General features: G+C 34.6%; 8 protein-coding genes and 1 long non-coding RNA gene across 12 annotated transcripts; 3 read left to right on the top strand and 6 right to left on the bottom strand.

Moving 5' to 3' along the window:
• Positions 1 to 1,529: 1,529 nt before the first annotated feature.
• LOC125224351 (syndetin-like) lies at positions 1,530 to 9,185 on the top strand. Its single transcript, XM_048127736.1, has 18 exons — positions 1,530 to 1,694; positions 1,949 to 2,032; positions 2,629 to 2,748; positions 3,562 to 3,593; positions 3,717 to 3,849; positions 3,961 to 4,509; positions 4,866 to 5,395; positions 5,476 to 5,539; positions 5,684 to 5,786; positions 5,918 to 6,075; positions 6,498 to 6,623; positions 6,871 to 6,941; positions 7,447 to 7,509; positions 8,185 to 8,257; positions 8,370 to 8,489; positions 8,568 to 8,645; positions 8,741 to 8,791; positions 8,866 to 9,185. Exons 1-18 carry the CDS (start codon positions 1,551 to 1,553, stop codon positions 8,965 to 8,967), a joined length of 2,601 nt encoding a protein of 866 aa, XP_047983693.1. The 5' UTR covers positions 1,530 to 1,550; the 3' UTR covers positions 8,968 to 9,185.
• A 263-nt stretch (positions 9,186 to 9,448) lies between these two features.
• On the bottom strand, positions 9,449 to 12,643 carry LOC125219343 (serine carboxypeptidase-like 51). Its single transcript, XM_048121293.1, has 13 exons — positions 12,373 to 12,643; positions 12,195 to 12,289; positions 12,022 to 12,129; positions 11,705 to 11,945; positions 11,584 to 11,627; positions 11,447 to 11,514; positions 11,264 to 11,369; positions 10,983 to 11,182; positions 10,825 to 10,894; positions 10,682 to 10,732; positions 10,530 to 10,582; positions 10,317 to 10,449; positions 9,449 to 9,657 (listed from the first exon to the last, which is right to left on the bottom strand). Exons 1-13 carry the CDS (start codon positions 12,488 to 12,490, stop codon positions 9,592 to 9,594), a joined length of 1,353 nt encoding a protein of 450 aa, XP_047977250.1. The 5' UTR covers positions 12,491 to 12,643; the 3' UTR covers positions 9,449 to 9,591.
• Positions 12,644 to 13,520: 877 nt separating this feature from the next.
• On the bottom strand, positions 13,521 to 17,960 carry LOC125223457. Of its 2 annotated transcripts, none has more exons than XM_048126618.1 (8): positions 17,812 to 17,960; positions 16,506 to 17,390; positions 16,145 to 16,263; positions 14,948 to 15,829; positions 14,567 to 14,870; positions 14,312 to 14,477; positions 14,112 to 14,217; positions 13,521 to 13,992 (listed from the first exon to the last, which is right to left on the bottom strand). In XM_048126618.1, exons 2-8 carry the CDS (start codon positions 17,256 to 17,258, stop codon positions 13,875 to 13,877), a joined length of 2,448 nt encoding a protein of 815 aa, XP_047982575.1. In that variant the 5' UTR covers positions 17,259 to 17,390; positions 17,812 to 17,960; the 3' UTR covers positions 13,521 to 13,874. The 2 variants fall into 2 exon arrangements, with proteins under 2 accessions (XP_047982575.1, XP_047982576.1); XM_048126619.1 differs by lacking the exon at positions 17,812 to 17,960 and having other exon boundaries at positions 16,506 to 16,688; positions 16,811 to 16,916.
• A 10,452-nt stretch (positions 17,961 to 28,412) lies between these two features.
• LOC125223706 (zinc finger protein ZAT5-like) lies at positions 28,413 to 29,284 on the bottom strand. Its single transcript, XM_048126968.1, has one exon. The coding sequence runs from the start codon at positions 29,165 to 29,167 to the stop codon at positions 28,565 to 28,567; it is 603 nt and encodes a 200-aa protein (XP_047982925.1). The 5' UTR covers positions 29,168 to 29,284; the 3' UTR covers positions 28,413 to 28,564.
• A 14,084-nt stretch (positions 29,285 to 43,368) lies between these two features.
• On the top strand, positions 43,369 to 44,414 carry LOC125223485 (probable aquaporin TIP1-1). The gene is made up of 2 exons (XM_048126659.1): positions 43,369 to 43,794; positions 43,867 to 44,414. The coding sequence occupies exons 1-2, from the start codon at positions 43,393 to 43,395 to the stop codon at positions 44,227 to 44,229; spliced, it is 765 nt and encodes a 254-aa protein (XP_047982616.1). The 5' UTR covers positions 43,369 to 43,392; the 3' UTR covers positions 44,230 to 44,414.
• A 1,668-nt stretch (positions 44,415 to 46,082) lies between these two features.
• Positions 46,083 to 51,024, bottom strand: LOC125185571. Its single transcript, XR_007170187.1, has 6 exons — positions 50,705 to 51,024; positions 50,137 to 50,619; positions 48,212 to 48,283; positions 48,030 to 48,117; positions 47,091 to 47,229; positions 46,083 to 46,306 (listed from the first exon to the last, which is right to left on the bottom strand). It is a non-coding gene; the product is annotated as an uncharacterized LOC125185571 (long non-coding RNA).
• A 3,796-nt stretch (positions 51,025 to 54,820) lies between these two features.
• On the bottom strand, positions 54,821 to 57,700 carry LOC125218398 (protein SOSEKI 3-like). 3 transcript variants are annotated; one of them, XM_048120057.1, is made up of 6 exons: positions 57,078 to 57,700; positions 56,929 to 56,998; positions 56,735 to 56,850; positions 55,539 to 56,355; positions 55,215 to 55,460; positions 54,821 to 55,113 (listed from the first exon to the last, which is right to left on the bottom strand). In XM_048120057.1, exons 1-6 carry the CDS (start codon positions 57,295 to 57,297, stop codon positions 55,062 to 55,064), a joined length of 1,521 nt encoding a protein of 506 aa, XP_047976014.1. In that variant the 5' UTR covers positions 57,298 to 57,700; the 3' UTR covers positions 54,821 to 55,061. The 3 variants fall into 3 exon arrangements, with proteins under 3 accessions (XP_047976014.1, XP_047976013.1, XP_047976015.1); XM_048120056.1 differs by having other exon boundaries at positions 55,216 to 55,457; XM_048120058.1 differs by having other exon boundaries at positions 55,216 to 55,460; positions 55,539 to 56,320; positions 57,078 to 57,149.
• A 3,805-nt stretch (positions 57,701 to 61,505) lies between these two features.
• LOC125219806 lies at positions 61,506 to 62,496 on the bottom strand. The gene is made up of 2 exons (XM_048121885.1): positions 62,346 to 62,496; positions 61,506 to 62,277 (listed from the first exon to the last, which is right to left on the bottom strand). The coding sequence occupies exons 1-2, from the start codon at positions 62,403 to 62,405 to the stop codon at positions 61,756 to 61,758; spliced, it is 582 nt and encodes a 193-aa protein (XP_047977842.1). The 5' UTR covers positions 62,406 to 62,496; the 3' UTR covers positions 61,506 to 61,755.
• Positions 62,497 to 65,828: 3,332 nt separating this feature from the next.
• On the top strand, positions 65,829 to 67,097 carry LOC125218387 (protein TRANSPARENT TESTA GLABRA 1-like). Its single transcript, XM_048120042.1, is given in 2 exon segments — positions 65,829 to 66,126; positions 66,129 to 67,097. Coding segments are annotated over 2 exon segments (999 nt in total). The 5' UTR covers positions 65,829 to 65,909; the 3' UTR covers positions 66,911 to 67,097.
• Positions 67,098 to 69,168: the final 2,071 nt, after the last annotated feature.

The raw sequence follows: 69,168 nt of genomic DNA, 5'->3' as shown, positions 1-69,168 counted from the left end.
AGTTCGCTCCGCGCGCTCAATTGGCCTCCTACCTTCCCCATCCGATCGTCCCGAGGTAGTGACATTTCAATAACTATATCCTTTTGTTTTTTTACTAGTATCTATTAAATTGTTGAAATTCTCCGAGTTGTTGCTGACTTTAAAATGAAAATTTTTTTTTGCAAAAAGGTTTCCCAGACGAGCAGCAGCAGCTGCACCCTTGGCCCGGGTTCTTGCTGGACTACCTCCCATCAAAGCAAAATTTTTTTCAAGCTCTGATGGACTGAGTTTCATAGATGGGGGAAATTTCAAGGTCAAGCTCTAGATGAGCTTGAAAAGGGAAATTTTATGAGGAGGTTGTTTGCTCTTTCTTTAGTGGCATCAAAATTTTTTGTGTCTCAATATATAAAGTAAATAAGATTAAAAAAACAACGGGGTTAAAAAATTACTCCTTAAGCAGATTAGTTTTTTCTTATTGTGAATAAAACAACATCAATGAGTATTTAACTATTTACATGAAATAAGGTTTTAGAACTACAGTCTATGGTAAATAATCTTTGGTTTTCAAATGGAGGGGGGACTAAATTTAAATTCATAGAGGAAAGCTATTCAAGATGATTGTGGCGTTTTTCCAAATTGTTTTTAACTTTGGGAAATGGAAGTGCATCTTTTTGTTTTTCTTACTAATATGTTCCTTTTTCTACTCAACCGTGATAACATTTATATTTTTTAAAGTTACTATTACGGTAGATGCTATTTGCTGTATCTATTTATATTTTATCTACAAACCCGAAAATTTGAAACCTAAGGGTATATATTGTTTTTCAGGAGTTTGATCCTGTTAGACACATTTTAGAGCAAATCCCCTCTGAAGAAAATGAACCAGCATATTTTGAGGAACAGGTCTCATTCTTCATCTGACCTATTTTTTTTTAAATTTATGCATGCTATGTTTTTACCCTTTTATTTGTTTAACATAACATCAACACCCGTTGTGGTCCTGTTTATTTTTTTTGCTGATATTAATTTTTTTTCTGTAAATTTCCCTTTTTTCTTTGTTTTCGTTTTTTTATCCCCGGGTCTGAATTCCTACATTATGGTAATATACTTGTTTCAGTAAATGGGATGAATCTGGTCCGAGAGTTGGAGAAGGACTTGAAGATTGCAAATGTTATCTGCATGGTAAGCAGGTGAATTTTTGCCATTTAACTGCAAGTGATTACAGAGTAGTGTAACTTTTTGAACTTGCTGATAGATCTGATTAGCATTGCTGAACTCATACTTTAATGGTTGTCTGTGCTAAACTGCTCAAGTCTGTAAGATGTGGAAAACAAGTGGATGCCTTCTTTTTTTTTTTTTCCCATTTCCCCGAAGTTCCATATTTGAAATTAGGATTATTGAACATCTTCAGATGATAGTTTCCCTGGAAAGCCAAGGTTGTCACCTTGTGTCCTCTTTCATTATTGCAGAATGGGCGAAGAGGTGCTAATAACTTTGCATTATGATTATAGAGGAGTTTTCAGTTCTTTATTTGTTTTTTTCATCATCTTCTGCTGTTAATTTTGCTTCGTATGCATATTTTGGTATTCATGAATATTCTTTCTAAATGCTTACCTTCACATTCTCAGGCTTTCCAAGTACTGCCAGAGTATTTACAACTTTTAGATAGTTTATCAGACCTTTGGGCTGTGCAAGAGATGAGCCTTTATGTTGAGGTGAACTGAACATGCAAATACATAAAAGAAACATGCTTTTTATTTATTCATCGTTGGTGTTTGTGCTTCTTCTTTATGTGTATATTTATGTATATCTTTGGTTAACTTCTATAGTTTCTTACAGTGTGATAATGTTCTGCTTTTATTTTAATAATATAGTAGTATTATTATTATTGTTATTATTATTATTATTATTGTTTTATGTCTCGGGTTTCATTTAATTGGACAATGATTAAGTAACTAATATGGTGCAGGTTTGGTTGGGGAAGACTCTTCAGAAGTTGGATTCACTTCTATTAGAAGTGTGCCAGGACTTCAAAGAGGATGGCTATCTCACTGTTAGTTCCAGATCAGCTTTACATAATATGAAGAGCTAGTCATAAAGTCCTAATTGCTTCCTCATGTTTGTAGATTACTATTGTTATATATGAATACATATTATTCATAATTCCTGATTTTATGTTGAAATATATATCCGTTGGTCATCTTTATCTGTTATGATGCACATTCTTTTCTTTTCTTTTCATTATTGGTTGATGATGACAAAGCATCCCTAAGTCATATTCACGATAAAAAAGACAAAATTAAGATCATAAGTTTTACAGAAGAGCATACTCCATGCTCACTTTCGATAGAAATGCGAAATTTGTTTTAATATGTCAAGTGGTAGTAGCTATTACCATTTAAGTAATTCATCCCATGACCCATAGCATTCAGTGAAATCATGTTATGAATTATTGTCCATCTAAATGAATAGGGTCTGAAATTAATAATTGTTTTAATCTTTACATATTTCCTGACATAGCTGACAAATAAATCTGGTATCCTGATCATCATATGTACTGTTGTTCTCAAGTTCATGGCATGAACAAACACTCATTTACCATATGCTTGAGTGTAAAATAAAGTTTGATTTGTTTTCTGAATTCGGCAGGTGATTGATGCATATGCTTTAATTGGTGATGTTCCTGGTCTAGCTGAAAAAATACAGAGCTTCTTCATGCAGGAGGTTCTCTCTGAAAGTCACTCAGCCTTGAAGACCATTCTGCAAGAGGCAAGAAAATTATTTTCATGAGAATCTAATTGCTTGTTGTTCAAGTAAGGAGGTGATTGATATGATCGAATGGGATAGGAACAAATGATCATTGGTATATGCATTTTCATTCCTATGAAATGTCTTGATATCAAGATCACGGTCCCCAACGGAATCACCCTTCGTAAAGTTGAGAGAACTGTCAGTACGTCCAAACCCAATGGGTTTGTTATGCCCTTTGAGCTAAAACAATTAATATATTAAAATTAGTTTCAATTTTTTTTATTATTGGCAATAATTTCAGATTACTAATTTCTTTTATGACATAAGTAATCAATTAAAATTGTAAAGTACGGAGTACTATTATTGATTTTATTTAAATTTTTTTTGGAACATAATGAATTATATATATGCCTAACAAAATTGAAATGATTCGGAAGATAATTGTTTAGTATACTGGTAACTATTTTTGAGAAAAATTCATCCTTTGTTGTTAACTATTTAGAGGAACTGATTCCATCAAATGTATAATTCTGAAGAAAAAGATAGATAGGCTGCACCCGTATTATTCATAATAAACTGTATTGGGTGTGCTTGAAGCATGGGTAACATCAAGGCATCTTAGCTGCATTACCAGACTGCTAATCTGATCAAGTGTACTTTTATGTAACTTTCCAAAAACACCATGGTATATGCCAAAAGAAGCATGCATCTGAATCACTGTTGTTTATAGGAGCCTTATTTTAAACACCCTCAAATACAATGATTGAGTTGCATACTTTCATAAAACATTAAAAGTTCTTATATGGCTGACACAAATTGCTTGAATTGCAGGACGTTGAAAATCCCAATCCCCAAATTACCAGGTGAGTCAATCTCATCATGTGATTTGGAGTTGGATATATTTTGCCTAGGGGTTTATTTTACTCAGTTTTATGCTTAAATGATGTAATATAATGCTTTTCTTGGCTGTATTTTAATTTTTCCAGGTTGACATACAGTGATTTGTGCACCCAAATACCAGAGTCAAAGTTTAGGCAGTGTTTACAAGCAACACTAGCTGTTCTCTTTAAGCTGATGTGCTCTTACTACATAATTATCAACTTCAAACTTGAAGACAAAGTAAATAGCCACTCTCCACTATATTCTTTTATATTATTTGATATTTTTTTCAATAGAATTGAAAGTGTTAGTGAAACATTGACATTTTAGATGCCCTATTCTTTGTGACAGGTGTCATCATGCCATAACCCAAGTGGTGATGAACATGGTATGCTATCTGGGGTCTCTGAGAGTACTGCCCAAAAAGTTTCTTCTACTTTTCTGGCAGAAGAAGGCTCAGTTACTGCATCAACTGAGAGAGGATCTCGTTTGTCATCAGTGGAAGTAAGTTCGGCATCTGTAACAGATACTGAAGGAACCCATGGCCCTATACTCAACGATCATCCAACTGACGGGGGAAGAGATGATGGAAGTGAAGCATCAAGTAGCGGGTCCCCATGGTTCTTTCTGCGAAAAGATGCTGTGACGTGTGTTTCACTTGCCTTACAAAGAGGATGTAGGAACCTCTGGCAGCTTATCACAAGCCGTATATCAGTTTTGCTTTCATCTTCAGCAGCTTCTTCTACTAGCATTCATCAATTCTTAAGAAACTATGAAGATCTAAGTATATTCATTTTGGCTGGGGAAGCTTTTTGTGGGACTGAGGCTATTGAGTTTCGCCAGAAGGTTAAATCCATTTGCGAAGGCTATTTTGTTGCATTCCATCGTCAGAGTATTTACGTAAGTCCAACTCTACGAGTGAGAGCATATCCGCAGGAATACCGTACTGTTTGTCATGCTTCAATGATTTTTTGAATCTTTCATCTTGTCACAATTATGACTAAAACGTGTTTGGTTAGAAGCATTCATGCAAAATCTATATTCACCATCAGCGCAAACATGTGATAGTTGCAAACATACAGGATTGCCTTTTCGAATAGAAATAGAAAGGTCAAAACTGAATTCATGCTAATTTGATATGAATGTGAAAAATATAGCGTTGAAGTAAGCTGATAAACTTTTACCATGTGTATTTTGAAATAGAAAGGAAATGTAGGATGGAAACTTGAGACTTAGGATCATTATTTGCTTTCCAGGCCTTAAAGATGGTCCTGGAGAGGGAAACTTGGCAGATTTTGCCACCAGACACAGTCCAAGTAGTTAGTTTTCCAGGATTAGTTGGTGATGGAGCAGCTCTCCTTGTTTCATCTGTCTGTTCTCCCCGTGCAAAATTGCTACATGACAGTAAAACAGTTGGAGTAGCTAGTGGGTCAAAGAAGGGTGGATTTTCATATTGGCTTGAAAATGGCAAGCTGTTTTTGCCAAAAGTGAGTGGCAGTTCTGAGGAGCATTCCAACTCCTTCCAGTCCAACGATTTGGCCACACAAGGATCAGAAAATACTAATATGATACCCAGGCAAACTAAATCTTCCTTTGACTTTGACGCAAACCATGTTAATGGGACTATCCCTGAAGAAGAAAATGAGGATCTCCATGCAGATTTTATTGATGAAGATAGTCAGCTTCCGAGTCGTATTACCAAACCCGGTCATTCAAGGCATAGCTCGTTACGTGGGAACAAGGATGATTCGATGGCACAAACAGGATCCTCCCTTAGCGTCCTGAGGTAAAGATCTAAGTTCTTCAATTATGTGTATAAAATGCTGTGGTTCCCATATAAACATTAAGCTCTATTTGCTGAATCAGATCGATGGACAAATACGCACGGTTGATGCAGAAATTAGAGATTGTCAATGTTGAGTTGTATAAGGTAGGCTCCTCTGCTGATAGTTACTTATATCAGCAAAATGCTCCTTTTACTTACATATTTATAGTGATGTCTATGCCTCAATGTTTTTTGCCCTGGTTCTTATCTTAGGCTTTTCTAGTAATTGTATTTTATTATGTTTCACAGGGAATTTGCCAATTGTTTGAGATCTTTTTCTACTTTGTGTTTGAGACATTCTGTGAGCATAATACTCCAACTATTGCTAAACGCACCAATGGTTCTATTCCTCGTAAGTTTTTTATTTCTTCTTTTGCATTTGATAGAAAATTATATTACAATTATCTTCCAAACAGGACAGGTTTTTCGGCATGTTTGCAATAGGTGGCTTCTCCTGAACAAATTTGCTGTTATTTTCCTCAGACAAGGTAAAGACTGCAATAGCAAGAATTTCACAAGAGTGTGACCAGTGGATAAAACATCAACCAGTATCAACATCTTCAAATCCATCATTAACACATGTGGATGTTACCCCTACCAGTCCTCCCAGTCACGTGAATCATTCGTCTTTCGGACTGAAGGTATAATGCCAATGGAGTGCTGTCATGTTTCCATTGATTATTTTACTACTTTAGGAGGGCAACAAGTCTCTTAGATTAAATTGTAGTGAAATAAAGCATGTTCTTATGCGTCACCTATTCTCCTTTCCGCACTAAATCTCGAAGCTTAATCATATGTTGCCCAACTAAAGGTCTAGGCTCAAAGGAGATGTTAAACCAATATGTTGATTTGCAAGGTTCCTGGCCTGTTTGTCTGCTCAACAGTAATCTTGTACAAACATTCCTCCACATGCATGACTTGGTTATGACCACATTACTATTTTTGTGATCTGTAAACTACTATGCTAAAAGATCCCTTTGACACATGATTTTACTGTAAAAGTACTTTTTGGAGTTGTATTTTTGACTAATATGTGAGTAATTGCATTGACATAATGCTGCAGGAAAGATGTGCTGGGGCTGACACTATATCTCTTGTTGCTCAATTATTGCATAGATCCAAAACGCATCTGCCGTCGATGCTTCCACGCAAATATGGAGCACTAGTGGAGGACTTCTATTTTCACATGGTATGTTTTGCAAAATTATTTGGGGTAGTATTCGACTCCATTAGGTACCCACTGATATGTGTATTTATTTCAGAATGCAATAGTTTGGTTTCTCCATTCTTGCTTACTCGTATCTTTCACTAGTTGTTTCTATCATCATTATGAAACTATACCATTCAGAACACGATAATACATAGCCTCTGTAGTTTTTAGTTTCGTGCCCAGAACAGTGTTGTTTGATGTGGGCTGACTGCCCCATCTTTTCCAGGTTGATGCTGTGCCTGATCTTACTCAGCTCATTCATAGAACAACGGCAAAATCGCTACTGCATATCAATGGGTGAGACAAAGAAAAGACAGATCTTATACTTTAAAGTGGTCATCTAATTTATTTTAATTGTTTGTTAGATATCCCTAAGCTGGTCAATGAAATTTCTAATACATCTTATAAAACATCAAATATCTCTGATCTCACATTCCTCATCTCAAGATAGTGTATCTTTTTGTCTTATGTTTCTTATTCTGGTTTTAGTTCAAAAAAAGTCTTAGAAGATCTATTTATTTTTTTAAATCCTATAACTACAGCATTGTTTGCACTGGAAGAGTGATTATTGCTGTTATGAAGGGAAAAAAAGTAATGGCTTGCTTTGGTTGTGCTGCAACATTCTTCTGTCCTGCATATTTTGCTCTTAACTCTTAAACCTATCTCATCTTTGGCAGTGCTGTTATATGTTAAAAACATCGATTGTCTATCTCATGTAGGATATGTTTCCTCTGTTATGGCAGCAGCTTTAGTGTTGCATAGCAATATAATAGTGGTATTTATTGGATGATGGTTTGAGCAGGTATGCTGATCGTATTGCCAGTTCTAAATGGGAGGTGAAAGAGCTTGGAATGGAGCATAATGGGTAAGTTTTCTCAACGCAAGCAATATCTTTAACGTTCTACGTTGTGGATCCATGAACATCAGTTACTTTGTTAGAATAAGAGATTATGATTTTTACAGTATATATTACTATCTACTGATATAATAGTCATATGAAAGGAATGATAAATGTGTTAATCCTATATTATATGTCAAAGTGAATACCTCCACAGAGCAAATGCCAAACCTGAAGAGTGCACCTGTAAATATTCAAGAAAAAGAAACAGTACAATTATTTATTGGGTTGCATATTATAAATATTAACAGTATCTGAAGATCACTAGCTGGTCATTATATATATGGAGATAACACGATGAACCATTCTGAATGAAGAAGTGAGACAGGATTAAGAATGAATATGAATGACCACAGCATAACGCAGTTGGTTACTTTTTCAAGGAACAATCAAACTAATTACTGAAGCATTAGAAGGAATTGGATGACAGATTTAATTCGTTAATCATTATAGCTATCTCCTAATGCAGTGCTATAATACATTGTAAAGATTTTGCAAATTCAGTTAAATTTTCGATAGATATGTCTTTCCACATTGAACTTGAACTTATTGATTTTCTGTATTTCTGAGCATGATCAGCTATGTGCATTCATGTGCTTTCACTGTGGTTGAAAAATTAATTGGTATACCTCATGTTATTAGGTATGTTGATTTATTATTGGGTGAATTTAAGCACTACAAAACAAGGATTGCTCACGGGGGTATTCGGCAAGAGGTAATGAATTTCAAATCATTCACTACTGCTGCCTAAAATCAAAATGGAAACTCTAGTATATTTCTCGTATCCATGTGGATATGCAAAGTCACTGATGTCGGTTCTATACCAGGTTCAAGATCTCCTCCTAGAATATGGAGTTGAAAATGTTGCTGAAACTCTGATCGAGGGCCTATCTAGGGTGAAGAGGTGTACTGATGAAGGACGGGCACTCATGTCACTGGATCTTCAGGTACCATTTTACTTCCCACTTCCATGATACGATTTATGGTTTGTTTTCCTTATTTGATTTGGACTACTCCTCTTCCAGGTTCTAATAAATGGCCTAAAGCATTTTGTCTCAATTGATGTACAGCCAAAATTGCAGATAGTAGAAACTTTCATCAAGGTTGACAGATATATTTATCCTTTAAATATAGATACAAATATAGATATATCTGTGTTGAGTTTCCAACCACTTAGCCGTTGTCACTTTATACGCAGGCATACTACCTTCCAGAAACCGAGTATGTCCACTGGTCGCGTGCTCATCCGGTATAATATCTTAGCTTATTATGAGTCTAACTAAATGGGTCTGATGAATCTTATATATGCTTTTGATTGTGCAGGAATATAGTAAGAGTCAAATAGTGGGGCTTATCAACCTGGTGGCAACCATGAAAGGCTGGAAAAGAAAAACCAGGTTGGAGATCATAGAGAAGATAGAATGATGTTACGTTTTCGGTGTTGTATTCCTTGAAAAGTTTTGCAGTCTTTTTCACGAATTTTTGTATTTATATATATGATCAATCCAGTTACTCGGATTGAACACTGCACAATTTTTATAGGATCCAATTGAGGTTGTATGTGTGTAATATGTAATATATTTTCTGCCTGATCAATGGTAAGGATTTGTATATTTGAATCAAAGACTAGGCCCAGTTGATAAGAGGCTTGAGTTCATATCCTTTCAAAAGTAGGCCCATTTACAACTTTCTTTATTATTGAAGAAAATGCATATCGATTATAACCTGTTTAAAAATAATTCGTCACCTTATGTTATTCAACATTTCAACTGCTTTCAGTATCTATTCAAGGCGGATATATTCTCTCTTTTATAATAGTGTTCGGTTTTGTAGATAAAATAGTACCAAGATATAATCTCTATGAGTACGTTAAACAAAGCAGAGATTAAGATATTGCACATAAACAAGACGTCTAATAAATATACATCATTGCTAAACAAATAATCATAGAGTACAAATAATATATTTGCAATTACAAGAGGGATATTATTATGATAATTTATTTAATTCCTATGTCAACACATTCTACCAGTTCTTGAAGGAGGCCATCTATTTAGAATTGGTTATCACGCTGTTTATCATGCTTAATGCCACACACGGTTGATCAACGGGTACCTGAAATCAAATCTAAATTAGTTAAATTATGTCACATATCTCTGTGTATATTAATAATCAAAGTCCAAAAATAGAATTATATGTACATCATATAATATTATTGAAAATACACAGCTTCCTATTAATTTATGCTTATTTTCCCTTTTCGATTGACAGTTTCACTTGAGTGTGGAATTTGAAATTGAAGATGTCACGCTACGCAAAACGCAAAACACAAAACTGCAGAAAAAGGCTGACCAAGTATTGACTTTCAAGCAATAATGCATACTATTATTTACTTGTACCATTAAAAGAATGTCACCTTAGTACATGTACTATCGATAAATTATTAAAGTACTCCTACTTGATTACAATATTTCAAAATGTTTCATGAATATTTAGACTAGGAAAGGACCAAACATGCGTGTAGTCTTGGGATTCTGTGGAATTCATTAGGCCAGACATGTGCACTGGTATTTTTACCATCATCTATTTCGTTATGTATTTATTTATATACAACGTGTTTGGTAGGGGTGATAATTCATCTAGGGATGAAAATTTATGAAAAAAAATGTTATTTTTGTTCATAGATTTCCATCCCTAGACGAGTTATCACCCCTACCAAATATGGCCAAACATGGCCTAAGGATTCGTAGCAATAATAGAGTAAAATATCTTACAAAATGACCAGCTCCAAGAATCCAATAGAAATGCAAATTTTTGTAGGATTTGGTGAAGCCCTTTGTTATTCTCTCTTTCTCACAATACATTGGTGTTCTCTCCATGCTTAAGAAAGTTTTAAGCCCACCCCACCTGAAAATTAATAAATAATGTGATATCAATTACTACTGAAAAAATAAACATAATCAATTGATTTGAAAATAATTTATTACTTGAGCTTTTCAACCCATGCTTCAGTTCCCTTTGTGGAGCAAATGACATCAAGCTACAATAAAAACACAACAAATAAGTCATACTAGTTTACAACATACCAAAATCTATAAAATGCTCACACAAAAAATAAATCAAGATTCAAAAAAATTACTTGACCACTATATATAGTGAGATTGACTCCTTTAGCTAGAAGCTGATCCACCTACAAAACATCCAAAACTGAATTAATGAAAAAAAAATTACAATGGCAACATATGTATAATGTTCTATTCTCATATCATCAACAGGCTGTACCTCATCAATCCTAGGTTTCATGAAATCTCCTTCCAATGCTGAAAAAACAGAACCTGATTGGCCTCCCCATCTACCACAAAGCATCATTGATACTAATCAATGTTTATGTTAACATCATCAACAACACCAACACTCATGTTAAGAAACAATCAACTCACTCAACATTTTGAGGTATGTTGAGTTTCTTCTTGATCACACCATTCATTAGGGTATTGATATCACCATCACCACCCGGAGTATCCCGCCTCAACGAATTCAGATATCTTGAGTATCGCCTGATGGAGATCTGTTGTGATAGCTCAGAGGCTGACAAGGACACAGGGTCCATCCCTGAATCCAGCAAGAAGTTGTAGAAATCCTGCGAAACAGCACCCACCGAACCTTAGTCGATGTTCTAAAGCCACATTGTCGGTATTTCTAATCAAATGTTTTAGTTTACCACTGAATTACTGCTGGAACTGATCACACCTTCAAGATCACTCCATGATTCTGTTGCCTCAACAAACTTGCCTGCCTCAATTTGTTGCTTAATCTGCTCAGCAATACTGTTTTTCAAATATTTATTGTTAGAAAATACTCCAAGAAATTTCTGACCAAAAAATCAAGATGCAAGTTTTTAGACCTATTTGATTTCTTGAGGCCATTGTTGTCCAGCCTTGAGACATCTTTTAGAAGAGGGCCCCATGAAAACTGCATAATCATGTGACAATCATAAAGGGTTCACTTACATGTTGCAAGAATCAAACAAACAAGACACACCACAAAATCTTCTGGTGAAATCCAGGTATCCCCCAATGCAATTCCTATGAAGTAGCATAAAAAGAATATTTAAATTCAAGATTCCCATCCTTTATTTTTGAAATTTTACACTTGCAATTACCTCCAAGTTTAAGCTTTAACTTGCCAGCTTGAATTGCTTTGAGAGCAGATAATCCAAGAGTGACAGCATATTTTCCTCCATAAGATTCAGCCACAATATAAAGAGGGCTTTTTTGGAGAGTCTCATTTTTATTGAAAATCTCAATCAAAAGTGTAGTTAGATCATCAGCAGCTTCATAATCAGTTTTCACCAGCAATTCCAGATCCTCCACATAACTGTATCCTGTCCCAACTGGATTATCCTACACCAAAAAAAATAATGAAATACATCTTAAAGAATGAAGAATATGCATGATAAGTGGATAATGTCATTCTGACCACAAAGAGGAGATCAGCTTTTGTGAGCCATGTGGAATTTCTTGGCTTCAAATAGGTGTCTAAAGGCCCAATCTCCTCAAAATTACCAATCCCAACCCCAGAAGCACCCTGATGAACCAGCAATCAAAATTAGAGCAATACTGTATAAGAGAATAATTAAAAAAGAAACTCACAGGTCCACCCTGCAGCCAAAGAATGATAGGCCAAGGCTTGTTGGGATCTTCAGTTCTGTGTGGACTTGTGTAATACCACCAAAACATATGGGCTTCTGCTCATTATAGAGTGACACAGAGAATCAGAGCAGAAAATTGATACTCCTACTTAAAAAGAAATTAAAGGAGCAGCACTTACTGGGCCTGACTTGAGCATAGCCCCATGATTCTGATCCATCATCTGTTCTTACTAAAGATCCTTGAAGCAACAACAAAACTGAAACAAGAAGAGAAAAGCCGATATGGGAGTTCCCCATTTGTAATTAAAAATGGTTGCAGAAATGTGGAGGTGAAACTAGCACGGACTCTCAATGGTTGCGTGACCTCCTCCTACTTATCTTTAATACTACTAGCCTACTAGGAGTAGTAAATAATCAGAAAAGATAAAACAATATTTAGTGATGGATTAAAAGTGGGCATCGGCCGAATCATTAGCTCTCTTTCAAGTCTACTTTCTTTGTTTCCCTTTTGTTTTACTCCCAAACCCAAAATTTGCTTTTATTTTGCTTTTAATAAACGAGTTCATTTGTTTGGAAATTTATCTTTGCTTGAATACTACTCTTTGTATTACTAACACGTATTGGTAATTGGTATTACTACTAATAAAATTGAGCTTTAGCGAGCAAAACTTATCCATCAAACATTATGTTGAGTAATTATTGAGTACTCTAATTAGCAAGCATAAAAAAGACACGTAAGTAGGATTTTTATAGCAGTCACCTTGGTGCATGAATTCAGGATAAATCCTTTAAAAGAAGGAACGCCAAAACCGCATGCATGGATCAATTGCCCCAAAATCATGCAACGCTATTCATCGACTGGGATTCGGTCACACAGGACCAACTCACTTGATGGATGGCTCGTAGCATAGCATACCCGGGCCCGTGGGTTCTCCTGATTCTAGATTCTAGTGTTTTTATTCGGCCCTCTTATGTTTTTCTCTCATCAAGTATAACTAGTCTTACACTTTAATTAACAAGAAACTCAGTTTCTCTCTTTTTTAAGGAAGATAAATATTTATAAAATTCCTTTCTCAAGCTTGTATAATCAATTTCTAATTCCTTTTCCATCTCTTTCTTCCATCAATTAGAAAAGCAAATCTTGGATAAACACACTCATGGATCTCCATGTGAAGATTCTCATCAATTAATGCCTATTAATGTTTTTGGCGTACCAAGTCAGCACTCGTGATGATCAACTGTCCTATGAAATTATTAGCATCATAAATATATATTAATTCGTAATTTAGCATAAATTTGTATAATTTGAAAAATAAATACAATGATATGCCAAACATACTGAGGAGAATAATCACTCCAAATAAATATGGAGTATTTCAAAGTCTCCAATAATGCAGCCCATAATTCATTTAGTACTACACCAGTGCAATGCACCAACCAATTAGCAACCTCTCATGCTACTATGTATTCACAGCAGAAGGCATCCAAAATACCAATGACTTTCAGGTCAGATATATCACCTACTTTGGTTAAACCTTAAATCTAGATGCTCATCAATTTATTAATGACGTCAATCACTTGCAAAATGAAGGTTTCTGTAAGGAAAAAGATCTCCATCATCAAGCAATTTCCTCATTCTGAATCAGATATATCTACTATGCTCTAAATTTCTTTAATTCATTCACTGGATAAAGTAAGCTCGGACGGCCTCGACTACTGGGGCGCGGCACATCGGACACTTCCCTGTATCCTGGATCAGTTTCTCAGCACACTTGGAACAGGTACACATGTGACCACATCTGCATGTTCACTTTCATCAGAAATTTCATAATGAAAAATTTGATGGAGAAAGATTATTTCACAGCAATCAAAGAAAAAAAAAGCCTTTTGACATGGTAATAATCAGTGGATTAGTTACCTGTACAGTAAGGTATCGATGTTGCTGTCGTGACACAAGCAGCAGATTCCTTTCCTTACAGAATCCCATTGAGACTCCTCGTGAAGAGGTACCTTATTCGATGTGCCTGGATTTCATATGGTGAAAATGGTCATTGGGGAAAAGATGAAGCTAGATGTTGTTACCAACAAAGATTTATATTCCATCATAGTCAAACTTGCCTTTTGTTAAGAAGGAGCGGTTTAAAGCAGCAGAAACCTCTTGCTGCACTGACCGTTGCAGCTCAATTTGCATGTCCATGCACTGTTCCAGCATGCTTTGCATGTTGTTCAACCTTTGCTGAAGCCTGGCCATGTTGTTTCTCAACTCATTCACCACCTCCCACTCCTATTACACGTTAACCGGAAAGATGCGCGCACAACATTTAGAACAACAGATCAAAGTCTCCCAAAATGGATTAGGAAATGTGAAATTACCATTCCAAAATGCTGACTCAAGCTGAAGTGAGGCAAGCTTGCCCCCTGCATTTCCTCGTCCCATAGTGGCTGGGGAGTGGATACGAAGGAAGAAGCTGGATCAAATGAATTTCTTTCTGTAGCCTCCATAGCTCGATCAACATTTGGTTGCTGTTGCTGGTCTTGATCAACTAGGCTAGGAGAAGAAGATTCATTCTCCAGTTCCCACTCAGGAGAAGTGAGAACTTGCCTTTCCACGTGAGATTGTAGCACCTGGTCAAGGCTCTCACGGAAACCACTTCGAAGAAGACCAGAGACGCGTCTCCTGCATCAAAAAGAAAATTTGAATCAGTTACTTCAATCTGGCGGAGATGACACGAAATAATATTTAATTTTGCGTACCGGCTGAAAAGTTCTCGAAGTTCAGTACTGTGTACATTGTTGTCATCAGAGTAATAGAACGCATTTAGTCTTCCAACGGAATCACCAACCTCTCTAGAAGGTATAGCCAGCCAACTATCGATAGCATCCTGTAAGACGTGGTTTGGCCAGTCATCATGTGATTCTTGCATCTGATCTTGCTCTGCAGCATTGTTATCAGATGTGTCTCGTAACAACTCGTTACCGGGGGTTTCCTGCCAGATTCTAGCCATAGATTCTCCGCTCGTGTCCACCCATTCTTCATTGTTGGTCACAGAATCAACTGGCCTATCAAATTGCTCGTCCATATTTCCTTCCATGTCAACAGTAAGTGCACCAGATTCCTCGTCATAACTCACACCACTTCTCGATTCATAAAGAGAGTGTAGTGTGTCAGTTTCTAGTGAAAATTCGTTGCTAATGGTTACAGTCATCTCTCCTCTGCCTATGACAATACCAGCTCCCTCGGCATTGGACATTTGCTCAGTTGCCTTGCCCTCCAAAAATTTGCCCTCAGTGGTATTAACACTTCCAACATCAGACGGAACATCTCGCTGACTAACATCAATGTACGAAGATACTTCTTGCACATGCCCCTCATTTCCAGAAGAAACATCTTCCTCATTACCAGAATCGTGCACAGCTTTTTTACCTACTGCAGTTACTTCTCTTCCGAATTCCCGCCGATTCCCATGTCTATCCGCATCACTTTCCAAGTCGGGTATTGCAGAATTTGTGGCTATCCCTCTTTCTTGCAATGTAGACTCTAATTTAGAAAATTTTTGATCACTCAACCAAGAATCAGATTCAGCACTGTTCGTTGAAGTGGAAGCAGATTTTTCCAATTTAGAAAGGAATCCTTCCCTATTTTCCCATATTATGATACAGTTAGTTTAACAGGAGAAATAAATATGCACATGCTAAGGCTTAGCATGTTCAACCGTAAGTTTCAGTTAGCTTCTTTAGAGTGAAGGTAAGCAACATCAACAGCAGAAAATAGAGACGAGAATCATCATTCACACCCTAAAATTACAACCCAAAATCAAGCATATCATAATTGAATATCAGGAATATGATAAGATACAACCTAAACCTACAGTGATACACATTCGGATTACAGATCCAAGATGGATAGTCACCAGCTAACGGCTAACAAATTGGTGGAGAAGCAGGGAATACCTGAGGCCAGAGACAGTATGCTGTTGCCTTAGCAAACCCAGTTCTCTTGCAGCTACAGAAGATGGTCTGATGTCTGGTATCATTGTTTCGTTTCTTAAGAATCTACCCCTAAGCAAAGCCTGAAGTTGGCGTGTATTAGTTAGTGAGATCAACAGGATGATCAAAACACTCATTATTGATCTTACCAATCAAATAAAACCTTCATAAAGGTAAACCTTGTATCCATCGTGAACAGACTCCACGACAGTTAAACACAAAATCAGTATCATGTGAAGCAGGTTAGGACAAGACGGTGCAAGGTCAAGATACTTAGCAATCTAACATAGACATAACATAATGCGAGGTGATCATAAAGAATCACCTGTATGCGATTGCGGTGGGTGAAATTCGACACGGGCCTGTGCTCCAACAGACCCTGAAGCTCTGCCTTCCTCTCACACTGAGCCCTCTGGAGAAGATCAAGCAGAGTTTGTCTGCCACATAATCTGCGAATGGGCCGACATGCAGTAGTCTCACAATGGGAGACAGCCATTCCTCCACGCACCTGCCCAATACGAGAAACGGCCTCAGCACCTCCATCTCTGACCAATTCCTGATCGTTTCTCTGCTGGGAATTCGTCTGCCCCCATTCACTGATAATTCTCACTCTTTCACTCTCATTCTTACCAAGCCATTGTGGCCCTGAACAGTTACTTAGATGGAAACCGTTAGACGAATGGCCCATGGCGCCACTGTTCGTCCATTCTTGAAATATCTGTCTCACTCTTTCCCGTTCTAATTCTCCCATGTCACTTGATTGTCCGGATACGATACTATTGCTATCATCACGGTGTATCTCCGAACCTGTAACTGCTCGAGCCTCGGTATCATAAGCATCTTCGGAGATATCACATTCGTGCCCATTATCACTCCTTCGGGCAATTCTCTGCCCCCTTGATCTATAAGAAGGGCTTGCCACGTGGTCACCCTCGAGCTCTCGCCACATCTTCAAAAGAGAAGATGCACGGGTGCGAGGCGTGCCAGGCTCATCACTCCACTGCCCCGACACACTGGATTGGGAGTCCCGAAAGAAAGGACTAAAAGCAGATACATTATGCATACCGGCCACAGCCATTGTTTAACCTCGATCACAATATAGCGGTGCTTAAATGAGTCCTCCTAGGTCAATGAGTCAATCCATCGTAAACAGGAGTCTTCATCACCCCTTCTAATCAGATTAAGAGTCAACACAAACATAAAGCAATGCCTGCAAAAAAGATATTGAAAATTCTACTTGGATAGTTGGCAATCAAGTGCAAAAGCGATCCAATATATGCTAGATTCTTGAAATGCTTATCCAGACTTCAAAGGGGGAAAATAAAGATCTTAAGATGCTAACAAAATTAGGGATTTAATAAATGAAAAGCGAAAAGGTAGTGTCTTGCATATCCATCTTGTCCCTGACCAGTGACAGCTCAACCAAAGGGAAAAGCAACCGCCAACATTCAAAATTTGCTGAAAATTTCATAATTGAATCAAGAAAAGAATCCAATTTGGGATTAGATATACACTAATTACATCAACTCCACCTAGAGTCGCACAGATTGTAATAGCAAACCAAGCGAGACAAATATCACCGTGACCATATATTTTGAATAAGTAAGGGATAATAAAAGAAAATAGTGTACCTTTGCAAATACTATGCGAGCTCACTTCTTCTTCACATTCAGTGCTCCAATTTAGAAGGAGAGGAGGAGAAGTGAATAGAGAAAGAAGCGGTTGAAAAGTAGACAATCTAGATTCTAGAAAGAGAAAGAGAGGGAAAGAGGTGGGATTAGTTTATACGTTTGAACAAGTGACAACAGCCTAAAAATGGAAAATTAATCTCCTAATTTACTAACCTAGGAAATTTTGCCGTGATTCAATCGTCTCTTTTTCCCTATGAACTCGTGTATGGTCGCCACGTGTTGCGTGTTATTAGCTTCCTGTTTTTTTAAATTATTGGCAAAAGCACCCCTTATCTTTTGTGTTGTAATGTATCCAACTAATTACTGAAGTAGTAGTTGTTGGTATTCATTCCATGTGCTTTGCACTTTTAATATTTGGACCCTTTATATATTATTTTATGGCATTAACTTGATTTTTAGATTTCAAGAGACAAATATGATATTTTGCGTACTTGTTTAGGTTGGTTGTCACATTAATGTCATGTTGAAAAATCACATTTTGAACAAAATTTCCATATGACATAATGGTCTTATTTCTACTCTTAACTGGATTTATTTTGGCTAAGTATCTCTAGAAATTGGCATGTATTGGAGCAAGACGCTGATATAAGTGATTGTTCCACACTAAAAAAAATGAAAATAGGTATTGTTATACGAAGTTGGAGAAATTTTTGTGTAGAAGAAAATCTGAAACCACGTGGCCTCTACTGGAATTACAGGAATAATGAGGTCAATTATTATACGAGACCCACATTTTGATCATGCTGCGGATTCTCCATTTTGAGTCATTCAAAAAGATGAGGATTATAACACATCTAAAATCACAAACCAAGTTATACCGCAAACTTTTGGGCATAGTTTAACACCTTCTCAATGAAGCACGATTCAACAGTTAGGCACAAAGCAAATAATAAGCGTTAATTGAATATCGATTATATCTAAGCGACTAATAAAAGTCTCTAGTTAAGAGTTTTTCTTTCTTTTTTTTTTTTTAATATTTTTTTGGACACAATTAGTTTTATTTTACAATTTAATAGAGTTAAGAAAACAATATCTGATGTGCTACACAATTAGTTTTATTTTACAATTTAACTAACGAATGGTATCCACTATCCATTCGATTAAAAATATACAAAAAAATTAAGGCCTCTCTAAAAGAAAAGAAAATAAATTGGTGATCCAAGTATCAAAGTTTAATGAGTGGTTAAAGTAATTGTTTTTTAGTAGGAGTATATTCTTTATAAATTTCGAAAACCGTGCATAATTGTACTGGTCATACTCGCTTCGTCCGTCATTAGGCGTCCTATTTGAATTTAGCACAACTTTTAAAAAATACTTATGAAAGAAAAAATATTGGAATATGAGATCTATTTTTAGATATTAGTTTTACAATAGAAAGTAAGTGAAATGAGTTAGTGGAAGTGATTGTAAAAATAAATAGGGACTTTAAATGGTGAATGAACTAAAATGATAACTCGGGATTGCTAACGGTGAATGGACGGAGAGAGTAGTTAATTAGTGTTTGATTACGTTTTCTCCTTTGCTACATTATTATCGTAGTAGTGTAATTTCCATAATGTAAATTTCAATTTCTAAGCAATAAGGCCTCTAATTAAAATTTAATTAATTTTATATCTCTTTATTGTAAACAGAGGTCGTACTGTTTTAGGTCTCTAAATAAACAATACGCACATTATTGAAATTGTAATTATGTGCAAGTTATACTTAGTACTCCCTCCGTCCCCAAAGAATATACACTTTGGGTTGTATACGAGTTTTAATATAAAATTAGTAAAATAAGAGAGAAGTAAAGAAAAAAAGTATTTAAAGTATTTTTAGTGAAGAATAGGTCTCACCCTACTAGAGAGAAATGACTCCGATAATTAGATAGTGCATATTGTTGTGGGACGGACTAAAAAGGAATGAATGCATATTCTTGCATATATAATGAGACGGAGGGAGTATATAGTATTAAGCGTGAAATCAACCGTATTGATCTACTTAATTAGAATTTATGAATCAGCTTAGTTTCTAGTTAATACATAATGAATGATAATTTATAAGTACTATAAATATTCTTCAAAGTTTTAGAAAAGTAGAGTAATTTTCACTTTTGTTGTTGTTTTTGTTTGATTTATCCAGGATTACTGCAAATGGACTTGTCTTCTACATGGGACCTGGGACCTGGGACCGGTCTAGTTCGGAAATTCAGATTCAACAACTCCACTTTCCAAAAGTTTATAATTTAATGAATTTATTTTATTCATTTGATTTTTGTTCGTGGAAATAAAAGTAAATCACATGACCACTATTTGTTGAAAAATACTCATATCGTTTCGAAATTCCAAACAACCCATGTGTAGTAAAAACATCAAAAGGCAAAACCTCGTTGATTTAATTATTACATATACTATCGTAAGTATATATAAGTGTAATTTATTAGTACTATAATGGATTCTGTAAGTACTTCTTCCACCGCTCTATAGTAGAAGTAGAAGTAGTAGTAGTATTTATTATGGGTATTAATATTGTGTTAAATGAATTGTGAAAATAGAACAAAGTAGGAAAATAATAGAGAGATAATTTAAATTTGTTTTATTTTCAGCTTTCTTTTACAACTTTATATCGATCCACTTGCTTTAACATTTCGTCTATTTTCACTATAGTTGAGTAATATTCATTTTTGAATCGTCCTATTAGAGTTGAGGAGACTAGAGTAAAGGAGATAAATTGTGTTGCTTGATGCAAAAACAAATGACTCAACTATAATATGACGACCTAGAAAAGAATACGACTCAGATATAGTGGGACAAATGAAGTACGGAGTACTAAGAATGTGGATTACAGTAAAGTTGAACAAGAAACAAGTGTAAATTATCTAACTTTAATTAAATAATACTCTCTCCGTTTCATACTACTTTAGACATTTCTTTTTGGCACGAGATTTAAGAAAATTGTGTTGATTGGGCTAAATAAATGTTCCTTTCCTTCCAGGGAAGATAACCCTTTCTTGGTCAGCACAAAATTTTATGCAACTGCTGGAATTTATCTCTATGTTTTCCCATAGACCCGGTCTCGTGCTTCCTCACCTGGATGGACTCTCCTTTCATCAAATTTGATAAAAAAGTTGTGGTGCTCCCTCTTCTATGTGACAGCATGGTCCATTTGGTGGCTGAGGAACAAAATTGCTTTCGAGAAGATTGTCCTAAGCTGGGAAACTGAGAAGAGACTCTTGTTGTGGAGGCTAGGTTCGTGGGCTAAAGGATGGTGTCCAGAGTTTCCTTTTTTTACCGGAACAAATTTATGAGGAGTTGAGCCGGGTTAGAAGATGGACTGACATCAAACATAAGGCTAAGGTTGCAATCAAAGACCACTAATGAGGTTCGTCTTGCCCTCGGTTTGATGTAATGCTTTGTTGGCCTTGCTTGCTTGGTTGCATGGGGGCTTTTGCTTTGGTGTGAGCTGAGGTGGTGTGAGCTTTGGTCGTTTGTTTGTTTTTGCTTTTGGTTTTTGCTGGTGCTTAGTTTTTTTTTCGTTGGTCTTGGTAGGTTTATTTTTTGTTTAGCTGGTGTTGTTGAACTCTTGCTCACCATCTTTTGGTTTGAGCCTATTTTTATCAAAAATAAAAATAAAAATTTATGCACTCTTATTTTAAGGAGTTTAAATGGAGAGAAAAAAAAAATATTATTGGGTGTTTTAAAGTTGAAAAGATTAGTAAAGTAATATAGAGAAAAATATTATTGGAGTTTTTGAATAATTTTTATATTTATTCCAATTAATATCATAAAATTTAATTTAAAGGATGTCATAGCTTTTGTTTTTTTTTTCAATTTTCTTTCTCTGCTTCTCTCTTTACCTTATCGTCCAATATAAACAATCAATTGCCATCTCAATATTCGATTTAAGAATTTTCCAAAATAGGAATTGCAGAGGGGAAAAGCACAAGAAGAAATTAATAAGAGCATCTCATAACCATCATGAAGATTTAAAACTGATGTATTTTTTTTGAACTCAGTTGAACTATAAGTGAAGAACGTGAGTGAAATAATGATCAACTTAGAAGAGTATTTTCATTTTTTTGAACTCACTGAAAATATTTTCTATATATACTACTAGTACTGGTGAAATAATGATGAACTTAGAAGAGTACTGTATTTTCGTTTTCTGAACCTACTGAATATTTTCTATATATACTACTCCCTTCGTCCCAATTTAAGAGTCACATTTAGAATCTACCATATTTGGACATAAAATTTAACCTCATTATTTGTCAAATTTACACTCAAATGTCATTACTTTCATAAAAATAAAACAAAACAAAATTCTAAACATACAAAAAATCAAAAGGGTCTCACTTTCCACTATCTCACTTTAATTATTACACATTCCAACGATCACTACCTCACTTCATTTATTATACACTCCATCAATTTCTTAAAATCTGTGCCAAAACTAAATCATACTCTTAAACTGGGGCGGATTAAACTGGGGCGGAGGAAGTAGTACTATTTAAGTAAAGAATCTCACTCTGAATAAGGAGTAAGGAGTACTACTAATAAGGAGAAATGTTAAATCACTATAACATACTATAAGAGCAGATTTTATTAGTAGTACTTAGATTTTTTCCACCCAATAAACGGTCATATTCTTTGAGATAGAGGAAATGCATAGTAGTACATAGTTTTTATTGTTTTTTTTCTCATTTATTGGCGATTTGGCTGCATGAAATCATGAATCATCAGGATAGTAAAAGTTAGAGATCACGACAATTAATCAACAAATTAATCTTTGAAACCAATAATCATGTTCACATGATGCACTGTCTGTTTAGTAATCATTAATCAACAATTGCAAGCACGCCTAATGTTTCTTGTTTACACGCACTACGGTAATAGGTCAGCCATAGGCTAGCCATTCTCTCTCCCTGCTACGTTAGCAGTACTAAAAATCCACCTGTCACATCACATTTAGGCCAGTCATAGGCCAGCCGCAATAAAAATAATTCAAAAACAACTACATTTACGGAATTAAATTTACGATTAAATTGCGTAATTAAATTTACGAGACATATACGAGAAAATTCATTAATTGCATTAAAAAAATTACATTCATTTAAAAAAATAAATTACATAATGAAGAAAAAAAACTATCGTCGTGCAGTCTTCCGTGCCCACAACTCTTCAATTATATCCTTTTGGAGTTGAATATGAGCATCCACTTGGCGCATGTCGGCATATTCCTGGAGGCGGCCGACTTCATCGAGAGGTACCCCATGTCGTACGCTAGGGGTGGCCGTTCCGTGGCTTGGACCGGCTTCATCGTCATTGGCCCAACTAGTCAGTTGTATGCCTTCATCTTCGACGATCATGTTGTGCATGATAATGCAGCGTACATTATTTGGGAAACGCATTTGACATTCCACAAACGCGTTGGACCCTTAATTGCCGCCCATCGAGACCGGAGCACACCAAATGCGCGCTCCACGTCCTTGCGCGCCGACTCCTGTCGTTCCGCAAAGTAGGCCTTCTTGTCATCCGCCGCGTGCCTGATCGTCTTCACAAAGACGGGCCACCTAGTGTATATCTCATCCGCCAAGTAGTAGCCCATATCATGCCGGTTGCCGTTGGCCACAAATGAGACGGCCGGACCGATGCCCCGACACTTCTCGTTGAAGAGGGGCGACGAGTTGAGGACGTTGAGGTCGTTGTTCGACCCGACTACCCCAAAATACGCATGCCGATCCACAGCCGGTAATCAGCTACGGCCTCGAGGATCATCGTGGGATTCTTTCCCTTGTAGCCGGTCGTGTAGGCCCCTTTCCAGGTAGTCGGACAGTTCTTCCACTCCCAATGCATACAATCTATGCTGCCTAACATCCCGGGGAACCCATGTTGCCCCCCGTGCATCTCGCATCAAATTCTGACAATCTTGGGGAGTAAGGCTTCGAAGGTACCGTTCACCGAAAAATGTTTATCACGCCCGACGAAATACTGAGACATTGCAGAGAAGTCGTCTCATCGATGTGGAGGTACTCATCCCACATGTCCGCCGCACCTCCGTAGGCCAACTGCCTGATTGCCGCCGTGCACTTTTGGATAGGGCATGTGGCCGGGTCTGCCTCCGAACCGCATCGTGCCTGAAGCGGAAATAAAGATATCGACGCTCCAAAGCATTCAATCTATGCCGCCTAACATCCCGGGAACCCATGTTGCTCCCCGTGCATCTCGCATCAAATTCTGAAAATCTTGGGGAGTAGGGCTTCGAAGGTACCGCTCACTTAAAATGTTTATCACGCCCTGACAGAAATACTTCAGACATTCCAGAGAAGTCGTCTCACCGATGTGGAGGTACTCATCCCACATGTCTGCCGCGCCTCCGTAGGCCAACTGTCTGATTGCCGCCGTGCACTTTTGGATAGGGGTGTGGCCGGGTCTGCCAGCCGCATCGTGCCTGAAGCGGAAATAAAGATATCGACGCTCCAAAACGTCAACGATACGCATAAACAACTCCCTGCGCATTCTAAAACGCCGCCTGAACATGGTTGCTGGAAACCGCGGGTCCGGAGCGAAGTAGTCGTCATATAGCCGCTGATGTGCAGCTACGTGATCCCGATCAATCACTGCTCGGCGGTGGACAACCGGTGGAGGGCGAGGTACCGCCTGCTGTTGCACCCTTCGCATGTACCGCTCCATCTCGCGGTTCATGTAGGCCTCCATAGCCTCGTTCATCCTCCGTTCGTACTCCTCAAGATCCCCACCACTACCACCACCGCTACCACCCGCGTTACTCATCCCTCGATGATGCTCTTGTACAGAAAGTTAGAGAGAGAGAAAACTCGTTAAAACAAGTGATGCAAATGAAAATGAAACTAAAATCGCGTATATATAGGTTTTCAAAAAAAAAAAAAAAAAAAAACCGAAAATAGGCGTGGCCGATCGGCACGCCACAATGGCGGCCAGCGCATCGGCCAGCGCCCCTGAATCGGCTAGCCCACGCCGATTTTCTGATCGATTGTAATGGTTCGGCTAGCTGATCGGCCAGCACCGCGAATTGGCTAACCGATCTAGCCGGCACTGTGGATGCTCTTAATTTCCAAAAATAATGAGGATCTGCTTGCCTTTTATATTCATATTTTCTTTTATTTTAGCGGAAATTAAAAAGATCACGTAACAAATTCAACAATCTTAAACCTAACATTTTAATCAAATATGTTCAAATAGTTGATTTTGTTACATACGTAGTATACTTTTTTGTACATTTGCTAGTTAACCTTTTTTTATACATTTGTCTCGTTTTAAATGACATACCTATTTTTCTTTTCAAGATATCACATTCTAAGTGGTGGTATATTTTTAAAAATAGAAATTTTATTCTTTATATTTTATTCAATTTCACTTAAATAAAAATAATATCATAAAATCATATATAGAATAAAAAAATTCAAGTAAAGTAGACGGAAGGAATAGTATTCTCTCCGACTTAAAAGAATATGCATTTTAGGTTTTACACGAATTTTAAAGTAAAATTGGTAAAGTAAAGGAGAGATAACGTTTTACACGAATTTTAAAGTAAAATTGGTAAAGTAAAGGAGAGATAACGATAAAAAGTACTCCTTCCGTCCCAAGGAAGATGACCCCTTCCTTGGGCGGCACGAGATTTTATGCAACTTTATTTTGTGTGTTAAGTGGAGAGAGTAAAGTAAGAGAGATGGAATAAAGTAGAGATAAATGAATTTCTATTTTAAGTACTGGGTCATCTTGATTGGGACAAATCAAAAAGGAAAGTGGGTCATCTTCAATGGGACAGATGGAGTAATTAAAGTATTGTTATTGAAGAATGAGTCCCACCTTATTATAAAGAAAAGACTTTTTAAAATTAGAAAGTTCGTATTTTATAAAAACGGATTAAAAAGAAAAAAATGTATATTTTTATGGGAATGAGAGAGTAGTATACTCCATGTACTAATACGTATCAAACACGTGTCAAAAGGACAAATGTGGATGTCAAATGACAGAGGCATTGTGCCACGCAAGCTTACGTGATGACGTAGGCCATTTTTTAAACACCACTACGTTAGCCATCAACTAAAATTTGCAAACAATACATGTATTATTTGATCGCCGTGTGCGCCATTTGCGATATCATTCGATTTCGGGAAAAAAAAAAATCGTTCTACAGTTGATTCACTTTTGAGGCGACGATTGTTAAATACTCCATATTCTATTGATTTACCAGAAGAGTTGTAAAGTACATCTAATTTAATTGAACTCAAACATTTAAATGCTTTGTGTACTACGTTATAATTGTAACATAACTGCGCATTAGTAAATGACCATATATATTTTAACTAAAATATCTTTTGCGGGTGAATAAATACTTTTTTTGTTTAATATTCTTGACCTCAAATTAAATTCTTATTTTATCTTGTACTACTACTTAGTATACATGTTTTAAAATGTGAAGGAATATGAGTGAAAATATTAATTGCTTTAAAATGAAAGTATATCTTAATCTGCTAATGGAATGTGAAGCCTATTTCTCAAAATTGAAAAATGTGATTTTATTTTGCGAATGTTGAATATTTGATTAGTTAGTTGCTAACTTGCTCTACTCTAGCAACTTTTGAAACTTTAAAACTTGTAAACTGTTCAGCCAAACATCTTTACGCTCAAATTAGGCAAATGAATAACTAATTTTTCGGCCCAATTCAAAATATGTGGTGGCCTAATTAAGTGACTTTGGCTTTTGTTTCTTTTACGAATATACTACTACTAATCAAAATTAAGCATTACGATTTGTCAAGATAGGACTGGTCCTCACTTTTACAGCTAAAAAGTTTAGTACAACATATTTAGATGCCTTAATCTCATACGACAGTTGGTAAATAATGAAAACTGATCAGAAATATCATGAATATGATCTTCATAGTTACATCACTGTTTTCTGATCACAGCAACTATTTTTTTCTTCATTCTTTTAGAATTTTAGAAAAAAATTGTCTAGAAAAGCGCAGATTTTTTTTGAACAATAGATATCTTTCCCATCCAGCTATACCAACGAGTAATCTCTTAATTTTTATTTAAATGGCAGTTCCAAAAAAACGTACTTCTGCATCAAAAAAGCGTATTCGTAAAAAATTTTGGAAAAAGAAGGCTATTGGGCGGCGTTAAAAGCATTTTCTTTGGGGAAATCTCTTTCTAATGGGACTTCAAAAAGTTTTTTTTTTTTTCGACAAACAAATAAAATAAAAAAATTTAAACATGCAATTTAGATATGATTAACTACAAAGAATCAAGAGACGGTCAATTAAATATGATACTTTTTATTATTGATCACGAAATATATGAATGCAAATTATGACAGAGTAGCATTTAGCATGTAAACATGTGAGCATTTACAAAGAAGCCTAAAACTCTCTCCGGTTTCTTTGTATTTAGACATGTCACGTAATGTGTCCACATGCCCATCCTTAACAAATTATCACCCAAACGTGCACATATATAATTCAACCCTCTAATAACAACACCTCTCTCTCTCTCTCCAAATACATATATATGTGTGTATCAGTGTATATATTGAGTATTGACAACCTATTATCCGAACTGCATAAGCTTAACAAAAAAGATATAAATTGAGATTGTGCATCACCTAATTATATTTAATTGAGTATATGTACGTAATTTGTGATGTCTTCACATTTACTCTGTGTTTTCTATGATAATCTTTTTGCTTTTTTTTCGAAAGGGAGGTTAGATTGGTGGAGACAGGTGAACAATATTGGACCATCATTTGCAACTTAGAATTTCATAATTTTATACTCCCCAACCAAAAAATGCTTTATCATGTTGTGCACTATCACTACATGGATATGTGCATGTGCTGGCAAATAAAACATGACACGAAATAAAAACAATATAGAACTAGTGAATTAATGAGGTTTGGTTAGGGCAAGAAAGTTGGAAATTAGGAATTAATCAGTCCAATAGTTAGGTGTAAATTGATGGGGTCGGGTGAGAGCTACTAGTGAAGTGAGGTAATTAATAAAAATAAAGTAGAAAGAGCTAGCTTAATTAACAATTTATGTCAAAGTGTATATTATAATGGAATAAATCAGTATGTACACCAAAGAATACATACATACGGATAGATAGATGGATGGATACACAAGTGGGATTGGCAGTTACCAACCATCTCTCCTATCCATTAATTATTTGTCATTTAATAAAACGGAAATAATTCTCAACGCCTTGCCTTTATCTTTTATAATACTAGTATTTTTTTTAATTTTATTTTAATATGTGAAAAACACAGAAACTAACCCACGTCTTTTAGTTGTGGTGCTGGTTATGTTATGCCCAATCCTAGCTAGCTAAGTTTGGATTGTTGCACAACCCATTCTTATCCTACTCAACATACAAAAAAAAGATGACATGAAAACTAAAAATAAATAGTAAGAAACAAAAAGAGCATAAAAAAGATGCGTCATCACTCACTTTTCGTGAATGAAAGGCAACCATGAATTATAACCACTTGATCACTCCAATATATTTCAACTCCAAACGTAAAAACCAAATAAGATAGTTGTCTCGATTCAAAGATTGATGATCAACAACGGCAAGTGTGAGTAATGCCACTTAATTATGATTCCATAACTTTCATTAACCAAAACCATAGAATTATACTAAAAAAAGAAAACTAGAAATAATTATTCACATCAAATTAATATTGTCAACCCCCTGAGTAGTGACAATCCACCAGCGTGGAACTCCGCCTCCTCGATGGGTGCAGGCAGGTTGAGATCCAACGATAGCATATTTCTGGGCGTATTGTGGCCGGAACGGTGGCGTCTCATGTGGCCTCCCAAGGCCTGACCCGACGAGAATTCGGATCCGCAGATTGAGCACTCGTGGATTTTAGGCCTTGATGGTGAAAGCGTAATCGTGTTGATTTTGACGAATTTCGATTCTTCTTCCTCTTCTTCTTCAAACTCATCTTCTTGATTGAATTGTGGGGCGGGTTTAGGCTTCTTGTGGCTGGCTCGGTGGCCTCCCAATGCTTGAAAGGAGGGGAAAGTCCGGGTGCAAGTCTTGCACTCGTAGACGTTGACGCCGTCTTTCCTGTTTCCGCGGGCGAGGAGGATCAAGCAGTTGGCCAGATCCTCGTCTTCTTCGGCGCTGCTTGATATTCCGGTAGAGGTGGTCGGGGAAAAATTGGAAGTGACATCGGAGGCGGAGGAGGAGGAGGAGGAGGGGCGTGGCCGCTTCGTGCGCTTTCCTTTGGCGATGATGTGATCGTTGGAGGCCGATAATTCTTTCATCGCTGTGAGTTTGAACTTGGATTGGAGTGAGTGGAAAGTGAAAGTGTGGAATGAGAGAGATGGGAATACAGGGCATACATGTATACTTATATAAATATTTAGTGTTAATTAAGTAGGAGTAGAAGTAGTAGTAATTTAATTTAAATGGTGAACGTGAGAGTGTGTGGAGTGGAAAGCCAAGCTCGTGAATAGTTAAATAAGAAGTAGATTTGTAGCCACCAATCTTCCTTGCCCTTTGCAACTTTACACACTCAACTCTTTTCTCAACTAGATACCACACTCCAAAAAAATTAGGTATTTTTTCAACTTTATATTAATGCTTATTTATCCACTTCTTGCTACCAACTAGACTTTGCGTTATTTATCAACAAACTAATATATTTAACATTACAATTTTCTTACGGGTGCTTACTAGTTTGTTTGGAGTATGATCATAACTTTTTCATTTTTAAAAAAAATCATGGAATTTATAACTAATCTAAAGTGGCAGTTGTAGAGAAATTAACAAAAATGCCATTGAAAAGTTATTTGGGCAGGAAAATCATTCATTGGCCAAAGAAAAGGTTGATATTATTGGATAAAAATTTGTTGCATTGAAACGGTGGTTTTTCAGAGAAGATTAAATATAGTACATCATTAATAGCTTTTGACAGAAGTTTTAAATCTCTATAAAGTAAGTACTACTAACATTTACAAGTTCTATATGAACTACGGAGTACACAAAAAAATAACAAAAAAAGCACATCAGTCACCACCGTGAGGCTAGCAAAGCAGGTGCAGGCGAGAGGGACAGCGGCGAAGCTGCGCGGTGGAGCAGTGCAGAAGGAACTGGCGAGGCAGGAGGCACGATGACGAGGCTGTGACGAAGGAGCGCGGGTGAGGTTCAATAAAATGCAACACAATAGAAGCAAATCTGCTCCTTGCCAGATCGGAGGTCGGTCGAACGGCGGCGACACTGCTGGAGAAAGATGAGTTAGATTGTGTGATGATCAGAGGGTCTTCGATTTGGGAGAGAAGAAAGCGTGGGAGAGAGAAATCGAAGCTGGTGGCGGGGAGAGAAGAAAGAGAAGATTGGCGGACGGGGGAGAAGCTGAACCGCTCGCCAACGGCGATGACGGCGGAGTGAGATTGAGCGAGATTCTGATTTTGTGGATTGTGGAGGACCGATGGAGGGGAATAGGCGCATGTATATATTTGTATGTATATTGGGCTAAAAAGTGGGATTTAATAATGTAAATTTTGTAGATTTAAATTTAAGCTTAATAAATATTCTCATTTTATAATTTGGAGTTTTGAACTAATATACCATCTATCCATATTAATTGGACATGTGTACTTTGTATAGATAAAGAAAAAAAAAAGATTTAAAACATTATTGATTGATTTCTATAGCTTTATTTTTACCTGTTCCACGTTCTTCTAATTTGTTGATAAATTACATGAATTAAAAACTTAAAATATACTACTACATTTATATTTAATTTTTTTTGAGATTTTAAATTTTAATAAAATTGCAGCCTATTGGTTCATAATAAGATGAAAATGACACTAGCATAGAAAATATTAATTTATAAAATTTAAATCATTACCCAAATAGAAATTTTGATAAATTGAATATGTTTCTTATCATGACGTGTTAGTACTCTCTCCGTCACAATTAAATTGAGTCATATTTTTTTATGGGATATTCCAATAAAATTGAGTCAATTTTCTTTTTGATAAAAAATTTGCTCAACTTATATCAGACATGAAAGTTGTATAAAATCGTTTTTCGAACATGAAATGTTTCATTTATAATGCTTTGTGTATTTGTAATATTTTTAAATGTTTATAATGTAATATAGTACTATTTATTATAACTATAAACTTCATTATATTCTTTTTATCGTTTTTTTAATCTACTTATCTTAAAATTTATTTTCATTATTTGAAAATATTATGACCCGTGCATAGCATGGGTGATAACACTAGTTTTGATAATGTGTGAGAATTATAAGTAAATAAAAGCCTTCCCCACCAGATAAAATCATATAAAAATTAGCATCCACTACACCCCTCTACTTGATAACAACTTATCTGGTGTGATTCTGTTGAACCTAATTAAAGAGCAATTACTTCGTCTTTAGATAATACTAGCTACTCGTCTACTCCATATTGCTATTTTATTCGAGATCTATTAATTTATACTGTGATGATCGACCAGGACGACTTGACACGGGATTCAGAGTTAGAACTTGAAATTCCATGCACATTCAATGTTTTTTTGAAAAAAAAATGAAACAAGCTAGCACTAAAATATTTTTAATAGGTAGAATTATTTTACCAATTTTGTTCTTGTATATTATTCGAGAGTACATCTCTTTAAAAGGTTTAAAACGTGTATATTTGAAGTACCCCCCTAGCCTAGATAATGCATGCGTATCACGGCGCTGATATACATCATAATCTTTGATGTTAATTAATTTAACACAAATTGTTATATAAAAAAAGCAACAACTACTATCTCAAAGAAAAACATTATTGCACTTCAGTTAGTAATCAAGACCTAATTTAAGTCGACGCGATGAATATTTGCACATTTAATGCTTATGTAACTACCGTCACTCTATAATTATTAAAATAAAACAAAATGAAAAAAATGAAATACTATACAGCTATACGTTAAAATAATAGTATACTCCTAATTATATAAAAAGGGATTATCTCTATCGAGTCGTCCGCCTCATTCCACTATCCAGCTAGCTATTATATGTATACACATATATATGGTGTGATCTGGTGATCATGAGAAAGAATATTCAGAATACTATATTATATTCTGACACTACTAATAAATTATATGTGCCTTTATATTAATTATGTGCTGAAAAACAATTACAGAGTCCTATATTGACTTATATGTATATTTATAATTTATAAACAAGATTGCTAACTAATTATTTCCTTTAAAAGTATAAACTACTTTTATTTTGATGCTTCACTTAAAATTAGAAACCTTTTATTTTAGGAAATTTTTTATCTTTCTGATAAAGTGAAATTTATTCCCCATTAACAATATATATTAATCGTTTTTTATCTCTCTTAATGTTGTAATTGTAAATTAAAACGTGTACTATCTCTCTTCCACTAGTAGGATGGATGGAGTACTTCATGTACTATCAGTAGGGCATTAGTTTTATTAGTGGAGCTAAAGTGCAAATATTAGGACAAGAAAAATAACCCGCAGAAACTATAAAATACTCCAAAAAAAAAAAATCCAAAGTCCTCTCCTAGATATACACCATACTTCCTAAGGAATTCAATTTGTATTCTAATAGTGGCTAATCTTAACCAAAAGTATATACATATAAAGACCGCTTATTTTTCAAAAAGATTAAATAGCTTCTAGTAAACTGATTTATACCAATAAAGAAAAATATTACTACTATTATCTTAAAAGGTTGATAGCTTATTAAAAGTATTACTACTATACCAATAAAGACCACATATTTTTCAAAAAGATTAAATAGCTTATGTCTAATGCATATTGCAGCAGCTCAATAAATTATCTCACAAGGCCACAATATTAGGTCACTCTAAAATGAACCAGTATTATTAGTGTTAGGATACATCTAGAGTAATAAATTTTTATTTGTTTAATTAATTGTATTAGTTGAAATTTATGAAGTGCCGTACATTGATAAATGACACGGACTTTTGAATATTTAATTAATATATTGTGTCTAGATGCAAGGGTAAGTCATTATTTAACGGGTGCACAAAATTAATGTTGATAAAAAGGAAATATATATAAGTGACATTTTCAAGATTTTGGCAGCGAAGTCACGATTTAGCAAGTGTTAAAAGCGTGTGCTACTTTGATCACTTTTGATTCGGTTGGTTTAAGCTAACCCATAACCGCTTTTCATCTACCATTTAATCTGACGTTAACCAATATACTCTCAACACATACACACACAATATCCTGCATTCTAGCAATAAAACCTTATCATACAAATACATTTATTTATTTATATAGGGTTATTATCGTCTGATATTCTTATAACTTTTGAAAATATATATTAATTTTTCCATGAACATTCAGTTTGATATGTAATATCGTGAATTTATTTATTGTCAATCCGTCTAATCTATGGCATCTCCAACCATTTGTACCAAATTCAAAGTCGTTTTTGAATATATCTAACACTAAAAAATAATTTTACAACAACCATTTACACCAAATTCAAAGTTTACACTATATTTTTAGTATAAGTATCACAAAATATTTGGAGATACTATAGTACATACCCATATCTTTGTTTTTCAAGATTATATTGATTTACTATAAAATTTATACCGGGAGATAAAAGAAGTGTACAATAAAATATACTACTATAATACTATACCAAATAATTGAAGAAGAAAAGTAGTCCACGTAATGATTTTATTTGAGTGCTTCGTGTATTTTTATTGTTGAAGGCACATATGTTTTGATTAATTTGATGAAAAAGCGACGTGCCAAAAATGTCCGGTTTCCACAACCAATGGCCATTGTGTTCTTCACGTTTATCACTCTCCTTTCAAGTAGCTTTCTGATCTATACCATATGTATTTAATAATTCTGAAAAAAAGTTTTCTCAGGCTCAACCAATAAATGGACGTTTCATCTATTTTTTTTTATGTATTGTCTAGATACGTTGATGGTAATAAATAGTAGTACTAGTAATACATTCTTTATAACTTACATACAATAAAAGTAAAAAATTGAGATATTGAATTGGAATTGGATAAAATTCATTTTCATTCGTATCTAGTCAATATTTTAACATAAGTCGAAAATCCATAACATAATCATAAACAAAACGACTAGTTGAGAAAAATATATCGAATCTAATATTAAATCACATGGAAAATGTTTGGGTGTCCCTTTAAATTCATTCAATTTGGTTGGTTTCCAATTTAAGGCAAACTACCAGGGCCAAAAAAATAGAGGAATATCAATTATGAAATTTGGAATATGTGATGACAGTGCACACGTTAGCGACTAATCTCGAATATATATAGATTATAGAATGATCAAAACTAATTTTTCTATCGAGTGAAGTTCAAAAATAGTCCATGGACTATGGGTTTATCTCGTCATAGTCCTTGGACTTTAAAACTATCGCCAGTAGTCCCTGAACTAAGGGTTTATTTCACGTCCTTTTGGCTTTTTTTGGTACGAAAATGCCCTTTTGGGGGGTTTGGGCAATTTGGTCTTTCTACACTTAACATTTTAAATCTGATATTATTTCGGTTATGTACTAAATTTGATATTATTTCAAAATTATCATTTTTCTTCCCTTTTGTCATCCTTCACTTTGTTTCTTTATTTCAATATTAGATTTAATTTTGCAAAAAATTTAAATTTCAATTTTTAAATATCAATAAATTATTTTAATTATAAAAATTATTAAATAAGAAAAATTAATAATAATCAATATTTGATAGTGTGTAATATTTAATCAATAAGGTATGACAACACCTTAGTTTAATCAATATTTAATAGCTTTAATCATAAATAGATCATATAACACGATTTATTTTGAAATAAATATGCATCTAATGTAAGACCGATATAATTTTCGTTTATTAATTTGAAAACAATCAAATTTACTAGAAAATTTCAACAAAAATACTCCTATATAAAATTTTTAGTAGGATCAAGTTTTTAGTCAACTTCATAATATTCAATCACAAACAATTATAAGAACCGAACCGAACGAATAGCTCTTATTTTTCCATCATGATTAATATTATTTTTCTGTACTTCTTCAATTTAGTTGAATATTACATTAAATAACAAAAATTAATACTAGTTTTAATCAATATTTATAGTGTTCATGAATTAATAGTTTTAATTAAAAAAATTATTAATATTTAAAAATCAAAATTTAAAATTTAATTTTATAAAATTAAATCTAATATTGAAATTAAAAAAAACAAAGTGAAGGATCACAAAATGGAAGAAGAATGATAATTTTGAAACGTCCACAAAAAATAGAGCACAGTTACTATTTTTGGCCGTCCACATAAAATAGAGCACATACATTTATGAAAAGTTTTCAACAAATAATAGCCCTACACATCATTCAACTAACACTTTATCTCTTACTTTTTCTCTTTCTCTCTTACTTTTTTCCCTTCTCTCTTACTGATAGGGACATGGTATTCTATTTTATTCCGGAAGGGGGCTGATATTCTCTCTGTATATTTATTTAGTTATTATGATTTTATTTACTTTCCATAGTGGTTAGGATTTGATTGCTTTTGATTTACTTTCCTAGTTTATATTAGATCTTTTTGTACCACACATATTATAAATATGTGTGGTGTCTTTTATTATTATCAAGCAAAATGAAGAATTAAAGTATTAATCTCGTTCTCTCTTCTGGTGTGAAAACGCCCCCTAGCACTTCTACTAGGGTTGTTCTCTTTTTTTCTCTACAAATTCACGCCTCTTTCTCTCAAATAATTCCTTTGATAGGTAAAATCATATCACTTACTTTACCAATTCTACATTAAAACCCGTGCCATACACAAATTGCTCTATTTTTTGTGGACGGAGGGAGTATGAGTCATACTTTTATAAAGTACTTCATCCGTCCCGGATAAATTGTCCAATTTTTCCATTTCAGTCCGTCCCACATAGTTTGTCCCATTTCACTTTTTACCATTTTTGGTAGTGGACCTCTTATTCCAGTAACTCATTCCTACTCACATTTTATTATAAAACTAATATATAGAAGTAGGACCCACATTCCATTAACTTTTTCAACTCACTTTTCATTACATTTTTTAAAACTCGTGCCTAGTCAAAGTGAGACGAATTATCTGGAACGGAGGGAGTATTAGTTTTATAATAAAATGTGAGTGATAAAATGTTAGTGGAATATGAAGCCTATAACCATTTATGGAATATTCCAACCGGGACTCTTAAATTAAAGTGGGATGCCCAAAAATGATAAATCGGGACTTCTAAAATAGGACTGAGGAAGTATCTCATGATTTAATTTGTAGTATTATGTTTGGTTCATTAGATTTAATTTCATGACTTTATCTATATAGATATTCATGGGATAATTAGTCATAATTATCTCCTTATACTAAATAATCTCTCACCAACTTTAACTTAGATTATATGTTGCTACTATATTATCTAGGAAAGCGAACACCACCATAGTGATAAGATATAAGGAAATACATGTCATTAGAAGCGGCTATATAATTGCAAAATATAGTTGAAGGTATAGGTACAATTAGAGACATGAGGCCTATTGCCAAAGAAGATAGAGATATAATTATCTAATCAAATAAGAGTGAAAGTCGACACCGGAGATATAGAAAAGGGCGGCCTTGGCCTTAAGTGCAATACCGTAGAAGGAAGAATGAATTTGAAGCGACGGAGAGGAGGTAAAGGAAAGAGTGGGGAGGTTGGTAGCGACTTGGATCTGCTATGCAATTTTGCGTAGCAACCCTTGCTATTCCTAATGCAATAATAAAATTATAGGTATATGTATTAAAAAAAATTATATTTTGTTTATTTGTATTATTGGTTGCCGTATCAAAAATTTAAGATTGCATAGCAGAGGATCTCAACTCGGTTGGTAGACAGGAGAGGAGACGGCAAGTAGTGTGTGTAAGTGTGTGAGCAAAGTATTTGGCTTCTGGTATGAAGGTAGAACAGCCTTACTCGCTTTGTTTCGTTTAAAACATCTAAAACGGATGACCTTTCGTCACACCTCTATAGTTTGTCATGTCACCATTTCTATTTTTTTTCTACGCATACCTCAATTTTCTACAATGAGGTTGCTCTGCCCCACACGTCTTACCTTAATTTACACCATTCATTATTCCAGTTATAAAAAATAAAATATGAGTGCTAAATATATAATGTGAATATATTTAAATAATTATAAATCCTATAAATTGAAAACTTATAAATCCTAACAAATTAAATACTAAGACAAATCCTAAAATAAAAAAAAATGAAGAAATTCGTCAATCTCGTTATCCATTTCCATGTAGATTGTAGGCATGGTATCCATGCCGATTTCAGTAGCATAATCAAGGAAGAAATTTTCATCCCAGATTAGATCCATTTTTCGAAAGAGATAAATTTTGTCAGAGAATGTTGAGGAAATGAATGTGAATTATGATTGTGTTTATAGAATTTGATCACTTGAATGTGAAAGAATGAAAAAACCTAAAAGAATATTATTACTCACCCTAGGTGTATCTGAATGGTGGCACAGGCCACTCTAGGCGCCGGTTGTCATGCTCCACCACGTCACCATGCATGTCATCTCTGTCACGGGCACCGACAAATCTAATAGAGAACAACTAAACAAGGGGATCCATAAAGTTTTACTCTCCATTCCACTGTAAGTGCAAGTGAGTCATTTTTCTTTTTAAGTTGTCCTATTATAAGTGGGTTATTTTCTATTTAATTAAAAAGTATTCCATCTGTCCACTTTAGCTGATCTGATTTTTCATTTTAGTCCGTCCTATATATTAGGAGTTTCAATTAGAATCTTTCATAAATGGTAATAGGTGTTAGGATCGTGGTACCACATTCCACCAATTCCCACCATTTAAACCAAACTCAAATCCATTTTTGAGTATATGTTATACTAAAATGTAGTTTTACTCCCACCATTTACACCAAATTCAAGACTTACACCATTTTTGAGTTTTTATCTCACAAAATTTTTGCAGTAACACCATATTGGTGTTGTTTCACAAAAAACATAAAAAATGAGTTTGAATTTGGTGTATGGTTGAAGAAGATTATCTACACCAAAACTCATTTTTGGAGCATGGTTAAAGATGATGTAATTTCAATCCACATTTTATTAAAAAGGACTACCAAAATAGAATGCTGGGAGTAATACTGTTATGTCTGAAGTGTGCTGGAAGTACAGACGTAGAATAGATCGCGCAGTTGCGGTGAAGAAGAATAATTGGGTTACTTGGGTTTGGGCCTTTGGGCCTATTTAAGTACAACTCCATATACTTGGGTTACCATTTTAGGTAATTTTGTTTTTGGGCATTAGAATAATAAAGAGGATTTAAGGTTTTGGGCCTATTTAGTAAGTGTATTGAATCACAAGTTTAGAATTTATTAAACGTCGAAACATCACTTTTCACGCTGGGCGGAGCGGCTCGTCCTTAACAATGTTAGCCAAGTAACAATTTGCTTAGGTGCTCAATTATTTATGCTCATCAATCCATATAACAAATTTGAATTTTTCAATTTGTTTGACAACGAAGGTATGATTATAAATTTAAAAAATGCGTTTTGTTTTGTCTTAGTCACATTTAAGGCGTTGTTTGTAAAACGACAGAACCCAACATATAGTACTACTAATTGGGCTGTATTTCAAGGGTCTCCAAGCATTGTACGTACATTGCGATGGTTGTTTTAGTTTGGGAAGAAATGTTGTAGGCAAGGATCATTAAAGTATGTTTTCCTTTTCCTTTTCATCGTTAATTAAAACCTTTATATAATTAGTCATATGAAATTTCCTTAGCCTTGCATGTTTGTCATATTATACTCTCTTTGTCTGTCATTAATTGTCACACTTAGATTTGACATGAGTTTTAAGAAATACAATAAAATATTGTTAAAAATGTTAGTGGAAATGATTTCTACCTTTATTATTAAATTCACGTTAAAATGTGAGCAATTTATTTGATAGAAATGATTTTCCATGCTTTCATCTTAAATCTGGCTTGTGCTTGAAATTATCAGACAACTGTAAACTGTCAATGAATACTGAATTAATTTACAAATGTATACTGTCTGTCCGGTAATAGGAGTCCTATTTAATTTGGTTATAACACAAATTTTAAGAACTGTAAAGAAAAGTGGGATGAATAAGTTAGTGGAATATAAGTCTCATATATATATATTAGTTTTATAATAAAATGTGAGTAAAATACATTGGTTGAATGTGAGGCCTACTTACCATTTATAATAAAATTCATTTATAATAAAATGAAATATGGCTCTTATTAGGGAGAATGCTGAAATAATAAAAAAAATTGACTCTTATTGTGGAAAAAGAGGAAGTAATAGTCATGTTAAAAGTGATTTTTTTAGTTCACGTGTGCTAATAATGTCGATTGACAAAATGCATAAAACACCGATAAATTGAAAATGAAAACTTCAATTAGGCAATTAGCTGTCAACGTCGTGATTTTTGAGTTATGAACCACAATTCGTTTTTACTATAATTAACGTTTATGAACATGTTATTCCAAGTGAGTTTACGAGTGCCCCGATACTTGAATAATAAACTAGTGGAGTACTAGTAATGATCTTATGCGAAATTAATAAATGTGTACTACTACTATTGATTTATTGGATTCACTCTATTTTATTTCCTCAACTTTCAATTACAGGTCTGGATTATAATGGTAGCATACAATAATACAGAATATTTAAATAAAAATTAACTCGACTATGTGATAAATACATAAATGGGTGGAAATATACAAAAACTCTTTTAGGTTGCTATGGTACAGCATTCCATTGCATTGTCAGTGCATTGATTTAGATTGAAGAAATTGTGTCTAATTCTAATATTTGTAAAATACGTATACTTCTTCCATCCATTGTTAAGTGAATCATAATCATTTTACAGATATTCCAAAAATATACGAGTCATTTTTTTCTTTGGCATAAATAAACATTTTATGTGCCACTTAATATGCGTTATTTTTTCAACTTTATTATCTTATTTATATTTTCCACTTAATAAACTCAACATCACTCTTAAGTTATGTGCAAAAAAAAAAAATATACTACTACTACTACTGTATTTCAATTAACAAGAGCCGAAGGTCGTGCAAAATTTTATCTTCCTCGTTCTTTAAAAATTTATCACTTATTTCCATTTTCATTTGTCTCTCAAAAATTGTTACCTTTCATCCATATTCCACAAACTCATTCATATTCACATTTTATTATATAGTACTCACTCCGTTCCATAAAAGTTGAGACAAAACTTTTGGGCACGGAGGTTAAGAATTTATATTAAATAAATATAAGAGATGAAAAAAGTAGGAAAGATAAGTGAGAGTATAGTAAATGATGGAATAAAAAAAAAGTGATTAGATGTTTTGTCTTTTGTTAAAAAAAGAAATGACTCAACTTTATTGGGACAGACTAAAAAGGAATACGACTCAACTTTTTTGGGACGGAGGGAGTAATACTCACTCTGTTCCCTAGTAGTTGATGCATTTCTTTTCAGCACGAAGATTAAGAAAATGATGTGTAGTGTATTAAATAAATAGATTATAAAAGAAAAGAGGAAAAAATAGAGAGAGTAAAGTAAGAGAGAGGGAAAAGTAAGTGAGAAGAAATATGTTGACTTTTGCTAAAAAAAAAAGTAAATGACTCTACTACTATGTAACGTACCAAAATGACAAAATGACTCTACTACTATGTAACATAGATAAAAGTATGCCCCACATTTTGCTAATTTTTTAAATCCATTTTTTATTATATTTTTTAAAACTCGTGTCAGATCAAACGATGACAAATTATTAGGGACGGATGGAATAGTTGTTTAATACTCCCTGCTTTCCACAAAAGATGTCACACTTTTGGGATGACATAAGATTTTAGGAGGTTTTGTGTCGTGTGTTAAGTGTAGAGGGAAGATATATATAATATATATATTAATGATTGAGAAAACTTTTTCTATAAATGAAAATGTGACATCTTTAGTAGGGTAAGCTAAAAAAGAAAATGAGACATCTCATAAGTAGGATACTCATATGGAATTGTTGTAACTGTGGATGTTATCGCTACTTTCTAGAAATATAGTGTATAAAACACGTGATCGAAGCATTATATAACTACTGCAGAAACAATAAAATTACACCCAACAAAGGACAGATATGATAGAAACATTGAATTACAAAATAGCAAAAGGTGTGGTGAGAATAATTATTAGGGCACATTCCTCATTGCGGATGTTGAAATTGAATCCAATCGCATCTCATGTTTCGGATTTGTTTGTCGTGTTCTGTGAGTTAATATTCGAATTTAATTTCCATTTTCTCCGCCAGTGCTTTTAACACATCTAGAACAAATTCAAATATTCATTCCATCCTAGTTGAAATAATATAGTAAATGATGAAGACGATAAATGATAAAGTGTAAAAAAGGAAAATGTTCCATAAATTAATATAGACAATTTCTATTGAATGGTCGAAAACCTAATTCTATAGGATATAAGAATATCATAGAGTGAACTATAAAAATGGAATACTGACCAATTAAATCTGATGTTGAAGTATTTTGTGAAAAACTTAGTTTGGTCACTGAACAAAAATAAAATTAATACTTTGTAGCTCTCATTAGTTTTTGAAGTCATCGAGTAGTACTCCCTGTTTTCAATTTAAAAGAGGGCACACATGTATAGTTATTAGTAGGTGAGGAGAAAAATAATTCTAAAAAAAGCAGAAGCAATTATTAAGCACATCCTACCTCGATTCAATTGTTTGAGCACAATGATGCTGAAACTTTATAAAATAAATAAACAAATAATAGTATATCATTGATTCACTTGGATTTTACATGGTTTTAGAGGGTAGTTTTACTTGGTTTTGATCATATAATGCGTACTACATGGTTATAACTACTTCTCTATTATGTTGGTATTTTGACCATTTTGTGAAGAATGTGTAGAAAAAATGTACAAAATAGGTGGATGCGCAGTAGCTTTGGTTCGAGACAGTTTTTCTGGAGATTTTGAAGTCCGACTCGCATGTAATGCATACCATTCTCTTCGTCTTCGAAAGAGCTTCACGTGGATATCTTAAACGTCTCAATCGGAGTTCGGCAGAAAAAGTTATGGCCGTTTAAATAAGACTGCGCAGAGCAGTGACATAGCTGGCGACCCGCCAGTTTCGCATGCAAACGAACCTGGCGACCCGCCAGCAAAAGACGAGAAAAATGCCCTAAGCAGCTGGCGACTCGCCAGCTTCGACGCACACCCAACCTGGCGACCCGCCAGCTTCGTCCGACAGTTTATTTCGGGCCCAAAGTCAACCCTAGGTATATATATGCCTAGGAAACGCCTCCAAACACAACTTACACGCCTCCAACCCCAAAAATACCACTTTTTCACCTAGAAAGAAGAGAAGAACGAGCAGAGGACGAGTATTCATCGCAAGATTGAAGACGAGACCTCCAATCCGCCCAATCCAATTCTAGGAGTTTCTACTTTTAGTTTTATTCTTATTCAAATAATGTTTTTGAATATTTCTTTGAATATTTATTTGACTTTTGTGTTGAACATGAGTAGCTAAACCCTTCGTAGAGTTCTACGGGGGAGATACAATGATTCTTATGTTTAATTGATTTCCTTTTTGTATGTCTTGGCTCATGTGGTTATTTTGACTTCTCTTGTGCTTATACGTTTATTTGATTGATCACCTTATAAATGCAAGTAGTTTAATTTGAAAGAAGAGAAGTTGACGTCTTTGCTAATATAATCGACAGATTTGAGCCTTTGAATGCAGCTAGGTATCTTAGGAGCTTTTAGAGTTGTTACCTTAGTTCTAGGAAGGACACTTCGGTTCTAGGTAGCAATCTACAAATTGTATGTTTTGAGAAAAGATATAGTTTTACCTTAGTGATAGCTTAATAACCCTTGAGATCCTTTGTTGGCATAATTTGGAAATTAGTTGAGCATAAGATAGTTGTTATCGATCCCGTAGGATTCTACCTTCCTCATCCTTGATCTACATCCGTTTTCTCTTATTTGCTTTAGTTATCTATTTGTTTTTAATTGTTTTTACCTTGCTTTTAAATAGATTTAGAAAAAACCAAAATTCCGATTCATCTAGATAGTAGTTGAGGTTGGTTCGTGGTAATTAGGTTGACACTCATTGTCTCTGTGGATACGATACTCTTTGCTTACTATTTGCTACATTAGCCCCGTACACTTGCGAGTATACTTGTGTTAAAAATAAGTTCGAGAGCTATAAATCTTTAATCTTGTAGAAAAGGGTACTCCATAGTACTAGTAGTATGGATGAATGAAGAAGAATAAAAAAATGAAGAAGAAAAATGAGGTAATAATATGAGCGGCAACCGGGTAGAGCGGTACCATGCAGAAACTCGGGCAATATAAGAGTAGTGCACTTAACAACCCCTCATTCTAATTCTATAGTCTCCTCCACCAATGCCGGGCCCCAGAGACCACTTCAACGTCCCGCTGAGGCGCGTCGCCATCGGCAACCGCGACGAGTTCAGCCAACCCGGCGCCATCAAGGCCGCCGTCGCCGAATTCATAAGCACCCTCATCTTCGTCTTCGCCGGCTCCGGCGCCGGCATTGCCTACAACAGCCTCACCGGAGACGGCCCCGCCGGCCTCATCTCCGCCTCCATCGCCCACGCCTTCGCCCTCTTCGTCGCCGTCGCCATCAGCGCCAACATCTCCGGCGGCCACGTCAACCCCGCCGTCACCTTCGGCCTCTTCGTCGGCGGCCACATCACCCTCTTCCGCGGCATCCTCTACATCATCGCCCAGCTCCTGGGCTCCACCGCCGCCTCCGCCCTCCTCATCTTCACCACCGGCGGCATGGTAATTAACATCATCATTCAAATTTCAAATTTTTCTAAATTTTTGTTCACATTCAAATATTGTACTGCGCAGGCCGTTCCGACGTTCGGCGTGGCGGGGATCTCCGCGTGGTCAGCCTTGGTGTTCGAGATCGTGGCGACCTTCGGGCTCGTGTACACCGTCTACGCCACCGCCGTCGACCCCAAGAAGGGCGAGATCGGCATCATCGCGCCGATTGCCATCGGTCTGATCGTGGGGGCCAACATCTTTGCGGCCGGCCCGTTCACCGGGGCCGCAATGAACCCAGCCGTGGTTTTCGGGCCTGCAATGGTGGGCTTCAGCTGGGCCAACCACTGGATCTACTGGGCCGGCCCGTTCGTTGGGGCCGGGCTGGCCAGCGTCATCTACGAGGTCTTCTTCATCACCCACACCCACGAGACCTTGTCGGACTACTGACAAATTCATCAAACTTTGGATCTGTGTTGATGAATTTCTGGGGTTTAATTTTTTTGTTTCCGGTTTCAAGTTTGAAGATGGAGTTGGGTCGTGTTTTTCCACATTCGTTTCACCCTTCAAAAACTCGGGTTTACTCTTGGGTTTAATTTAATAAGCTCTTGTTAATTCTACTTACTTTTTTTGTGTGTTTGAGGTTACGTACCATACAAATATCAAATATGATCATCTTAATTACCTACAAAATTAAGAAAAAGACGCATATTACTAGAATAATCTGTATGGTGCGACAAAAATGTATAGGAATGTTTCTTACTACTTATAATATTTTAGGTACATTTAAATATATTACTACCATGGATAATGCACACAATTGAGATGTCTTAAGAGGTAAAATACTTATTGAGACATTAGAAAGTACCATAGTAGGTGACACACAAGTTTTTTGTGTTTTAATAATAGAAATATCTTAAGAGTTCGACTATCATACTCCCTCGATCTCCTAAAAATAAAAACTTTTAAAATGACATAGGTTGTAATGCAAAATTGATTAAGTAGGAGAGATTTAGAATGAAAAATGTATTAGTGAAAAATAGAATCACAGCTTATTAGAGAGAAAGAAATTTCTAAAAAGTTTATTTTTAGGATGTTGAATATTTGTGGTCTACTTATGGTTTGGGCCTTAGTATTTAATTGCTTTGGACTAGTCCCAATTGGTTAAATGCTGAAGCCCAATATTGTGTATGGGAAGCCCAATCCGGCTTGACCCATTACTTACCTTGACCACACCGATGCTTGCCACGTGGAGCTCTCACCCGGATCCTGCTTTGAGGCCGTTGATCTTGAGCTGTGTTTGTTAAGTGAGAGGCCGACCTCTCACTTACCCTATTCAGTTTTCACTCTATCTCTCTCATTCCAGAACTCTCTCTGCCTTCTCTCTTCTTTCTCTCTCTTATTTTCAGGCGACTTCGCCGGTGAACTTCTCAGATCTTTAGTTTACACCGATTAATCCTTGTTTTAGTGGGTTCTATCGGTTTAGATCTTGAGTTTGGAGACTTTCTCGGTTTCCATCAGAGTGCTTGGAGGATTCTTACCTAGGGTTTGAATCTGGTGAAGTCTGGCGTTCAAGAAGTGAGAACTTGTGAGGATCTTGTGAGTTTCTGGTGATTGCGAGGGGTTCTGACAGTTTGTGTGGCAATCGGTGTGGCTAGGGGTTCTGACCTAGCATTCGATGGTTTCTCATCTTGTGACTTGTGGTAGAAGCATGTGGGGAGGTCCTTGGCCAAGTGTAGTCACTGTTGTGACCTGAGCCATATCCTTACTGTTCTGTCTTAGTTGTAGTTTCTTGTTGTTACTTAGATCTGAAAGGGTCTTGTGTTAGTATTCTAACTTGTCTATCTTAGTGTGCAGGTTCTAATTGGCAAGGACTCAGATTCCAGATTGGTCAATAATCTGGAAAGAATTAGGGTTCCAATTAGGATGACAATCTGTAACAACTAGACATCTTACTGTTGTAGATTACTTGAAATCTTGTAACCACCTTTGTACTTGGCTTGTATTGTCTGAGATTAGCCATCTCAGAGATCAATCAATAAAAGAGGTCCCAGTTATTAGTGAATCCCGAGTGATCTAATCTCTACATAGGGGATGGAGTAAAAGTGAAAGAATTTCTATTCTTAGGGAACGAAGGGAGTATGTATTTTCACTTTTTAAAAATAATATTTTTTAATTGAACAATAGTGCGCAATAGTGATTAGACCCCATAGATATTAATTAATCTATCAATATATAAAGTACCAGTTTTTTGGCATGCCATGTGGCACTGTTTTTGGCGGGAAACATCATAAAATTTTGGCAGCATCTTAGCTTAAAATTTGTGATCTTATTGTAAAGTCCAGTTGAACTTATATCAGTTTTCTTTGTATGTATCGAGAATTGTGTGGGGGTAGGGTGCAGCCTATGTGTTTATACTGGCATAGGCTTTTGTAAGAAAATACTACTACTATATTACACAATATATATATATATATTTTTTATTCTTCCAGATTATCTTCTCAGCTCTTTCCAATGCAATTAATTCCTGAAAAAATATTAATAGTATGTTAGTACTCATACTTAAAACCTATACTGTATACATTTGAAATTATGAATGAAATTGTACCTATGATATCAGAGAGGCAGGGAATAAAATCAGAATTTTAGAAAATGAAAAATGAGAATAAAATCATAATTTTAGAAGATGAGACATAGAGAGAGAGAGGCCGAGAGATATTAAATGTACAAAAAAATTTCCCGCAAAGCAATAGCAATTATCTATTTCCAATGCAATTTATCCTTGAACAAAGGTAAATAATATCAATTTATCCTTGAACAAAGTTAAATAATATGTTAGTATTCATATTTAAAACCTATATTTAGGATTATCAAAAAAGCAGCGTCAGAGAAATCCAGAGAGCTAATATAGTCACAATTTTAGAACATGAAAAAAAAAGAGAAAGAAAGAGAGAATGAAATTAAAATTTTAGAAAATGAAAAATAAGAGAGAGAGAGAGAGTGGGACAGAATATAAATTTAAAAATCTGTTGTATACAGATACCATACTAAATGAAAAACCTATCAAGTAGTATATATATATTAAAAACTAAGCATTGAATTGGAGACATAATACATCCTATTAAATAAATAGATGATAGGATTTGCAAAGCATTCTAGAATTAATATTGCAAAGAGTAGTAATTGTATTTGAAATCTAACAATAATAATCTCTAATACCTCATCAACATTAAGTTCATGTAAGTTAGATATGACTGTTGTCAAATATAGGTATAGGACATAGCTGGAAAAGAAAGAATTACATGGAGTACCTTTTTTTTAATATGGTGATGTCTTGATGCAGTAGAGTAGGTATTGTAGCCGCCTATGCTTGCAATGTTATCTTCTCTCTATAATGATTGTAGAGTGAAGAGAGAGAGGCCGCTTTTCTTTTCCTTCTCTTTCCTTTTTCTGAAGAGTTGAGAGTGAGAGGCGGCTATTATATTTTTAGGGTTAGTTTTATTTTTTTAAACTCAATAAGTCACATATATATAACACAAGTGAAGTTAATAATTGCTGAAATTAATTGGGCCTTAAATGACCTTTTATGGTTGCAAACTTATGAAATTGAATAGGCCAAATTTATGAGACATGAATCTGTAATATTTAACTTATGTTCATATTAATATTAATTTTATATTTGTATTAATATTAATTAATATTAATATTAATTAATATTAATATTAATATGAATATGAATATAAGTGTAAAAGACTTTCTATTAATATTTGGCATGCAAGTTGCTAAAGTATTTTAAGTCTAAATATTATTATCAGATATTTTTTATAAATAGAAAATAGTTGTTATGTGGAAGGTCTCTCATGATTATGTTTTTTTGGGGAACACGCACAATTTTCCAACAAGCATGCTGAAGAGGACTCACACTATAAATACCCTACCACTCACTCCTTCAGCCACCCTCACTAAACTCTCTCAACCAAAATCATTCAGCAGAGTCATCATCAGAAAAAGTTCAGAATCTTTCTTCTTCTTAATTCATCTATTCTCACTTAAATCACTACTCATTTATTGTTTATCTATTCTTCTATGAACTGCAGTCTTTATTCTTAATGTATTTCTTTCAGTTTCTGCTATTTGTGCTTTATCACTATTTTTTTCTGTTTTAGTTTCATATTATGCCTTAATGTTACTTATGTTTTTATAAGTTTCCATAACTACTTAGCATAACACTATGAAGGTAGTTTACTAACCTGTATTTGTCATTGCCGTGATGCAACTCATCTGTGAAATCTTGAGTGCTATCTCTCATTCATATTTTGGATCAAGAAGTTCCTGCAACTAATGAATGAAATTATTTGTTCATGTTTCTGAACTTAATACAAAGTCTTATTCAATTTAAGTGATCTGTTGATTCTCATAAAAAGGTACTGACCTCATTTTACAATTTCTGTTCAATGATTTGCCTTTTTTGTCACTTCTATTTGCAATCTATTGGGATCATTTCCTGCACAAAATAGGATGTTAGTTTAAATACTGCATACATTCTTTAAATTAGTCACTGATTTATGAATATTTCTTTTCAATAGCAGAAAGCACTGTATCTCAAACAATGACACCATTCATTAGTTGCAGGACAATCTTATACCTAAAGTTACAACTCTACCATCAAGGTCCGTTGCATTCGTGTTTATGAATACAATTGTGGAGACAACAATGATAGCACTTTGGAAGTAGTATCCATGATAGCTAGTATGTTTACCAAAACAGAATACATGAAATATAGAAAGTTTTATATAATATATATGTTTCTATTTACTAATTTTTTGTTTACAGGGCACCAGAATTCAAACTTCTCTTCCAAAGAATGCATGCAAGAAATTGGTTCACAAATATAGGGTAATAGATATTCCAAGCATGCATCATTGTATTCAAAAGCACATGAATCAGGCAAAGTAAATTATTTATTTTCAGAATTTGCTTATGCTTTCTACAAATAGCCATATTGACACCAAAATGACAACATTATCACTGTTATTATTGATAGATTCTGATTTTGTGCACCTGAAAAGAATAAAGAGAAGTATTCAAATAATTTGTGCTTTTCTGAAAGAACTGTAGTGTAGTTAAGTATATCTAACATGTGATCCTTTTATGGTACAAGTCTTTTGATATATTTTGTGTTGCAGACCTTATTTTTAAATCTTTTGAGAAGATCAAGAAGAAGATGAAGAAAGTGAATGTGATTGAAGATGATGATGAGGCTTCTGTCAGCTACACTCAGGATTTGTCTGGAGGTGATTAGATTTGGAAAATCTTAAGAGTTTATCTGTTTTTCATTTTATTGGTTAAGTTTTTGAACGTTTCTGAACTTTCATCTTAGTTTTTTGGAGGTTTAATAGATGGACTATGTTACATCAGTTAGCAGTTCTGGATTTTGATTTTTGTCATTAACTATTTTGGTATTGGTAAACACTTCTAAGCTGAATTTTATTTGTAATGATGGTTGATGACTTTTTTTTTATTGAAGTATTTATTTGGGTTTAGTTTTATCTGTTTTATGTATCTTTGCTTTGGTTTTCTATCATTTAGCAGAATTGTGTTCGGACATACTTAAATCCTAAGTAAGATAAAAATTGATGCCTTCCAATTAGTAAGTATAGTATAAGGTTTACTGATTCTATTTTTTTGCTACTCTTCTGCATTGTTTCTTTTTAATCTTTTCTACTGGCTTTTTCTAATTCAAATTAGATCAGATCACTATCTATGTTTCTGTTTTACAACTCAAGCAAGTATTTTAGTCATTTCTTAAAACTGAATTAGCTGCTATCTCTTCTTATAGTTATTTAAATAGACATCTGTATTCATTAACTCTACTTGATGATATATAGATATAAAGTTATACATGATTTTTAAATGTGTTGTTGCTCTAATTATACTACATTTTAGATCTGAAACTAATAGTCAATGCACATTTCCATAGAAGTACCTAAATTTTCCTATCATTCTCATAAACAAATCATTGTCTATTTGTCCCAATATTCAAATTCTGCAATTTTCTTTTTAACCCTAATATTTTGGCAATTGAAAGATCATGTTGGAAAACCTTTTTAAGTAAATACCTTTTTAAGAACACCTTTTTTTTTTTTTTTTGCTAGACTCTTCTGTACTATTTTGTTCTAGACTTTTTTACTGGCTTTTTCAAACTCAGATTAGATCAGATCACAAACTATGTTTCTTTTTTACAAGTCAAGCAATTATTTTAGTAATCTTTTAAAACTGATTTTAGTTGCTATCTCTTCATATTTTTTCTATCTCCTATGAAGGTGTATCAACTGATGCTTCAGGTGAGTATTATACCTCTGATTGGCTTGATGAACGACTGCTACTTCGTTTTTTCCTTCTTCTTCTTCTTGCATATTTCATTGTCTTTCAGTTTTTTTCCTGTCATTAAACAAGTGTAAGTATTTTTTTTTAATTAAAAAGCATAATAGTTTAACCTCCATTAACTTTCTATTTGAAGTAGATGATTATGTAGTCTTTATTTCCCAGCACTATCAACAGAAGCCTTATACACATTCTGAAATTCACTAAAATCTTCATTTATGCAATGATTTTGCTAAATAGGAAACCTAATAGTGTTCTAAAAATTTTTTGTCAATAGTCACAAAGTTGGTAACTTGAATCGAGTCTATCAACTATATTTCCGAATGCAATTGAGAAAAATATTCCATAAATGAACTTTGTGTGAGGACACTAATCTCATCAGTTAGTTTTTCCAAATATTTGTGGTCTTTTTTCCAAATTTTCGATCTATTTGTTGAATCCACTTCTTCTCCGATTCTGGCAAAAAAGACAATGAAAAAAGTCAGAATACACCCAATCTTCGACCTTTTTGAATATTAGTCGAAATTTTCTTGGAATATACCTGTAATAGAAACCGAATTTGGTCTGATTTAGTAGCATATCTATGGCCTTTTGTTGTGGTTTACCGTTTTACGCCAGTCTCCGTCGTCTAGGTTGAAGGTACGACGGAGGCATCGGTAAGCTGTCGAAGAAGAAAATGAATTTGAGGTTTTTCAGTGTCAAATTTCTAGGGTTTGAGATTGTTTTGTTAGGATTTTAGTTGCAAATCTGAAAAGGAATCGTAGTTCGGAGTTGTAAAGGTGTAGTGTTGTCCTCCGCGCCGGCGATTAAACGGAGCATCTGATTTTCCGGCGGAGGAGATGAGTGTGTAGTTAGGGTTTCTCGAACGGCGCCGACAAGGAATAAGGAGAAAATGGCTTATATATGATGTACTATAAATTATGGTTTTGTTTCTTAATTTACAGCTAATCTGTTGTGTAAGTTTGGAATTATAATTTGGGCCTGCATTATTTAGATGTATGGGCCAATTTAATGAATCGGATTGGGCTTATAGTCTTTTTAGGCTATGTGTTTTAATGTGTTGGGCCATTTAATTGTGGCTTAGTATTTATATATAAAAAAGAAAATTATTTTTTTCATTATATTTGGCTAATTTTTTTAATTTAATAATTTATATATTAATTATAAAGTTTGTTGTATTTATTTTATTCATAATAGCATATCATTAGGTATATCATGTACAATGTTATTAATATTATGGATGAATTTTATTTTTAATAAGTATGAATTTTATTTATAACATTTTTGTTTTGTTTTGGAATCACATGATTATATTTGTATTTATTTTTAGTTGAACTATTCTATTTGCATTAGTTGAGCACTTGTATGAAATGTTCAATCTTGATAACAATAGTTTGGTTTTACTTTCCCATCGCTCAAAAAAAATATAGTAGAGACTATTAATTATATTCATTTTCCCAACTATTTGTTACCACCTTCGCTATGTACGGGACAAAGGATTTTAAAAAATTAAGGAAATATATTTAAAAGAAATAAAATTATGAATTATTTTTTTGTTAATTTTGTTCAACTAATATTCATTTTTTTAAGGCTTTCTTGGTGGATTTGTTGAGAATCCTATTATTATTAACGATGTTGTTAGTGATGAACTTGATACATCTAATACGGAAGGGAGCACTACTGTTTCTTCATTTTTGTTTCAATCTGGAGGCATTTTTCTATCATTATTGAGATTGAATTATATCAATTTTATCAATTTTTTTAACTTTTGTTAATTGTTTTAGATTTTTTATAAAACATTAGTTTCTACTTGACTGAATGAAATTAAATAATTTTTTTATACGTAGATTATTGGGATATCGGTGATGCTTTGTTCTCCTGTTCGCATTGTGGTGCGCTATTTTGGTATGAAGAACGTCTTGGCAAACCGAATAAACCTAAGAGTCCGAGATATTCCCTTTGTTGTATGAGTGGGAATATTGAGATTCCTTTTATGATAACACCTCTTGTTTTAGATTTTTTATAAAACATTAGTTTCTACTTGACTGAATGAAATTAAATAATTTTTTTATACGTAGATTATTGGGATATCGGTGATGCTTTGTTCTCCTGTTCGCATTCTGGTGCGCTATTTTGGTATGAAGAACGTTTTGGCAAACCGAATAAACCTAAGAGTCCGAGATATTCCCTTTGTTGTATGAGTGGGAATATTGAGATTCCTTTTATGATAACACCTACTGAAGTTTTGTTGCGTTTGTACTTCTTTCTCTAATGATGCCAAAAGTGTTCACTTCTTGAAAAATATTCGTTCATATAATTTTATGTTCTGTTTTACTTCGTTGGGAGGTAAAATTGATAATAGTATGAACACCGGTCGTTCGCCTCCTGTTTTTTGTCTATATGGTCAAAATTACCACTTGATTGGTAGTTTGCTACCGTAGAATGTTGCACTTCCCAAGTTTATGTAATTTTAATTAATATTTTTTTGTTTAAGCTATAACGTTAATCACAGCTTCATAGTTCCTCCACGTTAACAAACTTCTGGTAAAATTATGCGCTATTAAGATTATCTAGACATTAAACATTCGACCCAAACCAATCCAAAATCCCCAAATGTGGAAAAATAAAAACGCAATCTAATTCGATTCCACCATCTCGACTATTTCCAAGTCTTAAACTATGAATTTGAAGCCGTATTTGGAAAAGGACATTTCCTTTCTCCGCCGGCTCTCCTCCTTCATGTCCTTTTTATTACACTATATTTCATATATTTCATGATTGAAGGATTGTTAATAGTAGCAATATTTTATTTAAGTAACAGTTTATGGTTTATAATTATATAAATTATATGCTACATATAAAATGGTTCATTTGTAATCTTGATCATTTGTTTTGTAAATCTTTATAATCTTTTGAATACAAAATATAAATAGTTTCTATTCTTGATTTTCAATAATTTTTACATATTTTCTATACATTCTTTATTTTTATTTAATTTGTTTTAAATATATTTTCTTATTTTTTGAAAATCACTTGGCCCGTGCATAGCAACGGGTGGTAAAACTAGTTATCTTAAATTTGACTCTAATGGTTGATTGGAAAGAGAAAATAATCAACCCCATCCAAAAAATCCTAAGAAGTACGAAATATGAATTTCGACCGGGTACATTAATTGCTTTTTACTAACCTAAACTTGGAAATGAGAGTAGAAAATGTGATTAATGAATGATCCCTCAGAATATACAATTTTAGTTAATTAAATATAGATTTTAATATATAATTAATAAAGTATTTGAGAAATAAAAAATGGATCTCATCTCAGTAAAAAAGAAAAAATAAATTGCGATTGAAAATGGAAATATTATTATGGATACTGGCAGTGGATACCATAAAATAAAAGAATTAGCCTGATATTAGAAAAAGAAAAATGAATTCATAATAAATGTGGACCTTTGTATGGAGCGCAACAACTGGGTGTGCATATAACACAAACAATGCCACGAATTGGGAATAGGGACCCGACCTTGTGTTTCACATGGTGGCAAGGTTGGAAGGGAAATACTGGCCCATCATATTTCGTGCAAATAAGGATTACAGTTATTTTATTCCTTGTTATAGAAGCAAGCATACGTGCCTATTTTTGTAAAGCCCCGTGTCGATATAAAAGGGGCACAATTTAAAATATGTGCTAAAAGAAGCCTCTAATGGGCTTTTGCATTCAAAGTCGGCCACAAATAAGGCCCAATTATACTGGGCCGGATTCAATGAATCAATTCTTAACAGAGAGTTCTATTGAGAGTCCATATGCATTACGCAGTACTTCCATTTACCTTTGATCTGCAGAATACTCAATTGATTCGAATGTGAATATTCGTATGATTTATAGTGGAATCTTGATAAGCGGGAGGAATTTTAGTGATCCAATATACTCCTGTAACATGTGATGATCTCATAAAACCGGACTATATTGAAATACTGTATTAATTATTACAAATCTACAAACTTCTTTTTTTTTTTTTTATAAAACATCAAATCTGTAAAGTCAGTCTCATAGATTCCGCTGGTAGGTCATTTTCGTTAGTTAAAAAATTTAGTGGTCTACATAGATTCTCATGTGGTCATAAAGTTGCTACATAGATTCCACTTACAATCATTTTCGTTGAGTAAAAATTTAGTGATTTATACTGTCATGCGGTACTACATATTGCTAATCAGATATTTGGAGAGAGAGCAAAAAGAAGATGGAGAGATTTACGTAATTACAATTAGGTAGACATATCATGTGGCAGTGTGTATGGACCCGTTTAATATTTTACCATTTTCGTCTCCCTCTTTATTAACATTTACATGAATTTCGGCTTCAAAGACGATTGTAGAATATGCAGGTGAGCTTCTTTATTAAATACTTACCAAACTGTTTCTAACACGTCCTCATGCATCAATTCCAAGGCTCATAGGAATAGGTTTTAAAGTATGCATGTAGATATCTCAGTTTCTCCTGCCCCAATCATCACTTAACATCTGTTACTTTTGATATAATGTTGACGACATTTTTACACCTTTCAATGCAAAGTTTCCATATTTATAACAAAAGGAAATGTGGTAAAAAGTAGGGGCAGTGGACAATGCAGAATATATTCTCTAGCAAAGGAGAAGATTTATCTAATGCTTTTCATATCCCTTTTCATTTGTGTAAATGCTTTTACAACTGTTAAAGGAGAAGTTGAAATTTCAAACCTGAAACCTGAAACCAAGAATCAGATCTGGACCACATTTGGAGATTCATCTGTTTCACTTCAAACCTCAACATCAATTTCTTGATTTTGTACTAGGATGTTTCAAGATTGATCCCTCTCTTCTCATCTATGCGATATAAATAAAATAAAATACTAACTCTCTTAATCCCACGATGCTGTGGATTGTATAATAACCCGAGCTCCTGATGCAAGCCTGTAGGAGATGAAGTAAAAGAGAAAATGTTTTAACTTAAAGTTTAAATGAGAACGAATCTCTAAACCACTAGTTGCTTATTCAAAGGAGATGGAACTCAACTTTCTTCAATTCTGACTGAGCGTGGATCTGTCGTCCTCTTGCTCTCACTCAACATGCCAGGGTCATTGATTCGCGAGCTTTCCCCTCTCTCGGATGAGATCCTACGTTTCTCGTATAGAGGGGATCTCAGTAATTCACATCTTAGCTGCTTACTGAGAGAAGAAGCCTTGATTGATAATGGGACGCATTTTGAATGTGTGGAACTGTCTTCTTCCTTATCATTTATTGAATCAATATGCTGACTGCTTTTGCAAATGAGTTTTGTTAGTTCACTCACACTATCTCATATGCATCAAAATATTAAGAAAAACAAAAGCCCATACCGATCAGAATTGTAAGAAGAAGATCGTTTGAGAGTGGGTGCAACTGCTTCGACCACACTCTTCTCAGCCAAACTCCCACTAAAGCACTTTTTATCTGCAACCCTCTTCCCCATTGGCTGATTATTCTCAGGCAGGTGATCGATCTCTCCCAACGTTACTGAAGTCGACAGATACTTGGAGCTGGAATACCTAGGCCCGTAGGTTGGAATAAGGCCAAAGCTGCGATCTTTCTCTTGTACATAACCACAGGAGATTAGTTGCGTTATCATATTTAAAATCTTGAGCTTTGTTCTTGATGGGAACCGGTATCCTTCTTCTTCGAGTATCCTAAAGCTGTTCAGCTTCCTCACGTCATCTCTGATGAGAGATTCCAACGTCTTCTCCCCAATACCACTTGATGCAGCACACGCAGCAGAGGGAGGTGGCGAAACAGAGTTCCCAGATCTCTCTGCATTATCTTGAATCTCGGAAGGTTGAGTCTGGTGAGGTTCCAATGAACCATCATCAGTCGAAACACCTTTCTCCACAACTGCACATTCTTGTAACTCTGTCTGAGTGGAAGCATTAGCAATGCCCTCATTTTTGTACTCTGTTAGGCTTAGAGGGCCATTCCAAGACGAAACCTTCTCCACACCTGATTCTGGGGATGCACAAGGGGGCTGCAGCTGAGGTGGCAGCTCATCATCCTGCAAACTCTTTGTAGTTCCATCATTCAAGCTAGACGAAGAAGATGACTCCTCCTGGTTCTGGGGGCAAGGCGGCCCAGATAATGCTCTCTGGCCCTGTATCATAAAAGTCGGAGCAGGACTAAAGCGACCTAAAGAAACAAGATTCGTCAATTTTGCAGAAGCTAAGCAAACACATCTACAAATTCAGTCCCCTCAAGAAATGCATACCATCTCAACAACATGGATATGACAATGAGTTTACTCGGTACGGAACTAAAGAGGCCTAATAAACAAGATTCATCGACTCGCATAAACTAGCAAATTTACCAATCCGATTCAAATCAACGCTGCATATTCATCAAACAAATCAACGCTGCATATTCATCGAACTAGGTAACCAAAAGCGATCTAGAAAACAAGATTCACCAATTACAGAGAGTAAGCAAATTCACCTTTCCAATTCAATCCAATCAAACCTGCATATTTATCAAATTTTTTAGCCAAACAACTGATATAAAAATGGATTACCTGGATCCGAATCTTCAAAGATCTCTGAACCCTTGAGAATGTACTCATTGCCATGAGCAGGATGAATAACATCATCCTCGCAAAGATCATGCCATACGTACCCATTCCTGTAGCTCCTGCATCAACAAAATTGATTTTGAAATCCAAAACTCAGAAATCAAATCAAAGTTCAGTTAGAATGTTACTGCCCCCACCTCTTGCAGGACCAAGAATACATTGAACCGATACCTCTTCCTCTCAAAACATTAAGCCTTTCAATCACATCTTCAAAAAAAAAAAAAAACTCAAAAATCAAGCTGCAGCAGCATTTGTAACATATTTACATCCGAAAACACATTGCTACCTCTCAAGTAAAGATCATCACTAGATAGCGGGACTTCCATGAAGTGCGGGTGCTCAAGCTGGCGATTCCGGCATAAATAGTAAACAACCGGAACTTTCCCAGCATGACGCGGCGGCGAAGAGCTATAGTGATGATTGTATCGATATTTGGGAGATTTCTCAGTCCAAACTTTTGCTCTATCCGGACTCAACTGCCTGTATTTCTTCATTCTCTCATCCATTTTCACCACTTTAAAAATCCAAATCAAATCCGAATATGATCAACCATGAAGAATAAGTAATTCAGCATTCTCTCCAGAATTCGATAAAATCTCAATACAATCACGCAATAGATCTACGACGACGACGCAAGCAAACATGAAATTAGCTAAACCTTTTCGAATAGCACATGTTTGATGAAATGACAGAGCGAGTGATGAGAAGGACGGGATGGGGAGGACTGGAGCAAGTGCCTGAATTTGAGGGGAAGAAAAAAAAAAAGGCATCAATCGTTGTGGTGATTCCACTTGTAGCTTTTTCTTTTCTTACTTTTGAGGATTCGATTTTTGGCTTTTTTTTAAGGGGTTTGGGAGTGCTGTGATTCAAAGAGGTTTGTTTGGTAGTGGGGATGGAAATTGGAAATTGGAAATTGGAATGGGAGGATACATTTGTTGATTCAGTTTGTGGAACCAACATTTTGTACATACAGACGTTATTATGTTTTTTTGCTGAATCTCTAAAATAAAAACAAGAATGTTTCGGGCTCAACATATGTCATCAATGGGAGGGAAAATCAATTTTGCTCGCAACTTTATCAACTGCTCTGTCCATGGGACATAAACTACTAGAGTCTCCTATAATGTGTACATTATTAGAATCTGAACATAGATATATTGATTCATTCAAGAGTGTGGAAAGCTATACTGATTCTGACAAAAATACAATAAATCTATGTGACCAAATTTTGTACAACCAAATTCTTGTTTATTTGACAAAAAAATATGTTTATTTATGAATTTAATTAAAATATTAGATATATATATAGTACATGGAAAGTGCATAATATTGTGGTTATATATTTATGATTTTTTATAATTTTTTTATTTTTTTAGAATTATATATGTAACTAGTGCCTACTTTAATTCAAATTTTAAAAATAATAGAAAGAAAATTTAAATATAAATATAAAAAATGAGGTTAAAGGCTAATAAGTCTTTTTAACTTATCCACTTACTATGTTTATAATTTTAATATATAACTAATACATCAAATTATTAATATAACTTTATTTTGGTTGTACAAAATTTGGTTGTTTATCACTGCTCACAAAAATATGTCAATTTATTTGCTCCAATTCATGATTTCATGTAACCAAAACTTTCACCTCTTGGCTCATAAATGCGAATTTTTCCAATACTACATTAATGGAAATTTCTCCTTTTTCTTTATTTATAAATATTATTTCATCCGTCGTATAAAGTGGATGACAATTGAACAATGACACATAATATTAAAAGGTGTTCTACGTGTTAAGAGGAGAAAGAAAATATATTTTTACAATTCATTAGTCTTATATTATTCACCATTTTCATTTTATATCATAAATTTGAGATTGATTTTTGATGTAATTAAATTAGTATTTTAATTTTAACGAGAAATCACTTAATAAGAAAAAGCTTAATTAACTTTAATATTCTTACTCAAAATAGAAATAGTGTTAGTTGTTTGCGAAGAGACGAAATAGAAAAATGTGAGTAGCATGAGTAGATCAATGTGAGAGAATTTCTTTAAAATAATTTTTGAGTCAATTAAAAAGAAAAGTTTGACAATTTCTTTGAAATAAAAGAGTATTATATTCATTGCGTAGTATTGGACCGCTAAATTTTCTTTTCTATTCAATTTATAGGCTATTTCCAATATTTTGTAACTTGAATAGGAAAATTGATCCAAGGCTTGAAAACGAGCCCGACATGAAGGGCGCAAACAAATTGTAAGAAACCCCACAAATCACAATAAAGTTTTGGAAACATAATACCTCAATATTCAAATAATGCATGATTTTCCACGTTTGGTCATGCATAAGAGTGGGATGAGTGTGACACTATTAAACATAAAACTCAAATACTCGAACTCAGTGTGTCAAATTAATTTTTTTTTCTTGGCACAATTCAACAGATAATATATGATAAAAAATTAAAAATGAAAATATTGAGATGTAACGAACCACATACATTGTATTCGGTCATTTTCGAACTTGTTTTTTGTGAAGCTACACGTTGGTTCAGCTCATTCTTGTAATAATTTGCGAAACCTTATAATCAGCATCATTTGTGATTGCATTCATAAGAACATTCATTAATGGTACAACATTCTAGTCAAGTTGTGTTTAATGGTATTAGTTGGAAGATATATTGCTTGTGGAAAGGGGAAGAAAGTAGTTGATTGAGTGCAACTCCTTAATGAGTTTAATATATATGGGCCATCCCAAAATTGAGTTTTGATGAGTGGCCCAAATACTACGTGTTGAACTTCTACCCAAATACTACGTGTTGAACTTCTACATAATGTTTTTTTTTTCTTTTTACAGATTACTGTTTAATATTGATACATCATTCACGTGCTGAAACTCACCAACTAATTATGAGTTCAAATGGTTGTTAGTTTCTCTTCTGTGTTAAAAGTTATAACCAATTTCTCATGCTACACTTTAATAATTAAAGAAAATGTTAATTGAATAATGATTTACTTAGTCCCTATAATATCACAGCTCCATATAGATAATAAATTAGTTGGACCTTTAAACTACTCTTTATATAGGAACAAAAATTGGTGAGTCGTCACGGTCCCCTTTGAACTGTGTTTTACGACTAGAAATTCTACTTTTCTTTTAGAATTATACTCCATATATGTATATAATTTAAATAAGACAATACATCGCAAGTAGATAAGATTATTACAACATCACATAAGATGGAAAATATTGTAGTACTACGTATAGCGAATTCAAAACATTTCAATTATAGAATTTTATAACGTCTTTGAGTTATGGTTAACTAAGAATTAAAATTCATTTTTCAAGAAAGAAAAAAAGGAAGGAAATTTGGACAACATTTTATTACTATTATTATGTAAAAGGTTGTTGGGACACAATAATTGAAAGTAGCAAAGATTGGAGGCAGGTTAAACTAAATCACAAAAGATAAGTTGCAAAAAAATGATTAAAGAGGGATATAATTTCAATTTTCAACTTAAAAACAGTTAAGACATGGGTTTAGATCGCAAATGAGATCTGTGGGAACCCACTCAGGCCGACATGCTGGCCCTTCTCCACCTCATGGTTGTTGCCCATACACATCAAATTTATTAATTTCCCATGTTTCATACATATAGTCAAATTTAGAAACAAATATTTAGCGCAGAACATGGGCTAATAGTAAAATATAACCTAAAATCTTCCAAATCTCATTTAAAAAACGGGTGCCCCCAGAAAGTACACACAAGAAAACAGTTTAGTGTTATGAAATCTTGTACTGTAAATTGTATGATTCGAATTCTCAAAACAAAGTTAGAGAGTTGGATTTTTTTTCCCCAAAAATTAGTAAAAATGAGGATGGTCATGTTAACCGACCCATCTAAGGCTCCTTATAGTAAAAATCCGAAAAATCAAAGTTTAAAAAAAAATCAAAGAAGCCAATTAAAACCATGTCGACGTTTGAAGAAGCAAGCAAATCTACTATGTTTTTGTAAATAGAATTAGATCTGTGAGAGCTTCATAAGCTGATCAAATAATAATGATAATAATTCATTTTTTGTGTTGTTATTGAATGCTTGATTTCTATGCAAATTCTCTCTATTTGCATGCTAGGATAATCCCCTATAGAGTCCGGGTCAAAATCACATTAGATTTTAAAGGGCCATGGCCCCAGCAATTTAAAATTTTTATCTGTATTTAGTTAGAGGGCCTTTGGGTTGATGCTAGATCATTTGATGGTAGTCATTACACACTTAAAAGAGAAGGCAGCTTATTCATAAGAAAATGTCAAAAACCAAATTGAATGAAAAATTTGAGCAAATTGTCTTGTTTTGTATTGTGAAAAATCTCAAGTTCAGGGATTGTGAGCAATGAGTTTTCGACTTTTCGGTGTAGTTGTTGTGATGTGAGAGAATGTCAAATTTGTTGAATGTGGTAGTACTTTTAATTTGGTGGAATGAGGTTACTAATCCAAATATTTATCACAATTTTAACCAAAAAACCCATTACGATAAAGAACTTTTGGTTTGTGCATTATTGTTGTCATCATGTGGATGAGTTGTGTTTGAGTTTTGTATAAACACATTATGCATGTAAAAAGAGAAAATAGTCGGGTGAACTTCTGTTGATGACTTAGTGAGGACAATTTTATTAGTGTGTAGTTTAGAATTTTTACAAGAATGAAGAAAAGTAAAACAATTTTAACCTCAACTCGTGTATATTAGCATTACTACATTCCCTAAATTAGGAGTACAATATTATGATGAGAAACGAAGAATATACATATAAAAAAAGCTGGGGTAGGTGTCTACAATAGTAGGAGTACTAAAAATAATTATGCATAGAAAGTAGAAAGAGACCCCCCAACCAAAACTAGGTCATTCACTTTTCGCCTTCCAAAATCTTCCTAATCTTGACTACCAATTTCAACGACAAGACTCTCTGCAATTCACCAGTTATAGAGCTCACGTTTTGTGCCCGCCCAATGCGGGGACGGCGGCGGCGGAATCTGATAGGGGTCGACCACCGGCGGAGGGTGGCGCCACTGCGGGAGAGGGCCGGCGAGGAGGAGGGTCTGGAGCAGCGGCCCTGCTTTCACCACCGCCTGCAGCAGCTTCCCCTGTTCCGGCAACGGGCCTTTGATCAGCTCCACGGGCACTCTGTCGGGCGAGGAGGCGATGCTCTCCTCGCAGTCGGAGGAGGACAATCCGTCGATGCCTTTTGCGGGCTCGGGCTCGTCTTCGATGCTGGAGATTGCTGAATTGGGGGCTGACCGCTGGACCAGGATCTTCTCCAACAATATCTTCTTGCAGTTTTCTCGAGCTTCGTCGCGCTCTTTAATGGCGCCGGCGAGGAGCTCCTTGAGGCGGAGGATTTGGGCGTCGCGCGATTTCAGGTCGTGCTCTGCTCGGACCCTGCTTTCTTGGAGCTCCATGCTTAGCTTAAACAATAGCTTCATTTCATCCATGCTCTGCTCAAATTCACAAATGGAATTAGGTGGAATTGAAATGGACATTGATTTTATTTTATTTGATTTACCTTTTGTTGGTGAAAATAGGGGGAGTTGAGAAGCAGAGGAGCGTCATGATCAAAATCCATCCAACTTTTGTTCAACTCAACCCTGCCACTCCCACCTTTTATACACCACTGCTTAACTGTTCCCCTCAATCTTTTTTCTTTTTCTTTTTTCCATTTCATTTTTTTCGATAATTCTTTTTCTGTCTGCGCCGTGGCAAAAATTTGTTTCCATTCCAGTGTTCATACTTAAGTTAAAAAAGACTTTTTTTAATTGCAGTAAAATTTAAAATAATTCAAATTACATAAAGAGAAAAATGCGAAAAAGGTAATTTCTAACATTGTACTCAATTTGATAAATCCACTAAATTTTTATTCGTGGGTTATGGGATGTGGATTTAACATTCAAATTTGTAGTAATATAAGTGGACATTAGTTGAAGTATGTTAAAAATGGAAAAAATGTTAATTTTTCATTTTATGGAGGGTTTTAGTGTTTTACTTTTGCATTTTTCTCTTAACCATGATGAGCTTTTCCTGAGTTGTAACGACTCTACATTAAATGAAATAATTACTTGTACTCAAATGAAATGAATTCAATGTTTGGATATCATCACATGTGCTCATATCATATGAACTAATAATCGACGCTATCAAATTCAGATTTGTTCTCTATTACTACTAGTACTAGGTATAGCACACCGTTTTAGTATTTTGTTTAGTCTTATTACTATTAATATCTTTATTTTGGATGACATGACATTTCTTTTGAAAAATATAATTGGTGGGCCACAATATTTTGCCTAGGGTTGGGGTGGAGTGGATTACGACATATTAGGGGAGGAGGCTATACTGCCAAACCTTAACAAGATTAAGATAAAGCTGATGTATCTCTAAGTTAAATGTGACTGTAATTTGATTAATGGGTTGGTATTCACTGTGTATATATTTATAGAGAATAGGGCAACGATGAGAATAGAAATACGATCAGCGACAAATGCGGCAGTAAAGACAACTCTGATTCTCGAATGTGTTTTACACCACCAACTTTAATGTTCCAATATAAATACTCTATTTTGCTTTTTATTTATTTATTTAAGGTGAGTATTGAATCCCATTATTTTTAGTTTGTTAACAAAAATGCCATAATCTTTGCATAGATATACTGAACGTTTCAGTTTTCACTTACAAATATCAAGTAGTAGTAAATTTTTTGAATGAAATTGCCCCCCAGATATTCAGATGAAAAAGAAAAAATCAAGAAAATTAAATGCCAATGTTGCTAAAATCGAATATTTATTTATTTATTTTATTTCTTCTTCAAATAAGCCTAAAAAAATAAGTTGGGTGCCAAACTCAATAAGATCAACTATAATTTTCATCCAGTATTGGCTCGAAGCTTGAATCGTGTTGCAAATTACTTCACGTTTCAAGACAGAATTATTATTTTTTTTCTTCTGAAAAGCTTACTATAAATAATATAAAACGATAGCAAAAAATATGTAATTTGAATATATTAATTATGAAATTATTTATTTAATTAGTTAATCCATAGGAAATTTAATGCTCTTAAGTTCAAACCAACCGCAATATATGACGAGCTGATTTTTGCCATCAACAACTAATGATTGAGATCGAGAACTTAAGCTGCAGTGAGAGGCCACTTTAACAAATAGCATTAATTTGTTTAATAATAGTTCAATTAATTGTCTTAACTACAAATCATTGCAATATTTGCTCTTAAAAAATAATAATATTAAACCACCTCATCTCTTAAGCATATATGAGCGGAATGATTTGATCTCTACTCATGTTAATGGAACAAATTATTTGACCAGTCTTCTACCACTTAGCGCTTCATTGGGGGTGAGGAAATAATCCCCTAGCCGGTGGCAAGAGGAATTAATAACGTAGGAAATAAAAAATAGTAGTATTAATATTTGTTACATATTTTTACATATATTGTCCTCCGATCTCTGATGCTGTTACAATAAAAAGTTGTTAAAACCACAAGTGTGTTGAATTAAATTATGAATCAATAAGTTTGCAAAACAGTATAATCAATTTAAAAATGGAGTAGAGTATAGTAGGCAGTTGGGAATTATAAATAAAGATGATGAAAGAGTTGAAGGATGGAGAAAGATAGCAATAAATGGAGCATCTACCACCTTAGGTTTTGAGGTGATATTAATGGCGGTGCTTTAACTTTATGATCTATCACTCTTTAATTTAATAACCAATTGGCACCTGACTAGATCATATATACATTCCCTCTTTTTGACCAGTCTTCTGCCCCTTGAACTGTGTGTATCTATCTTATCATCCCCTCTAAAGTATCCATAATACATAACTTTCAATTTTATGAATCATATATGATGAATTAAAATAAGATTGCATTGTAGGAATTGCATACATAAGATCTATATAATTTCGGGATTGTGTTATGTTCCTATAAGATTAGTTTTGACACATGATTCCTTTTTTTTTTCCTTCATCAATTCTAGTTTAAAAATGACCCTCTTGAGTAAATACTCCTACTTCTAAAATGTAATGTTATCATAGTAAATAGTAACCCATAACCCAGTTTTCTTACAGTTATGTTGGAATATATACTCGAATGAGGTTGCATGTATTTAGCGGTGGACATCAAATATTGAGTTTTATAATAAGTTTATACAGAATATGTATATAGGGCTCTGCAACTTTTTGTTCACATATTATCAAAATTTCAACTGTAATTATTGTTTTGTAGCTATAAAGTCTGATCAACATAATTACTCTGTTATTTTGTGTTTCCACCGAATAAAATACTAATATTACTACTATGATATAGTGACTATAGTACTATTCCTTTGCGCGCGCTAACATCATATTCTATATTCCCAACTTATAATTAAAAAATGTGAAAACAATTATTTCACTCACACATTTGTATTTAGTAAATTGGAATAGTATGAAAGTTTTCCATTTTACCTGATTCTCTATCATCAGTTACACCTACACGGGTTCATTCCACTACACAATAACAAACATTATCGTATAAAAAAATTAGTTTACAAATCAAGAGATACAATTCTTATTTCACACGAGTCAAAATTTATCATTAGCATATAGAAATTTTTTTAATAATATATTCCAGAAAAATAGAAATATAACCGCAGACGGCTGCTAAAAAACATCAAAATCAGTCTACCCACTTGGATTGTGGATGAAATGAGTTAAAAAGTCGTTTACGAATTACGACACATATTTTGAATGACACGTATATAATGAAAATGAAAGACGACAAAAAGTTAAGAATGTTGGTCCAATGGGCCAATTAAATTTGTGTCATGGGCCTATAAAATAAATTGGTCCAGGCTTCAGCCCCAGCTTACTAATCAACAGGAATATTGGAAAAATCGTTAGCAAAGACAAGTCTCCAGTCAAGTGAAAAGGATAGGTGTGGGCCCCGCCACCACGAAGCCGCCGGTCAAAGAAAAAGTCACCCCTCTTTAACCAATCAGACCACACACACTCGAAGATTCAAATAAATCATCAGAAATTCGAAACCCTAGATTTCCAGTTCCTCTCGATTTCCACGAATTCAATGGAAAATTCGACCCAGGAATCCCACCCCCGACCTGAAAATGTCGTCACCTACGAATCCCCCTACCCAATCTACGCCATGGCCATCTCCGCCGTGAACCGCCGCCGCGTCGCCGTCGGCAGCTTCATCGAGGAGCTGAAGAACCGCGTCGACATCCTCTCATTCTCGGAAGATTCATCCTCTCTCAAGCCCGTCCCTTCTCTCTCCTTCGACCACCCTTACCCCCGACGAAATTACTCTTCCACCCCTCCGTCTCCGCCCCTTCCAACCTCCTCGCCTCCTCCGGCGACTTCCTCCGCCTCTGGGAGGTCAAGGACTCCTCAATCGCGGCCGTCTCCACGCTCAACAACAGCAAAACCAGCGAGTACTCGGCTCCGCTGACCTCATTCGACTGGAACGAGGTCGAGCCGCGGAGGATCGGAACGTCGAGCATCGACACGACCTGCACGATTTGGGATATCGACAAGGGCGTGGTGGAGACGCAGCTGATCGCGCACGACAAGGAGGTTTACGACATAGCGTGGGGCGAGGCTGGGGTTTTCGCGTCGGTTTCCGCCGACGGCTCCGTGAGAATCTTCGATTTGAGGGATAAGGAGCATTCGACGATCATCTACGAAAGCCCCATGCCGGATACGCCGTTGCTGAGATTGGCTTGGAATAAGCAGGATTTGAGGTATATGGCGACGATCTTGATGGATAGCAATAAAATTGTGATATTGGATATCAGGTCTCCGACAATGCCGGTGGCGGAGCTGGAGAGGCATAGTGCTAGTGTGAATGCAATTGCGTGGGCGCCGCAGAGTGCTAGGCATATTTGCTCTGCCGGTGACGATGCCCAGGCGTTGCTTTGGGAGCTGCCCACGGTGGCTGGCCCCAATGGGATTGATCCCATGTCCATGTACTCTTCCGGTGCAGAGATTAACCAGCTGCAGTGGTCGGCCGCCCAGCCGGATTGGATTGCCGTTGCGTTTGCCAACAAGATGCAAATGCTCAAAGTTTGAGGTATTGTTCTTTGGATTAATACTGCTGTGTTTCTTGATTTTGTGAAGTTAAAGTGGCCCTATTAGTTTCTTCTTATTGGGTTATGTTGTATGTATTAGTGAAGATTGTGTTGTAGTTGGTGCTAAAGATTATACATTTGTTCTCCACAGTCTTGATATTGCAATGTAGTATAATTTGCCAAGTTCATTTCAGTTCTTTTTCGTGTTTTTTTTTTTGGTAGAGTAGTGATCATTGTTCAGATTGGTTTTTAGTCATCAATTCTGGTCGTTGCTCTGTTGGTGCTAGTTATTTTTTAGTTAGAAGCTTAAAAATTGTATGTAGAGACTGAATTCAGCTAAAGAATCTGCTTTATCTTACTGCACTTTTAAAATACAGGGCCTAACACCGCATTTGCTCGATGCATACCCCATACAATGGGAGGCATTCACTAGTTTGTTTGTAAGAAACTAAGTATGAATTGCTGCATTCATAGTATATATAGTAATTACTCTTTTTTGCTGGCTTATTAAATTCTTGGCAATCATGAAACTATATGCACATCTAGAAGTAAAGGAGGAGTTAAATAGGTGATTGTGGACTTCTATAATGGTCCAGAACAAGGAAAAAGAACAGCCTGAAACAAATGCTAGTTGAGAACTCAATTGTTGTTGTGATAAGGCATATGTATAGTAGGATTAGTAGCAAGCCTATAGAAAGAGCTTCTCCAATGATTTAACAAACTGCATGACATGATTCCAACAGAGTGAAACGGAAATGAAAATGCCATTCTTATTCAATTTGCCCTTCATTCACGTATGCTCCCTCCATATAGTATACTAAGTGTCTAACTTTGACTTGACCCAATTTTTAGTAATGTGAATGATTACATACGCAAAAAAGTTAGTGTCACTTTTATATACTCCCTTCGTTCCCAAAAATAGTCCGCATTTTTGCCATTTTGATTTGTTCAGTTCTATTTTTGGAATTGTTTCACAAAACATACAAATGATGTGCGACACACTAACGACTAACACTATAATTACTTTTTCTCCATTTCTCATATTTTACTAATTTCTTATAAAACTTATGTTATCCCCAAATCTCTGCAACACCTAATAAAATAAATAAATAATCATGTATTGGTAGAAGGACTGAAATGAAAAATGGGGGATACATTGGCTAATGGATGGAGTATTTAGGGCATCCGCAATGCTAGAAAATAATTGTGGTCGGATCGCACCTGGGGTCCGGCTTTTTTTTGTCTATTTAAACTCCACAACGTTTTCATTCCTTCTACATTATTCCTAAGATTTTTCTGAAATATAATTGTTTAAAGTTTTAATTTTTATGAATGGTAGTTTTTGAATTTTTAGGAATTGTAATTTTTAATTTATAGAGTTTGTAATTTTATAAATTTCTAGGTTCTGTAATTTATAATTTTCGAATGAACAATGAATTTTCCGAAATATAATTGTTCAATGTTTTCAATTTTAATAGTAAAATAGTTTGAAGTTGTAAATAGTGGAAATTAATGTTTGTTGCGAATGGGGCTTGGATGGGGCCTATAGGGCTGTGAGAGTTGTTGTCTAGCGCGGAAAATGAGGGAAATGATGATGTGCAGAGGACTTAAGGCCTGGATGGGATGCCCTTAATACTGATTTATTTGTTCAAGTATATTAGTATTGCAATACTATTTGTTTAAATTGTACTAAAAAATAGCACGACTCCATTTCAATCTCGTTATAATTCGTTGGATTGTAGTAAACGGAAATGAAAACCCTTCTTCCTGTACTCTAAAAATACATGAACTAATTTGTGATATACATATAAATTATTAAATCTTGTTAAAATAAATAAAAAGGTAAAAAACATAAACTTATACTGTTACAACCGCCTACGAAAAATAAAAACACATACTACATCTTCCCACGTAAAATAGTTTTGTTTTTCAATATTGGTACACCTATCAACTTACTCTATCTATTTGATTATTTATGATAGGTTTATCTCTCTATTGAATCTCATTTGTATCATTTATCTACCTATGATAGGTTTATCTCTCTATTGAATCTCATTTATGTATTTATGATAGGTTAATATTTTTAGTGAATTTGTGAATCTCATTTGCACCTTAAACTTATGGTACCAATTTTTTCGTTTCTCTATCTTTTATACCTCATACTTTGTTTTATAACTCTTCCAATATTCGTGGACGCCTGAATATGAGTAAAGAGTGCGATAAGTCAGTGAGGTGTGTTTGAAATAAAATCTCCCGATC

The sequence above is a fragment of the Salvia hispanica genome, chromosome 4, assembly GCF_023119035.1.
Source record: "Salvia hispanica cultivar TCC Black 2014 chromosome 4, UniMelb_Shisp_WGS_1.0, whole genome shotgun sequence".
NCBI classification, from domain to species: Eukaryota; Viridiplantae; Streptophyta; class Magnoliopsida; order Lamiales; family Lamiaceae; genus Salvia; species Salvia hispanica.
This window is presented reverse-complemented; position numbering and strand designations above follow the sequence as displayed.

Bases quoted from the DNA above. Each gene is read 5' to 3' on its own strand.
- LOC125224351 (XM_048127736.1), top strand. From the start codon at position 1,551: ATGCATATTTTGGTATTCATGAATATTCTTTCTAAATGCTTACCTTCA. The intron at 5,787-5,917 runs GTAAGTTTTTTA...TATTTTCCTCAG, and splicing joins CACCAATGGTTCTATTCCTC to ACAAGGTAAAGACTGCAATA. The intron at 8,792-8,865 runs GTATAATATCTT...TTGATTGTGCAG, and splicing joins ACTGGTCGCGTGCTCATCCG to GAATATAGTAAGAGTCAAAT.
- LOC125219343 (XM_048121293.1), bottom strand. From the start codon at position 12,490: ATGGGGAACTCCCATATCGGCTTTTCTCTTCTTGTTTCAGTTTTGTTG. The intron at 11,183-11,263 runs GTAAACTAAAAC...GCTGTTTCGCAG, and splicing joins GTTCCAGCAGTAATTCAGTG to GATTTCTACAACTTCTTGCT. The intron at 10,450-10,529 runs GTAATAAATTAT...ATTAATTTTCAG, and splicing joins GCATGGGTTGAAAAGCTCAA to GTGGGGTGGGCTTAAAACTT.
- LOC125223457 (XM_048126618.1), bottom strand. From the start codon at position 17,258: ATGGCTGTGGCCGGTATGCATAATGTATCTGCTTTTAGTCCTTTCTTT. The intron at 15,830-16,144 runs GTATTCCCTGCT...ATGGGAAAATAG, and splicing joins CATACTGTCTCTGGCCTCAG to GGAAGGATTCCTTTCTAAAT. The intron at 14,871-14,947 runs GTACGCAAAATT...TTTTTGATGCAG, and splicing joins CTTCGAGAACTTTTCAGCCG to GAGACGCGTCTCTGGTCTTC.
- LOC125223706 (XM_048126968.1), bottom strand. From the start codon at position 29,167: ATGAAAGAATTATCGGCCTCCAACGATCACATCATCGCCAAAGGAAAG.
- LOC125223485 (XM_048126659.1), top strand. From the start codon at position 43,393: ATGCCGGGCCCCAGAGACCACTTCAACGTCCCGCTGAGGCGCGTCGCC. The intron at 43,795-43,866 runs GTAATTAACATC...TGTACTGCGCAG, and splicing joins TCTTCACCACCGGCGGCATG to GCCGTTCCGACGTTCGGCGT.
- LOC125218398 (XM_048120056.1), bottom strand. From the start codon at position 57,297: ATGGATGAGAGAATGAAGAAATACAGGCAGTTGAGTCCGGATAGAGCA. The intron at 56,356-56,734 runs GTAATCCATTTT...TTGTTTCTTTAG, and splicing joins CTTTGAAGATTCGGATCCAG to GTCGCTTTAGTCCTGCTCCG. The intron at 55,114-55,215 runs GTTGAGTTCCAT...CATCTCCTACAG, and splicing joins CTCAGTCAGAATTGAAGAAA to GCTTGCATCAGGAGCTCGGG.
- LOC125219806 (XM_048121885.1), bottom strand. From the start codon at position 62,405: ATGGATTTTGATCATGACGCTCCTCTGCTTCTCAACTCCCCCTATTTT. The intron at 62,278-62,345 runs GTAAATCAAATA...GAATTTGAGCAG, and splicing joins CCTATTTTCACCAACAAAAG to AGCATGGATGAAATGAAGCT.